Genomic DNA, 72,089 nt, shown 5'->3' on the forward strand with positions numbered 1-72,089 from the left:
AGGAACCCACCATGAGAGGAATGGCTGGGCCTCTCATGGAAATAGTGGTGAACAACACCACTAAGAGCCCTAGTGGATAATGGGCCTAAATAGTCCACCGTAACCAAAAAAAAAAAAAAAAAAAAAGAAAACATTTTAACAACGGTGGGGATAATGGGTTTCTGGTAAAATTGAAAAGTGACTATTAACAAATCAACTACCCAAGAAGGTAGCAAACCAGTCTAGTTCGCACGCATTTCTGTATTCCTCCAACGCACCAGTTAATATTGGATAGGGACCTAGAAATTATAATGGCCTGTCAATGTTGTCATGTGCTCCCAGACGGACGGGGCACAAATGAATGGCTAATTAAACTATGGAGAGATAGAGCCTTATGTCTGACCCAGGACCAGAGACTGGGAGCCACAAGTTATCATTTTTGGGCCTTATAGACTTCAGCAAACAATAGATAACAAGGTATGTACCAATATATATACAACGGTGTCGTAAAGAAAGTCTACCAAAATCCTGGCCAGCCAAACCTAAAATTGTGTTCATGAGGGTGTAGACATGACTGACCTGATCACTGAGGGGATGCCACGTGATTGTATAAAAAAAAAGGGCTAACAAAATCAGACATAATTTGTTTACAGCGCCGCTGCCAACTGCCCCACCAGCCATTACGCTATTCAAAGATGGTTGTTGTTTTAGGGCATCAGATGGTACAGTGAAGGCAGGCTTTGATGTGGTTGAGCAGGTTGAGGGTGATTTTGTAACAAGAGTGAGTGGCAAGTTGGAGGGTAAGCAGTCAGCGCAAAGGGCAGAAATGGTAGCTGTAATCAAAGCCTTGCACTATGCTGGTGAACAGAGGGTGACCATTTATAGTGATTCTGCATATGTCATTGGGGCAGTGCATGTGGAGCTGCCAGTGTGGCAGAGATGTGGATTTGTAACAACAACAGGCCGGCCTATAACACATGCTAGCGAAGCCTGACACATATTACAGGCTATGAAGGTACCTAATGAAGTGGCTGTTGTCAACTGCCTAATACACCACTTATATCCCCAACCATGGTTTCCCAAGACAGAGTTAGATCTGACGAAATTGACAAACACGCACTAGAATTGACATATAGTTTCGGGGCTGCTTGTCACCCCAATGCCAGAGTAAAGCTGAAATACTGAAACTGACTTTGACATTAAAACTTGACTTGCCAAAATCTGTGCACAGACAAAAATAACATGGCTTGACGCATTACCAATTGAATTGATGTCTATTCGCTCTTCTGTTAACAGGGTTTCTGGTTTTACAACCTTTGAATTGCTTACAGGTCGACAGTTTCCAGGCCTACGGAACGCCTTGGTGTAGGATCCAATCCCGCCACTAACTCATGCTGTCTATTTTGACAAACTAACTGCTATGATCAAACATTTTTCCTGACAGGCTACCACACAACGACATCGTAACAATGACCCAGCGGTTAAAAATGTTGATTGGGTGTCTAACAGACACAGGTGTGGACCTGAGGACTCAGGTCCAAGAGAGGGAGGGTGGTGAACAGACAGAACCAGATACACCAACACTGCAACACCAACAGAACCAACAACCAGGTTGTAAGATTGTACATAAAAAAGGTGACATTTTTTTCCCAGCCCAGCAACAGAACCTTTAGCACACTGCATAAGTGCAGACTGTGCCTACGGAGCAGGTATAGCTGTACAATTCAAGGCCAAGTACGGAATACAAAAGGTTGTAAGTCAAAACGAACACACAGGTGAATGTGCAGTTACGACGGCAGACTGATTTTTCATTTAATAAAAAAAAACTGTACTGATTTACCAACATATGGGAATTTTACCAACAGCCTCAGATGCATGAAAGATTGGTGTGAGAAAAAAGGAATAACAGGTGTATCCACTCCCCGGCTAGGGTGTGGTTTAGATAAATTGGATTTCCATAGGGTGGTGGAAATCCTGACAGAAGTGTTCAGGGACCTGAACATCACAATTACTGTTTATTAAATATAACTTGGGGAGTCACATACTATAGGGACTCCTTTAGCTTTTACCTTTAATATCTTCTCTTCATTTTATATAACCTTTAGAACTGGTGTTGAATTTTTGAAGGCTGAATTTTCAACTGTATAACGATTGTTTAACTGTTGGTTTAATATTTTTCGAATTTAAGACTGTTTTTGAATATAGCCAATAGGCATAAGTGTGCTTTTCCACAGAAATGAATTTGTATGGGAATTGGAAGGTTCTGTGGGCCCTAGGGGTTGCAACAGTGATCATAGTCACACTGATACTCAATTTAAATGTCTGCCATTGAGAAGAAAGAGAATAGTCCACCCCCATATAGTATGCCCCTATTAGGCCTACAGAACCTGTGTGAGGAGGAAGAAGAAAATGTGTGACCTCTTTCAGAGGTCAAGAGAGGGAATTGTGGGATTTTGATGTTCTTTTGGTAATCATTATATTATGTTATGGTTCATGAGTGCCATTATGTTCTTTCTGATAAAATGTATGAGAAAATGTCTGTGTGCAAGTGGAAAATAGCAAAGAGGAAGTTACTAGGCTGTGAGAGCAAAGCAACAAGCTTTGTGGTTTCCTATTGAATGTTGAGATCTACAGAATGTGCAAACAGTATTGAAAACAGGCCCTGGCAGAGAGAAAACACACAGACAAATCATGCTGTTATTAATTGAAGTTTGAATCTTGCTTAAAAATATAACATTGCCTATATTAACCATTTTAATGGCATTTATCATTTACAGGCTTTAATCACCCCTATACAATAACATGATTTTAGAAAGTACGTTTTAAGTGTAATATGTTTTATGTTGACCCCAGTGAAATCGGCCTAGCAACAAGATGATGTGACTTACAGGGGACAGAATGTTCTAGAACCGAACATTCTGTACGTATATATGTGTATGTGTCATTTCCTCACAGGCTGTAGCAGTGATATGGTAATGGAGTCAGATGAACGAGGATAGCCAATGGGGAAAGTGAAATCTGAAGAGAGTTCGACGTCACATATCATATAAATACTCATGTTATTTCCTGGATCTGGGAGTCTGTTGTTGGCCTACTGTGAGGCTTTAAGACTGCCCAGCATGCTGTAACTTTTTCATATCTGATCAATAAATATTCAATTTAGATATTTGGGTCTTTCCTCTAATTGTGAACATGCTATGGACGCCTTAAAGTCCAACATTACTCTATCATTATACTAAAATAAGTAGGGCCTACATGCACTGCTATCAAACGTGATGTGTTTGGTGTTTGTTGTAATCTGGAACTTGGTGTATATCAAATGTGTTTGTTAAATGTCTCCACATGGAAACGGAATGCCCTCCCCCCGCACAGTCCTGCAATGAGAACCAGAAAAACCGGTTTCTAACCATTTTATTTACATGTGAATAGTGAGAGCACCCCCTCAGGAGCTGTAGCATGGTTTTTGCGGGGTCTTTATAAGCTTAAGCCAGGACTAAGCCTTAGTTTAAATAGGAAATATAACTAGTTTTAACAAACATGCCTTACTAAAAACATTATTTGTCTGCATTTGAGGCTAAACAAAGGGCATGGCCGTCCGGACCTCGGTAATTTTCTGACGCATGTCTTATTTGACTCAATGCTCAGCGCTCGTTTGACGACTTGCGGCGCCACGCAGCCCGATCGGACGGCATGTGACGTCTGAGCACCGCGAGACAGTAGGCCTACAGTGCTTTTGAATAGATCTCGCGGTAGTGTGATGTCACAGGCCAACGGGTTTGCGCTGCGCCCCATTAAGTAAGATAAAGTGAAAATTATTCCTAGATGACCAATAAAATCATACCAGGCAGACAGCAAAGGAGGAAGGATACCTCAGTGGAAGTAATAGGTTAAATTGGGCCGGAGCGCACCTCCTCGGGTCCACAACACAACTTGCCGGAGCTCCGGTCCGTCTCCTTCAGCAACAGGGTTTGACGCAAAGCGAATAATAACGTTTTCATTCATAGGCTTCAAACTCGTGCTTGCGAGGCACCCTCGACAAAAATCATTTTGAGAAAATCATGCTTCTCAGAGGTCCACTGTGTTTTTAATCCCGTCTGAATCGGCCATGTCTGTGTTTTTCTCTGACGACCTCTGTAATCTGTAAATTTCAGAGCATTTTACCTACTGTTTTTCGCCGAACTCAGAGGTCATCTGAGAAATGTTTTCCCGTCCGGATGAAGACGTCTGTGTTTGCTCGCAATATGTTTTGAAAACGCGTCTCTTTTCATGTTTTGGCAAACGTGATCTGCCGACAGGTCTCACTAACGCACGTATAGACTATTGTACTTAATTCCTGAATCCCATTCATTCAGATAGCCTATGGATTTTTTTCCATTCAGCGGAATAAAATAATTAAATCAAGACGAGCTGAATATCATACACTGTTAAGACTGGCCAAAACGGTTAGTTTTGTAGGTGTTCAGCTTGGGAGTTATACTCGGTTTAACAAAAAATGGGAATAAATAATACAACAGAATATTTGGAATTGGGGCAAGCAGAACATGAATTCACAAATCACAAAAAATGTCAAATTAGATAAATTAGTTAATGATATTGCGCAAATGCTCTCGGTCTCTTCGAGGTCTACGCGAATTAGAGGTTTGTTATAAGACTCCGTTATACATCACGTCTCTTCTAATTGCACAGAAAAAATGAATCAAATGATGCGCATTTAAGTCGGATTTTTATGGAGAATAGGCTTTGTGACCGTTTAACCCCATGTGGACCGAACAAGAAACGTATGCTTTCATGGAGTCCGTGTATGACATCTCCTTTATTTAGTTTTACATATTTTTATTTATATGCATTTAATAATACCGTAAGATCATAATGTATACACTGTAAAAATGATTCAGTGGCTTTGTAAATGTAGGCTATCTAAAATAAATGATTAAATTAACTTAATAAATTTGTTTAATGTCAGTTATGTGTTTTTTTTTAGTCAGACAAACCCAAATAAATGACTAGAAATAGATATTTTGTTTAAAATGTACATATTTTATTTGATGTATACGCCTTAATAATATAAGTATTTAATTTACAGATTATTTTAATCAATATATTTGATAAGGTCAGAATTATATATTTAAGTTTTTGAAACTGTAATTATTGCTTTCTTCAAATTAATATTATTTGCATTTAACATCAACTTTAAAAAATCTACGTTTTACGCCTAACTTGAACTATGATGTACTTACTATTTTTACATTGATATTATTTGAGTAAATGTAGGCAAAAAAATAAATTAATACTAAGTAGAACAAATGTTAATTTAAAAAAATCCCATATAGCCAACAGGTTTTAATCAGCAACAGAGAAACTGCGCCTTTTGCCGATGACAAACACCTCAGAAACTCCTCGAATTTATGAATATTTACACTCACAATATGATTTTATTTACTTACTACAAAAATATAACACATTATACAAATTTATTCAACACCATTGCACACTTTATATCGAGTTTCATACTATGTAAAGGAAAACATGATAATATAAATAGTACAGTAATGCAGAACAGCGCATTACAACCATGTTCAAGCTATTAAAAACGTTCAGATGCAAAAATGAACTAAATGTACAATTAGATAAACTAGTTAATGATATTGCGCAAATGCTCTCGGTCTCTTCAAGGTCTACGCGAATTAGAGGTTTGTTATAAGACTCAGTTATACATCACGTCTCTTCTAATTGCACAGAAAAAATGAATCAAATGATGCGCATTTAAGTCAGATTTTTATGGAGAATAGGCTATGTGACCGTTTAACCCACGTGGACAGAACAAGAAAGCGTATGCTTTCATGGAGTCCGTGTATGACATCTCTTTTATTTAGTTTTACATATTTTTATTTATATGCATTTAATAATACCGTAAGATCACAATGTATACACTGTAAAAAATGATTCAGTGGCTTTGTAAATGTAGGCTATCTAAAATAAATGATTAAATTAACTTAACCCTTAAACAGGCAAGAGTGGAAAACGTTGAGCAAAAAATCATTTCATGACATTTTTTGTATCATCTGGACTTATGTAAAAGATATTCATTGGAATTTTTTAAATATTTGATATATTCAGGATTTTATGAGTTGTATCTCCCAGGATACATTGCCCTATTAAGGTATAAAAAAAGGATTAAGTCATCAAAATTTATTTTTTATTTGCAGCAAAAATTATGTGATTCTGACTTCCTCTCTTGCTCTAAAACATGCCATACATATTTTTTCATCAATTTTAAAAAGTGTAAACAACAGGTTTACTAGCAACAATGCATGTAAATAACACAACTAAATGTAAGTAGGCCTAACTAAGAATGAGCAGTTTTTGAATGTCTTCATTGGCTTCGTTGGTGCTTTTTCTGCTCCATCTGCAAAAAATATATTTTTTTTAGATTATAATAGTTTGGTAAATTATTTAAGAATTGATGAATTTTGCATACTACCTGACCTACCCCTCAATGTAAACTATATGTGTCTATATGTGTTTCAATCAGAGGCCTCTTATTGGCTGCAATTTAGAGGAATGCATGCCTGGTATGAGGAAAATTACAAAAATTTCTTGGTTCTAATACACCACTGCACTGTCACAAAAAAATTCATCTTCATCACTTTTCTCAAAATCTGAAGAATTCATTGGTATCAGCTCTATAACTCATATTCCCTATTATTCCTTATACCATAAAATTAGCTGTTGTGAAGCCGTGAAAGAAAATTTCCAGTTAAAATGCTAAGATGCAGTCACCTAAATATATGAATATCAGTTTAACCTGCAAATTTGATCATTTATTACATTTTTCAACTCAAAATACAAAGATAGGCAATATTGTGGTTAATCCCTTTTTTATACCCTAATCAGGCAATGTATCTCAGGGGATACGTATATTTCAAAATGCGCTAAATAACAAAATAAACAACATATAACCAAATTTTCTTCTTTAGCACCTCAAGACAATGTTCACAGTTAATATTAGCAGTATTAATATTTTTTTTAAAGACGAAAAGTAAGATTAATATTCATTTACTTACCACAAAATCTGACTGTCCTGCAAAACCGGTGGCCATGTTGGATTTAGGTCAGGCTGACCAATTGATTAAAAAAAACTTGAAGCAAATAATGTTACCCACATATTCAAGACAGACCAAGGTTTGATAAGTGATATAAGGATTTGATTGAAAAATCTTTTTTATGCCCCAAACAAGACACTGAAGAGAGCGTATCCCGTGGTGCACATTGCCTGTTTAAGGGTTAAAGCAACACTATGTAGTTTTTTTACCTTTAAATAATGTCTCTAAAATTATTTCAGTGATAGAACAACTTTTAACTGGACAAATTGTACTGTTGCTGCAACCTGAGCAGTCTCCTAGCTGCTACAAGCACACTCTGAAAGTGGCGGTGGAGGGTAGGAAACACAGCCCCGCCCCTCCCCCTGCCTGCAGAAGAGTGTCTGATACCAGGCACTGTTGCGCTTTTCAACCACATGGGGGAGCTGTAAGTCATTTTTACATGGAAACTACATAGTGTTGCTTTAATAAATTTTTTTAATGTCAGTTATGTGTTTTTTTTTTAGTCAGACAAACCCAAATAAATGACTAGAAATAGATATTTTGTTTAAAATGTACATATTTTATTTGATGTATACGCCTTAATAATATAAGTATTTAATTTACAGATTATTTTAATCAATATATTTGATAATGTCAGAATTATATATTTAAGTTTTTGAAACTGTAATTATTGCTTTCTTCAAATTAATATTATTTGCATTTAACATCAACTTTAAAAAATCTACGTTTTACGCCTAACTTGAACTATGATGTACTTACTATTTTTTACATTGATATTATTTGAGTAAATGTAGGCAAAAAAATAAAATAATAAGTAGAACAAATGTTAATTTTAAAAAATCCCATATAGCCAACGGGTTTTAATCAGCAACAGAGAAACTGCGCCTTTTGCCGATGACAAACACCTCAGAAACTCCTCGAATTGAATATTTACACTCACAATATGATTTTATTTACTTACTACAAAAATATAACACATTATACATATTTATTCAACACCATTGCACACTTTATATCGAGTTTAATGTCATGTAAAGGAAAACATGATAATATAAAAAGTACAGTAATGCAGAAAAGCGCATTACAACCATGTTCAACCTATTAAAAACGTTCAGATGCAAAAATGAACTAAATGTACAATTAGATAAACTAGTTAATGATATTGCGCAAACGCTCTCGGTTTCTTCAAAGGTCTTCCCGAATTATTTTGTTATAAAGACTCCGTTATCACATCACGTATCTTCTACTGTAAGTACACAAAAAAATAAGACGAATGATCCGCGTTTAAGTCAGATTTTTATGAAGAATATTTGACTGTTTATGTAACTGGCAAAAGAAAACTTCGCCAACCAAATGTTTGTCAAAAAGCTTGCATGTGACATCAAAGTATTGCCAAAGCACGGAGAATCCCTGTCATGTTACTTCGATATCAAATAGTATGCTTAAAGCATAAAGTCGAGCACACATTGTCGTCAGTATGCCCTACTTGAAACACGACTGAGATTTTTATGAAGAATATTTGACTGTTTATGTAACTGGCAAAAGAAAACTTCGCCAACCAAATGTTTGTCAAAAAGCTTGCATGTGACATCAAAGTACTGCCAAAGCACGGAGAATCCCTGTCATGTTACTTCGATATCAAATAGTATGCTTAAAGCATAAAGTCGAGCACACATTATGCCCTACTTGAAACACAACTGCCCTCTACAGGTTTTTTATTTCCTGCGTCCCCCAGCGAATCCCCCTTCTGCGGGATCTCGCAGAATTTCGGAAGTGCTCGCGGCATTCTGTTCTCAGAGACGCGCATTTTTAAAGGCCACATCTGTATCAAACTTTTAGATGCAGAATTCTTTGCTCCTGTAAAAAAGCTCTTTGTTTTGAGGATGTAGCTTTATTAAAGTGTATTATTTATTCAGTAGTCCCTAAATAAACGACACAATGTTGCAGATGTTTCACAAAATGCATAACAATAATGCAGTGAACACCATAGAAATGTTAACATACAATTAAAAGTCTCATGCTTTACATCCAGAACATGATGCACGATAGGATGTACAAAGTGATATTTGGACGCAGCCTCAGTCTGTCAGATCAAAAAGACATACAGAATGCACAGAGCAGTAGGACTCCATGAACAGAGTTGAGAACCACTGCTGTAACTCATTATGCTTACCTGACTCATGCAGAATTCTGGCCTGGTGTTTGGTCCCCCCTTTCTCTGGCTTGTGTCTTCATCATCATTACACTCTTGTCAGTGTAATAGTATCGTCGTCTGCGTACCAGGACTTTGTAACTCAGCTGTCCCTTCTCCTTCAAGGCACATTTTTGTCAAGCTGCAACAAGTTGGAATACATAATTATTAACGTTTAATGATTTTGATGTATGAAATATGTAACAAAAGCAAAAAATGTATAGACATTCTATTAAGAAATTACCTTTTTGTTGTTTGTTTACTGACCTTTCAACCATATTGCATTTATAATTGATCATCATACCTTTGGTCTACTGTTAACAGGCTACTGTAGAAAACTTTTAACAAAAATTATAAATGCTGAATGTGTCTCATCTTAAATACATTTGTTTCATTGAATTTGGATGTTTTAATGATTTAAGGAAAATTTATGTAGCATATATATTGATGTTTTAAATCAGAGTTTGTTAATGACACTTAATCATTAACAAACATTTAAAAAGGTTTATTACAATACTAATTGATAATATTAATGTAATAATCTTGTTTTGTAACACCCTAAATTACTGAGCGCACAAACGCTACCCCTGTTACAAGCATGAGTGGTTGACTTCATGCAGACATGCGCAGACATTGAAGTACCGCGAGTGATTCAAAAGACCACGAAACAATGAAATCACGCGGTACTGTGATGTCATACTGGTTAACGCTAAGCCACGTGAAGCCGGACACAAGGGCTACACTAATCTTTGGGCTGGAGTTTTTTTTTGTTTTTTTTTACAAGTTTTTTTTTATTATTGAATCAGTCTGAATAACAAAAAGGCATTAACATATCCTCGATGATAGACCTTAACAAAAAACCAAGCAGCATATTGTAAATAATATAAAATAAAGAAAAAAAAAAAATATATATATATATATATATATATATATATAAATAATAAAATAAATTTAACAAGTAAACTTTAACAAATCTACATTTGTGTAGATAAAATTTGGCTACAATCAACACATTATTACACAAAAATTCAATGTCTTTGTTGTCCAAAAAGACCCCAAATTTAACATTATGATAGTCAAAAGCAGGTATTACATTTTTTGTCTCCAACCACTCATACAATCTGTCCCAAAAGGACTTAACAACTGTACAGTTATAAAATAAATGTTCCTGAGACTCAATATCTTTTTGACAAAATGTACACACATTGCTTTCCAAATTAAACCTTATTCTTAAAAAATCGTTACATGGATAAATATCATTAATTGTCTTGAAATGTACTTCTTTCATTTTAGGTAACAAAGGAAATGATAAGTATCTGGTTCTAACTTTAATAGTGTCAGCTATGGAAAACCTTGAAGATAGATTCTTTCTTTTAACAGGAAGAGGAAAATATTCTTTTGTAATAAGTGATCTCAATACCTTGTTATTACAGTTTTCATCTAAAAAATTATATTTTTCAACAAACAATTCCAGAGGTGTGGGTATTACAGAAGAAAATTGTAATATACCTTTGATTAGATTTCTCAAAGCTACAGGAATAGCTTTGATAACTACAGAATATTGTCTATATGAACATTCAAAATTAAACTTGGTCTTAAAATTATCATAACTCAACATATTACCATCTTCATCCATTAAATGTATAACAGCCCAAACTCCTTTTTCCATCCAGTCTTTATAAAATAAAGATTTCCTTTTATGTAAAATACATCTGTTATTCCAAATTATAGCCTTGTGTGGAGAGAAATTATGTTTGTACAGCATTTTCCAGTATAGTAACACCTGCATATGAAAATCAGATAACTTCAAAGGCAGTTTTAATGGTTCAAAATCACATCTTAATAGAAAATAAATTCCCCCTACCCTTTGGAAAAGATGAAAAGGAAGACTAAACCATAAAGACTTTTCATCTTTTACAAATGATTGTAACCATCTTAATTTAATAACTCCATTCATTGCCCCAAAATCAATTACATTTATCCCTCCTTCTTCTGTCAATTTTACCATATCACTCTTTCGAATCATATGTTGTTTATTGTTCCAAATAAAGTTATAATGAATTCGATTAATTTCCTTAATGCACCTTTCGGGAATTGCCAATGAATATGCTGGGTAAATTAGTCTTGATATCCCTTCCATTTTTGTTAATAAAATTCTTCCAAATATGGAAATATTTCGTTGTAACCAGCTATTCAATATGTTTTTATTTTTTTGTACAATAACTTAGTCAGGAGGCCAAAACTGATATTAAAACTTTGTTGGACACTTTTTGGTACAAGCATACAACTTATCAAATATTAATATTTAACCCCTCAACATGTGTTCTAGCCAGGTTATCAGCTTAGTAAATGTTTTTTTGTCCATTTTAACATTATATTCTTAAAAGTGGTAAAAGCGGATTTTCCCCCCAAAGTGCTTCCATATGTTACCTACTGTAATTTTGGGCAAATGTGCAATATAATCCAATTTATGTGCAAGCATGATCATTAAAAAATAATAATCAATAAATACCACAAGAGTACCACACCACAAGGGGCACTGTAGGGTCAGCATAGCTGTGATTTGGCATTAGCAGCAGATCCAGAGAAGATGATCACAGCAGAGTCAACAGTCTGAACCAAACTTTCTAATCACACAATCACACAACAGTTTAACTAGGTCTATTTGTCTACACACACATTTACCTCAATATTCTATTATTATACCATCAAATGTTACCAGAAACAGGTAAGCTAAACTGTTTTCCAATTAGCTATACTTCCCAGACAGATAGCTAGACTAATTTACATTCATAATTACTAGCTTATTACTAATAGGTAAATTAAGTTTTGTGCAGATGTATAATGGAAATTTTATGTTTATAATTTTGCTGCACAAAAGCCTATTTTACAATCTGCTACACTGCAAAAAATGATGTGTTAATTTTTTACACATTGTGTGTGTCATGCCATTTAAGGCGTTATTTCATGTTAAAATAAATGAAAGGGACAACACAAGTTGTGTTAAAAACAGTGATGGTAGTAATGGTTACAAAGTAATTCCGTTACTGTAATTCCACTACTTTTAGCGGTAATGAGCATGTAACTAAGTATTTGTTTTTAAATCAAGTAACGCAGTTACAATTACTGAAATTTAAATGAGTTGGTTACTCGTGTTACTCTATTTTGTGATAAATGAACACTTGCAGACAAGACATTTCTGATCTAACATCGCAGGACCTTGGTGAGCGGCACAATGAATAATAACACAGAAGGTGTGTTAGTATAGGGACAACACATTTAATGCTCATTATCGCTAAAAGTAGTGGAATTACAGTAATGGAATTACTTTGTAACCATTACTCCCGTCACTGTTTTTAACACAACTTGTGTTGTCTCTTTCATTTATTTTAACATGAAATAACGCCTTAAATGGCATGACACACACAATGTGTAAAAAAATTAACACATAATTTTTTGCAGTATAGCTAAAAGTGTTAACGAGTTTGTTAGATAGCCAAGCCCTCATCTTAAGTCAGAGGACATTGTAGTGATTCACTCAGAAGCCAATTAGACTAGTGTAGTGAACAATTTCTTTCCCTTTAGATACGATAACATGGATCCAGAGGGAGCTGTAAGCCTAGTGTCCAAAGAAAAACAAATAGGAAAAGATATTGATTGGGAAAAATGTTTCATTTGTCAAGACAAATATGGAAAATACAGCCAAGATAAAGCCCTAAGAAATCCTTCTGAGAATGGGCTAAAGTGTATTAGATTAAGAGCAAATGAACGGGCGAAATACCAAGACGTGGCACTGCATGAAAAGAGGTGTATCCGTACTAGGAAACTCCTGTAAACACCACTGATTTTCGGAAGTATCTACTAGTTCCACTGAGGGTAAACTTCTAATTCCACCAAGTTAGGAAACTCCCGTAATGATACCAATTCGGATGTATCTTGCTGAGGGGATATTCCTGTGGTATATGCAGCCATTTGTTGCCATGGCAAATAATCCCATTGAAGATTTTGTCAGGGGACATTTTCACACCTTTGCACAATTCTAGTGTGTTTAATCCCAACACTGATTGGTTGCTTTTAAAACCCCCTCCCAAAACTCTGACAACTATTGGGACACAACTTTGAAACTTTCCAGTTGAGATGATTTGATTGGTTACACTTTGTATTTAGCCCAACCCAAGCCCTCATAGTTTAGTGACTTGATTGGTTATTTGGCTGCTATGCAGATAGACTACAATCCCCCCCCCCACTATATCCTACTATACATGCCCAAAACCCTTAAAAAAAAAAACTTTGAATCGAGTTTGAAATGTTTATTTAATAAAAAACTGAACAATCCACAATTGTCACAATCACAAAATAATATTACACATAAATATTAGAAGTTGCATACATAAACAATACTATTTAAACTTATAAATATACAGACAGAGAAAGCAATATTAGAGTAAAATAAAACAAAATAAAAGCAACAATGAAAACTACATTCAAAGCAGTACAATGTAATGTAGCAGTGGCGGTTGCAAATTCAAAATAAGTGTTCGGAGTGTCATGTGTGTTGCTTGTGTTTTTAAAATGTTTTTGTTGCTTCATGTAAACCATGTGCATCACGTGTTTAGTCAAAACTCGACACGCAGAACACATATTTTGAAATTGGGAACCACACAAATGACGGGCTGTATACATGTTGTGACAAACTTCGCATCAAGTGCTCACAAAAAACAAGTCACCAGCTGCCACTGTAATGTAGTAAATATCTAAATAAAATGAACAACAACTATATTGATCTTGCTTTAAGAAATCAGTCCTACACTGCAAAAAATGACTCTTACATAGTATTATTGTCTTGTTTTTAGTAGAAATATTATTTAAATTAAAATGCTTTTTCTTGATGAACAAAATGACCTAAGAAAATAAGTCTAGTTTTAGACAAAATAAATAAACACACACACACACTTTAAGTGAATTTGTGCTTAAAACAAGCAAAAATATCTGCCAATGGTGTGAGAAAAAAAATCTTACATTTTCTTTTTTCATAAAAACTTAATTTAAGCACAATTTTCTCACTCCACTGTTAAGATATTTTTGCTTGTTTAGGCACAAATTTACTTAAATTGTATATTTTTGTCTAAAAACTACACATATTTTCTAAGGTAATTTTGCTCATCAAGAAAATACATCTTGATTTAAGAATTTTTAGTTTTTCTACTGAAAACAAGATAAAAACCCTAAGTTAGAAAGTGATTTTTTGCAGTGTAGATTCAATAGCAGAGCTCTGTCTTGGAATTAATCAAACATTTCTCACTGTAACACTGTCATTTCTCACATTTAAGAAAACCGGTTGCATTAAACCATTCAAGTTTTAAAACACATAGATTTGAGTACTGTGAACTTAAAAAAATTGAGTCACATGCAGTTATGCACTTATATTTAAGTTCACACTACCTAAATATAAGTGCATAATTGCACAAGACTTAAGTTCACAGTACTCAAATGTATGTTTTTTAAAACTTAATGGTTTAAGGCAACCGATTTCCTTAAATGGTTTGAGTTAAGTTAACTGTTGTCAGCAAAGGTAAAGTTGATGCACCCTCATCTGGACAGACATCTCTTTGGAGCCCTTTGGAAATATAAAAGTACATATAAGTATTTGGCATAATACTAGTACACATATACAGATACACACGACAAATCAAATGACATATAATTAAAGTTGTACATTTTAGAAAGTTTACATTAAACTGTACAAAGATACAACAACATATGATCAAAGAACTTCATAATATACATCTTCTTACTTCATTTTCTGTGTTGATTTCCTCAGAGTCTCTGTGTTGTTCTGCAGCTTCATTACAGTAGGCTACTTCAATATAGTTGTCTATCAAACACAGAATAAAAAAATAGAATCACATACATCATAACACATCTATTAACTATTTAACCTCTTTAATTTAATAATTTCATTATTAAACTTACATCATTTTGGCCAGATTGCAGTGACATCAATTTCTTCAGTGTCTAGATCAGTCTGATGTTTTAGCTTCCACTGTTACTTCGTTATATTTCTCTGGCAAGCACAGAATTAAAAATCAAAATCACATACATCTGTTTACTATCTAACATGTTTGATTTTAAAAATTGAATGAATAAACATACATCATCTTTACCCAGAAACCTCTTCATCGTCCACAAAGTTGACCACAGTGTACATGACCTCTGTAAACACAAACATGAATAGACTTCATATTTAAAAAGATGAAGAACAGCAAACATATAACGTTTAAATATATTATGACTCCAAGCTTCTTTACAATAAGCATCTAGGTTCTCTCAAAGTGAAGCTGGCTTTGTTCTAAATCAATATAAAGCTATTAAAAATAAGCAGCATCTACCAGAACTAAAGCAATGAGCTTTTAACAACAAAAGATCGTCTGTATAATTTAAAATAGCAGAGAGACACTTGCTAGCTGCTAACATTTCAAACACACGAGTTACTGTTGTTTTGTTTGTTTTAATCAAATAACGTCTCATCTTGGCTTCTTTAAAGTTTTGTTTTTAAAAATTTAAACATCGAATTGATTCTTCTAACAGCCCGGTTTGAATGTTACTTCGCGTATTTTTAACCTCATGTTTACCGCTGTGTACCATGTATACCCTTAAAGTTTTACTGTTTGTGCTTTAAATTCAAACAGTTCTAGTATAAAGACAAAAACGAATCATAGTAAATAACATAATATGAACAAATAGGCAACCGATCAGCGTGATGCAGGCAAATGAATTAAATCAAACTTACCATAATGTCGATGAGCAAACAAAGAGACCGAGAGTAATCCATGCAGTAACGGTTCGCGATTTTGAATCTTCTTCTTCTTCTTCTTCTTCCGTTTTAATGGCGGTTGGCAACTAACTTTAATAGTGCATTACCGCCACCATCTGGACTGGAGTGTGGTACTAGAGTCTAATCCTTTCAAAATATGAGATAAACAAAAAAAAAAAAAAAAAAAAAAAAAAAAAAATTAAATCTAAATTCTTTTAATTAATCCTGTATTCCTCAAAAAGTCAATTACATACTTAAAACAAATTCCACCTGTACTTATTTGTAAAATGTCCTGTAAATTTAACCTCATATGTTCTACTTGCAATTGTGCTATTAATCTTTGTCTTTCTTCCTGATATTTAGTACAGTGTAGAATAACATGCTCTATTGTTTCTGAATTACCGCAAAATTGACAGTTGCCATCAGCATGCTTCTTCATTATTACCAGTGTATTGTTTAATCGTGTATGACCATATCGTTCATCTCATTCTTGAAAATACATCCTCCTCCTCCTTACTTCTGTTCGTATTTCTGCCCTTTCCCACTTTGTTCTGTATACTATAGTACTGTCTTCCAGTCTGCCCACTGTCCCATAATGTTTGCCATTTTCCCTTCATTTTGTTTTTAACCATACTTTTAATTTCTGATTTACTGTAATTTACCTCAATATCTATGTTAGGCTTTCCAGCTGCTTGCTTAGCGTATTTATCTGCTGACTCATTTCCTACAACTCCTATATGAGCTGGTACCCATACAAGAGTTACATCAATTCCTGACCTTACCAGATTGTTTGCCACTTTAATAATATCATATACAATATCCTGCCTTGAGTTTGACTGAAACGTTTTGACACTGATTAAGGCTGAACTGGAATCTGAAGCAATTATTGCCTTCCTAGGCCTATTGACATCCACCCAAATCAAAGCTAGCCACACAGCAATCAACTCTGCTGTGTAAACGGCTAAATCATCACTGATTCTTTTACCCACTTCAATTTTTAATTTAGGGATAACATAAGCAACCCCCATTCTTGTATCCGTCCGTTTAGATGCATCTGTATATATAATTAAATCCTCCCTATACCTCTCCATTAAATAGTTCTGCACCCTGTATTTGTCTATGTCATTTTCTTGCTTTTCTTCTAATAGTCCCAAATCAATGGACATCTCTTTAAAAATCCATGGTGGATTAACTGGTAACGCTACAGTAGGACTTATTTTTAACTCATTAATCCTCATTTCATTTACTTTATCATTGATGACCCAACCAAAACTTCTGACTTGAGCGTTTCCACGCTCTTGACATTGCTTCAGCACTGATTGACTCATATGATTTCCATTATGACCTCTCAAGTTTGCCCAATACACAAGGGCTAGCTGATCTCTTCTAAGGTGAAGAGGCATTTCTCCCATCTCCACCTGGACAGCTGTCACTGGCGTTGTTTTGACAGCACCACAGCATAATCTCAATGCCTGATTTTGGATCACATCCAACTTGTTCAGCCATGTTTTGGCTGCAGATCCATATATTAAGCAACCATAGTCAAATATAGACCTGATCAAACCTGTATAAATTGTTCTTAAAGCATGTCTACTTGCTCCCCACTCCACTCCGCACAAACACCTCATTACATTTATTACTTTTTTGCACTTATCAATTATTTTTTGAATATGCACTGCCCATGTCAATCTTTGATCAAACCATATGCCCAAGTATTTAAAGGAATCAACCCTTTCTAACTCATTAGCAGAAAGTTTCACTTTTATTTCCTTGGCCAGTTTCTTTCTTGAAAAAAACATTATTTTGGTTTTATCAATTGAGATCCTAAAACCCCATCTAATAGCCCATTTATCCACTACATCAACTGCTTGCTGAATCTTATTCTTCACAAATTCCACATTCCTCCCTCTTTTCCATAATGTACCATCATCTGCAAACAATGCTACATCTACAAAATTCTCTACTTCCTTAAAAATGTCATTAATCATGATGGAGAACAATAGAGGACTGATAATACTCCCTTGTGGAATACCATTTTCTACCTGATACCGCTCACTTGTCACCCCATTTATCCTTACCATTATTGTTCTCCCTGACAGAAATTCCTTAATCCATGTAAACACTCTTCCCTTGATTCCCATATGATTTAACTTAATCAAAAGGCCTTCCTTCCACATCATGTCGTACGCTTTCTCAATATCACAAAAGACAGCCACCACTGACTCCTTGTTCACTTGAGCTTTTCTTATGGCATCCTCCAAACACACTAAAGGATCCATAGTACCTCTACCTCTTCTAAAACCACTCTGATAATTTTGTATCAATCCTTTAGTCTCAACTATATATATAAGTCTGTCATTTATTATTCTTTCCATTGTTTTCCCCAATTGAGACGTAAGTGCTATTGGCCTGTAATTGTTAGGAATCTTAGGGTCTTTTCCAGGCTTTTTAATAGGGATAATTATAGATTCTTTCCATGCTCTTGGAATATTTCCCTCTGTCCATACCTTATTGTAAAGACATAACAATATTTCCTTTCCTTTATCAGTTAGGTTCTCCAACATAGCATAACAAATCCCATCCCCCCTGGTGAAGATTTACCTAACTTTCTTAGTGCAATATTTAGTTCAGTTAATGTGAATAATTCATTCAACACCCCTCCTGTCACATCTTCATTCTCAGAATCATGTTCATATTTTTCCATTGTTTCTGCTCTTGCTCTTTTTTCCTGTTGACTCAGATTTTCATTACTATGTACCTTACTTAATACCTTTGCCATTATCTCTGCTTTGCCAATGTTACTAATGATTACATTCTGACCATCATTCATCACAGGATATCCATACTCTTTTCCACTCCCTTTCATTTTCTTTATCATTCCCCAAACTCTCTCTACTGGAGTAGTCCTTCCTATAGAGTCACAGAACCTTCTCCAGCAACTATTCTTAGCCTCCCTTATAGTTTTCCTTACAGCTGCTTGAGATTTCTTAAACTTGATTAAATTCTGGAAATTATGTGTTCTTTTCAAAATTCTAAAAGCTTTGTTCCTCTCTTTAATTGCTGTTTTACATTCATTAGACCACCATGGTACTATTTTATTTAAATTCTTGGATTTGGATTTAGGAATGGCCAAACTTGCAGCACTGATTATGCCAGCACTAATATCCATGCACAAATTTTCAATATCTCTGTACACATCTATTGCTGACAGCATCTCATCACTAATCTCTCTAAATTTTCCCAATCTGCTTTCTCTAATATCCATCTCTCATTTTTGACTTCATGTTCAACTGCAGCCTCCATTCCTACTTGAATTATAATAGGGAAATGGTCACTACCTACAGCATTGTCCTTTAATACCTCCCATTCACACTTATCTGCTAATGACATAGTAGCTAATGAGAGATCTATTGCTGATTCTGTTCCCCTAACAACATCAATTCTAGTTCCTGATCCATCATTCAGACAAACTAACTCTTCCTCATCCATAAATTCTAACATTACATCCCCATTGACATCATTCCTTCCCCCCCACAATGTACTATGTGCATTAAAATCACCACACCATATCACTCTCCCCTTTGTATCCTTCCCAATATCTGCCAATTGGTTTAATTCTAATTGCCTACATGGATTATAGAAATTAATTATCTCTATACTACCTTCATTTGAACAAACTTCTATTATAATGTACTCTAGATCAGTCCCTCTTTTAATTTCTCTATATTGAATGCCTTTTTGTATGAAGGTTATGACTCCCCCACCTTTACCAGCTTCTCTATCTCTCCTTATTGAGGTATATCCTTTAATAACAAAATCCAATTTAGGAATCAACCAACTTTCCTGTATACAAATAACATTAGGTTTTATACACATCTCATCAACATATTTTTTAAATTCCTGCCCATTCGCTATTAAGCTCCTCGCATTCCATTGCAATATAATCAAAACCATTATGCATTCCCACCCCATGTCTGAGATTGTTGTGTTTCCTCATTAAGAATGTCTCTCACTCTTTCCCAAGGCATTCCCTTTGCATCCAGGAATTTCTCGGCTGACTTGACAATTATTTTAATTCTTTCTGTTCTACTACTGGTCTGTGCTGAACAATTTATTATTTCAGCCATGAAGAGCACAAAATCACCTTTACTCACAATTAATGTATCTTCTTGTAATTTTTTACATTTTACACAGTCCCTTACATCTTTAGTCCCATCCTTTATTGTTTCTCTCATCACACCTCTTGGGACTTTCTTAGTTGCCTCTGCATATGAAACACCTTGGACTGCTTTAATTCGCTGTACCTCTTGCATTCTTTTGTTAGCCTCACAACCCCCATATGCTGCGCTATGTTCTCCTCCACAATTACAGCATTCTAGTTTTGCCCCCTCTTCACACTTTCCATATTCATGTTCACCACTACATTTACTGCACCTTTGTTTGCCCTTACATATCGCCGCTACATGCCCATACCGTTGGCATTTAAAACACCGCAGTGGAGGCGGAACATAGACCTTGACATCATAGCTCATATAACCAATAAAAACTTTCCCTGGGAGTTTGTCTTCCTCAAAAGTTAACATTATTGATAAACTGTCACAAATATTTCCATTTCTTCTTGTTTTAAGTCGTTTTGCTTCCCTTACTTTAACATTGCTAATTCCTTCTTTCACTGAATCCACTGACTCACTTAGAGGAATCCCTGATATTACACCCCTAACAATGTTTTTATCATATGCCATTGAACACTTCACTCGCTGTCCATTCAGTTTATTCATCTTTATTGCTTTCTGTTGTTGTTTCTCATTTTTACATATTACCAGTAAAGAACCATTCCTCAACTTTTTAGCGCTCCTTACCTCCCCAATTTCTTTATGCAGAGATTTAGTTAGTTGGATTGGACTCCAGTCGTCAAAAGTAGTCCCCTCCTGCAGTAGTTTGATAAATACCTTGATCTCAACTTCACTCCTTTTCACCGTTTTTATTCCTTTTCCAATGTCACTATTATCTGATTCGTCTCTATCTTTATTTTTCCGTTTTCTCTGTACTACTTTCCATTCTTCCAAACTCCCGCGTCCAACATCCATCTCCCCATCCTCACTTCCTGATCTGTCACTTCCTAACTCCTGACCATTCACAGTCCAGTTGTTGCCAACCGCCTTTAGCGCCTGAAGTTCCCGATCCACCATGCGATCCACAGACAAACGTCCTCCCGCGTTCCGATTTTGAATCTTCCCGTCAAGCCCATAGGTAAAGCGGTCGCACCTGAAGGGTGGAGGTGCATCCTGGGAAATGTAGTCCTTTGGCGTTGTTTCTGCTTGATCCTCTGCTCGCACTTAATATACTTTTTTTTATAATCCGCGTTTTCACACTATGCATTGTTCTTTATACTTGATAATTAATAAAAAAATAAAAATAAATGTTTTTATAAAGTTTATTACGTTGACAAAGCATGTTTAGTTGAAAAACATGTTAACAGTTATTTTGAATGATGCTCAGATTTTCTTAAATATAAAATCTTTGTGAATCAGCACTTTCTTGATGAAATACAAAACTCTGTATAAACATGCCTCAGGAATTATGTCTGGGTTTAGTGGATTAACTGCCATACTAATCATTGGAAACATTTAACGTATACCTAAATGATTTTTTACTTAAATATAAGTAAATATAAACTAATACTGAGTTAAGACATGTAGCCTAATTAATTTATTGTAAATGAATGCATTAACTAACAATGAAAAACACGTCATGTTGTAGTTAATGATGACTATTCAATAGTTTATGATTAGTATATGCCTTAACCCAGCATTAGTTCATGTTAAAGTAAAAATGCATGTATGTCTTTTTTCACTGTGATATATTGACCCTTATTATATTATAAAGTCCCCATCTCTTTTATTTAAATTGATTGATTGAAGACAAACATTATAATATGTGGACTAACTTTGTACAAGCATGCATTATCATATGCTAAAAGTTACCTCCTCAGATAGACTAGAACTAGCCTGGTAGAACCATCCTCTGCTATTTTGCTTCGCTTCATAGACAGAGTCTGGCTGGGCATAATTGACAATCGTTTTCCTTCTCATGGGAGGGGCTTGTCTGAAGTTTAAAATCATTGGTCTAAACGTAAGCCAATCACATAACGTTTGGATATGATGTGCGTTATGCGCCAGCTCAGCCGCATCAAATTTCTGCTGTAAAACACACGCATGATGTGAAAACAAACCCATCGAGCGAAATACCGAAGTTAACATGGCTATGAACGACTTCTGCAGATTATGTAAAGTAAATCGGGCCAGAGCTAGTTGAACACTATCCTTACGGTGTCTTTCCACTCACGTCTAAGTGGAGGAACGCCCCTCTCTCCTCTCAAACTCTTCCACCAGACGGCCATAACCATATGTAAATTAAATCTTCCTACCTTTTTTTCTGGTTAATCAGGAACGTCACCAAAGAATGTTTGCCCACGCGTCCTCCACCATTAACTGTGAACAATGAAATTTCCTTCCATGATATCTCGATTGTTGTGCACGTCAAGCTGTGCTGCACACAGTTTCTCGCTGACGATCGATAATAGTTGATAAATTAAACCTTTCCCAAAACCTGTCAGGAGTAGGGCAACAACATAATCTCCATTCAAAATTTTTAACAAACACTTTTCTTGTTCAGGATTAAGTTGGCAAGTGCCGGTTCTCCACAACAGAGCAAATAGCTTTCTGTGCCTCCATGTCCACTACAAACTACAACCGTACATTCGGCGCTTAGCGTCTACGTCACGGCTCTCAGCCCGCCCTCTGTTCATTGATTCGCCGGTTGTTTTGAGACCTGAGGAAAACGGTTTGAATGGGAGGTATCTCAGACTGAGTACAGAAGCGTAATGAAATTTAGCGGAAGTACAAAGTCTGACGTAGTCAGGCTAGACTAGAACATTGATTGGTGCCCAAACATTTTCCTTACAAGGGCCAAACCTGACTGAGGGCCGTGGGCCAAAAGTAAATGTTGTTGTGTTATATTAAAATTAAAGTTGCCCTGATAACCCCTAATTTATCATTTTAAAAATAAATAAGCAAACATTACTCTGTTTATGCATAACTTATGCAGTTTTATTTTCCAAGGCTTTTTGTAGAAAAAAGAAATCGTTTTGCCAATCATTTTAAATATCCTTTTCTCTGTGTGCCACTGCCCAAACCTCTTCATTTTTAGTCTATAGTACCAGAGTCCATTAATTTCCGTGATGCATTTTATACACTTTCAAGAATCCATGAAACATAAAAAAATTCACTTTAATCCCTTGCATTTAATTTTAATTTACATTTTGTAATGTAAAAATACAACAAAAAATGATACATTTTAGAAAATGTTTAATAAAAAATACGAACATCTGCGTCAATGACTTTTGTTTTCTTTTTCCTTATCTCACGTGGCATGATAGGCCAAATTAAAGGTCTATTGTGGGCCAACTTTGGGCACCTCTGGATTAGAAGTACAGTAGCTGACAGGTATCTGCAGATATGTTTACCCAAGTTTGTCAGTCTGTATTACCCAACATGTTTTGCATTCATATGTGAAAGACTGTCTTTTAGATTATGGACCTGTCTATTGATATTTTTGTTTCCAATTTATCAACATCCTAGCTAGCAAAATTTGTTACATGATGTCATTTGAACGGCTTCTTTTAAACGATGTATGCAGCATTGAGAGATACATGCACAATATTCTGACCTAGGGCAGTTGGAGACATGTTTTCAAAGTGTTGTAAATATATATTCTGAAATAACATTTGTTGCATTTCTCTTGAGTCAGAGACATAATTTTCACACATGAAAATGGTAATTGTGTTCATTGAATTTTAGTTATTTTGAATTATTCTAAGTTTCTTAAATAGACGAATTAAATTATATTAACAATAAACGTATTTAGAAAACACAGTTTTTATATACCACAATACTGTATGTGCTGTCTTAAGGAGACATGATTAACCCCCCACCCCACTCAGCTCTGAAAACAAAGAAGACACCTCTACCTGTGGGTCATTAACATATAAAAAGCCCTTCACACCTCACACCCACCCCTCCTCACAACCAGCTGTAAGGATTCCTGAAAACTTCCACCAGTTCCTACATACATCCACAAACGTAAGGTTTCTGGATGTTTACCAAGTTTACTTTGGTGTATTACCTTTCCAAGCACTCTGCCTCAAAAATCTGGCAAACCTAAAGTTTAGCAGAGATTTCCCATCCCGTATTTGTCCGTATACAGCTCTTTTCATGCAGTGTGGAGTATGCTGATACCCTGGAGAGAATTGATGAGTTTCTGGACACGGAAACTGAAAAGATTAAATGGCACAAAACATGCTATGCAGCTTTTACAAACGTTTATTTTTGTAAGTTTATTTCTTACCATTTTCGCGTCGGTTTAGGGTTAGATTTACATAATGACATCCCTACCCAAACCTAACTCTAACCCCAACGCCAGGTGACAACTGTTTAATTTCGCGTACCTAACTCTAACCCCAACGCCAGGTGACAACTGTTTAATTTCGCGTACACTGTTTAATTTTGCGTAATCTAACCCTAAACCGACGCGAAAATGGTAAGAAAATAGGAAAGAGAATGCAACGGACGTAATAGTATTGAAGTCCCCAGTTCGTCAAAAAATGACGCGAAAGGTATACCCTCCGCGTCAACATATTGACGCATGGTCAAGTGTCGTCAAATATTGACGCCATGGGGTGAGACTGTGTTAGCTGCTTTCAGACGAAGTAATCCTGAAGAAGAAATCCCAAAAATAATGCTGAAATCTGGGAGATCAAAGTCAGTGTCAGTTCCACCAGGGATGTTTGAACTCAAGGATGCTAACATGGAATCGCAGAAGCCCCCTCCAAAATATTATGGATCAGTTACACCCGAGATGTATTATTCAGACACACAACTAACTAAACAATCAAAGAACCACGATCTTGCATGGATTATATGCAAACTACAGAACACAGGTGATCTGGTTGTTCCATCTTGGAGTGGCTTTAACCACCTTGTGTCAAAATCAGATCACCAAAAAACAGTCATTGGAATGATGCCTATCATAAATTCTCCAGCTCATGACTATGACACAATCTGGACAGTGTTACAGAACTGCCACAAAATGACTACAAAACTGGGCCAAAGGTACACAATCATAACCTTTGATGAGCAGCTCTACTGCAAAGCAAAGATGCTTCAATGGCACCACCACAAAGAGTGTGAGGATATTATTATTCTCTTGGGTGGCTTTCATGTGCAGATGAACTTTTCAAAGGTCATTGGACAGCATCTTGCTGATTCTGGACTCAGGGACATTCTTGAGGAAAGTGGTGTGTTCGGAAAGAACACAGCTGAAAACATCATGAAGGGAAAGGGATGGAACCGTGTAGCCCGTGCACACAAACTTGCCTTTGAAGCACTTTGGAGAATACTGTGGCCAACCTTTCTGCAATGGGTGGATGACAATAATAACACAATAGACTACAGTTGCTTTGAGTTGGCAGACGCACTCTCCGAACACATACGATGTGGACATATTGAGGCAGCTGCCGCATGCTAAGAAGATCTCGTTCTGAAAGTTGGAGAGGTTCAAAATCTCCTTGCTGAGTTTGACAAGGCTAATGAAGACAAACCATCATTTACAATGTCACTAGTGACCCATCCACAGTTGCCCTCCCCAACCAGTTGTGGCTGGCACATGAAAGATGGAATGCTTGTCCCCCAGCTTTTAACCAAAGAACCTTTACAGGCCAGGTGCCTGGAGCTGACGATATGTGGATGCAAGGAAAGTGGAAGTCAGTGCAGTACCAGGCAGTGTAGATGTCGAAAAAGTGGAATATTTTGCAGTGGGGCATGTGGGTGTGCCTGTGCAGCTTGGTGCAAAAAATACTCAGGTACTCACATCATTATCATTGAGTTTTGCCACACTATATGCAACTATATTGTTTTAGATTATTTGGCATGATATTGTTTTTCCTGTTTTGTAGATTAGATTTATATTATTCCCTTGAATGCATGCATGTTTTGTATTTAGAAGGTATTCATTATCAAAACAGCAAATTCTTCTTTTGTGTCCCTGACCAGGACTCAGACTGAGCACATGGGCATGGTCTCTGGGTGCCTTCTGTTGGCTGCCTACCTGAGTGCCACTGCTTTGATGGAGAAAAACATACATTTGCCATACGACTATTACATAGTTATAACTACTAACTAGTTACTAACCCCTAACCCCAAAGAAGTGAGAGAGCAGTTATGTTAGGAGGGAATTAATAACTATAGTGATATGTTAATTAAATATAATTTGTGTTACAACCTGGTACATTAATGAAGTCAAACAGCACCATAGACCACCATCTACAGTTCTACATTTCCGCTTTGATATTAAAGTATTATAACTTGTGCAGCATTGCACTGTCTCTCCCTAAAAGCTTTAAACTTGGCTTGACTCATTCCCATAGATAGGGGTACTGATAGATAGAGGTTTTGGGATACTATGTTATGTTTCCAAGCTGATATTCACTTTGAAAACTGGTTCTCTTTAGGCGGAGATAGTTTTTTTCATGTTCTAGTTCTGTTGTCTCTTACATTGTACAATAAATGTTCATTCTGCACTACAGCAGACATCCCATGAGTGTTGGCTTTCATTTGATACCATTTTTGTGTATATGGTCCTTGTGGTTGTGGAGATACAGTATTCAACATTTATTGTTTGCATGTCGAGTTGAGCAGGAAACTAAAAAATTGGCCTGAAATTGCTTGTACAAGAATTCAGCTTGACAACCACCCTAATATCTTACCTATGGGTGTCTTCTAAATAAAAAAATAGGGTGACAGCTTGTACCAAAACATGTCCGCAAAAGTCTTAATGGAAGCCCTTTTTAGAATTGGCCCCCTGACTAACTTGAATATTATTTACTTCCCTGTCCCTTAAAACTTTTGTAAAACTTATTCCCAAGTATGTGATTTCATTTTTGACTGGGATGTTATAAATTAAATCTTGTGTATTGTCACGAATAGTTAATATCTCACATTTTTTCAAGTTTAAATATAACCCTGAAGCATCAGAAAAAAAAGATACAGCGTTTAAGGCATTAGGTATTTGATCATAGTCCTTTAAAAATAAGGTTGTATCATCTGCTAGTTGTGTAATTACCAAAGATCTACCCAAAACATTTAAAGGTTTTATATCTTTATTATTTTTAATATACAATGCTAGAAACTCAACAGAAAGTAAGAAAAGAAGTGGGCTAACTGGGTCACCCTGACGAATTCCCCTATTAATATCAAATCTCTTTGTAGTGCCTGATTGAAGTAAGACAGCACTTGTAATTTGTTTGTATAACATTGAAATGATATTAATAAATTTTCTCCCAAAGCCAAAATGTTGCAGGGAATGTAAAATAAAACGATGTTCAAGTTTGTCAAAAGCTTTAAAGAAGTCTAGAAATAATATTATTCCATCATCCTCTAGCAGATGTGAATAATCTAATAAATCTAGGACCAGCCGAATGTTATTGTGTATTAATCGATTTGGAAGAAAACTAGATTGTGTTTCACTAATAATTGTACCTATACCACTTTTAAGTCTACTAGCTAAAGCAGTAGTGAATGTTTTGAAGTCCACATTAAGTAGCGTAATTGGCCTTAGATTATCCATAAAAGTTTTATCTTTTTTGGTTTTGGTAATAACACAATTATAGCTTGTTTCATTGTTGTTAGTAATGTATTTCTTTCTAAGCACTCCGTCAGTGCTCCAAAGAGCAATTCTCTTATATCAGACCAGAAATACCGATAAAAGTTAGTTGTAAGTCCATCTTGACCTGGTGACTTCCCTAGAGCCATTTTCTTTATAGCTGTATCATTTCTTCAATTTTTAAATCAGAATCACAAGTCGTTTTAAAATCTGGGTCAAGTTTAGGAATAAAAGGATCTACTTTTTTGAAGAAGTTTTCAGAGTTTGCTTCAGAAAAGGATGAAGAATATAAGTTTTGATAAAATTTATATACTTCATTATCTATTTCTTTTGGATCAGTTACTATTTTATTATTTATATTTAAAGAAATAATTGCATTTCTTTCTTGTCTTGTTTTTTCTAATCTACTAAAGTAAGAGCTGTTTTTCTCGCCATCTTCAATCCATTTTGCTCTGGATCGTATATATGCCCCTCGTGCCTTTTTCAGGTACAAATCATCTGAAACTCACCGAGTGGTCAGGGGTGTTCACTGATATGCTCACACAAAAATCGCTGCAAAAGATGCTTTCCAACAGCTGTTTTAGCATTCGTTATTAACTTGTGGACCTATTTTTCCAAACGCCTCACACCCGTACATTCTTCCGCTTAGAGCTTGAATAATAGACACTCCAGCCCAGGTGGTGGCGCTAATCCGCCTTTGCCAATTGCAAGAATAGAAACAAAGTTCCCGGCGCGGAGTAATACCCTACCTCACAGGACATCTAATACAAGTCCATGGAGCTGGTAAAAACTACGATAAAACCTGTTGGAATGCGTCTTTTGGAGCGATTTTTGTGTGAGCATATCAGTGAACACCCCTGACCACTCGGTGAGTTTCACGTCTTTGTAAACAAAAGTTTAATGCATTTTAGGAAGGATTGTTCCAGTGCACCATTAAACCCATTGTAGAGGTCTGAGCTGAAACACAAACACGCGAAAATTCTCAGGGCACCCGCAAATGTCGAAATTTCAGTTAAAACCATTCTATTTCACCATAAACAATCTGAAAACAGGGCTTTAAGTCTAAAATACCGAACTTGTCCTTTAAAGTCTCCACCAACTAAAATATTATCAGTTGGGAAAAGTGCTTTCAACTCACTTATAGGTTCTGAAATTTGTTCAAGCAATATTTTGTTCCTCGATTATGCATTATAACCATAAATATTCAGCAAAATCATTGGAGTTCCTTCAGCAATCAAAACTGCAGCAATCCAGTGTCCATCTTTATCTCTTTTTACTTCAACAACTTTTCCGGGGCAATTGTTCAAACATATGGCTACGCCAGCAGATCTATTAGTTCCATGGCAAAACAAAATGGTATCCCCCCATTGGTTTCTCCAAAAAACTGAATCTTCTGTGTGCGAATGAGTCTCTTGCAAAAAAATACATTGTGCCTGTTGCCTTTTTCAAAATAAAAAGATAGCCTTTCTCTTAATACTGTCTTTAAGCCCCCTGGTATTTAACGAAATAAAAGAAAACTTAGAACAAAACGTAAACATGGAAATAAGTAGTATTACAATTAGCTAGAACAAGCTAACACACCACAACAAATATGTGAACAAAGTAACGTCACATTAGTCCCTCTGAACATAACTTCAAGTGTATCGTTTGTTCACAATAATAAATTCCTTAGAATATTTCCAACACACTTTGTATTGTTATGGGAAAATCTGTATATTTTCTATGAACCCAAAAGGCCCTCGAAAATATGCCCTTTTCTTCTGATCTCTTGCCTCTTTGATCTTTGGCCACAATATCTCCCGAGCCATCTTGTCTTCCTTGGTTAAATCTTCTGCAAATCGAACACCAGCCTGTTTGCATATATCACACTCTTTGGAAAGCCTCCAGATCTCATTTCTGCACTCCCGTTTAACAAACTGGACGATGACTTGCCTCGTACGATTCTGCTCCTTCCTACCAATACGATGAACAGTGTCCACCATGTCATCTACGTTCCACGGTACTCCCGGCGCGATTCTTTTGAGAAGAGAAATCACCGTTGCCCTGACATCCTCTCGATCCTTTTCTTTTAGGCCTTTGATACGTAAGTTCCATCTCCTTTTGTATCTTTCCTGCTCATTACACTTTTCTGTCAAGGCTTTCACTTCGTCATACAGTTTGCCGACTTGCCGTTCTAAGTCCACTGTTTTGTTTTTGTAGTCTGTTACCTCTTCTCTCATCATGGCAATCAAGATGGAATTCTCCTCCATTTTACGGGTGAGATCTTCCATCCTTTTCTCTTGGATGTCAAATCTGTCTGCCAACTTGTTAACAACTTCCAGTATTTTTGTATTAGTAGCGATATCCTCCGGAGACTGTTTCTCCTCTCTGTTTTTTTTTCATATTTTGTAGTTTGTCCGGCGTAGCTGGTGGGGCACAGCGTTTATTCATGTTGATCGTTTTGTCGCTTGTATAACTATGCTCCAAGTTGTTCATCGAGACAGAAGCAATTGTATGTATTTATTCTAAAACACCTATATTTATTTTGAAGTAAACAAACGAGACTTCTAGCTTTTTAAATTATTTTTGAGGGATCGATTGAAGAGCTCCGAAAAGTTTTGCTGCTCAGAGCGCCATCTTGCCGGAAGTCCCTTTGGGCTGGACTAGCCTGTGGTTTTTAAGGCTTCGTGTCTCGTTGCGTTAAACAATCGCAGAACGATTTATTTCTCTTTTTCACCTCGATCTTTGGCCTCTTGTGATTTACCAAAACCAACATGTGAAGTTACAACGCTGACGAAGGAGTTTCATCAGTAGAGGTAAGTAACCAACATTATGTTATGCATGTAGTGGATCTACAGATTGATTGTCGTATATGATCATTATTTTTTGGTTTGTTTGTTTGTAACGTTTATCAATGCAAGCCAAAATCGAGCTGCAAATAATGTAACCGTTTTCTCAGCGGTGGTGGGGTAAACATTTGCTAAGTTAGCCTAGACCAGCCCCTGTTTAACTTAAAGTTACTTGAGTTATAAAATGTATCAATCTTCCCGCCCGACTTGCTTGGAGTAAGTTAACGTTATGTTATTAACGTTAATAACGTACGTTAAGTTACTTACCAACACGAACAAACTGACAGACAAACTTAAAGCCAACAATAAAAAAACATATTATAAATTAACATAAATGCTATGTTTACGAATTATATTATTTACATGTTAATAATGATGTTAAATGCGAAGAAAATGTTGAAGTGTGCCTGAGGAAAAACGGTCATATGATGAAAATGGCGATCACGTGACGTACGAATGGCCTCGCGACCACTGTCTATGCTCGCGACCAGCTCGCGCTTGCGCGACAGAAGGGTTAACTTCCTGCTCCAACGTGCAATTTGAATGCAGGGATAATAACAAATAACCAAAGTTTAATAATATTGCTGGATTTTTTATAATGCTTAATAAATGATGCGTGTAAATTTACACATATTTATTACGTCACTGACATTGTTTTTTATTGCGTTTATTTCTTTTATATTGATTGAAAATGAAAACCTTATTTAATTTACCTAAAATTTGTTTGTATTTAACACTGATTTATGTTGTTTTTCTGTTTAATATTAGTGTGTCCTGGTAAATGTGTGCTCGGAAACATGCAGATTACAGTATTTACAGAGCCGACCTTGAGGCACCCACTGATGGATAATCTGTTTACCTAAAAACAGGTAATGTATAAACATTGAAATATAATGAATTCACAAGAAAATAATATTTAATATTTGTGAAATTATAAACAATTATTATTAATAATGTACATATTAAATTACATATTATACATGTTCAGTTGTTCTGTTAAGTTATTTGAAGGATATGCATGGTAGATCAATTAGATTATCTTTCTCACTAGCTATAAGCAGCATGCTATATAAATGTTCCACTTAAAGGACAAGTTCGGTATTTTACACTTAAAGCCCTGTTTTAAGATTGTTTTTGGTGAAATAGAACGGTTTTGACTGAAATTTCGACACATGCGGCTGCCCTGAGAATTTTCGGATGTTTGTGTTCATCTCACACCTCTACAATGTGTTTAATGGTGCACTGGAACAATCCTTTCTAAAATGCATTAAACTTTTGTTTACAAAGACATGAAACTCACAGAGTGGTCAGGGGTGTTCACTGATATGCTCACACAAAAATCGCTGCAAAAGATGCTTTCCAACAGCTGTTTTAGGATTCGTTGTTAACTTGTTGACCTATTTTTCCAAACGCCTCACACCCGTACATTCTTCCGCTTAGAGCTGGAATAATAGACACTCCAGCCCAGGTGGTGGCGCTAATCCGCCATTGCCAATTGCAAGAATAGAAACAAAGTTCCCGGCGCGGAGTAATACCGTACCTCACAGCACAACTAATACAAGTCAATAGAGTTGGCAAAAACTACGATAAAACCTGTTGGAATGCGTATTTTGCAGCGATTTTTGTGTGAGCATACCAGTGAACACCCCTGACCACTCGGTGAGTTTCACGTCTTTGTAAATGAAAGTTTAATGCATTTTAGGAAGGATTGTTCCAGTGCACCATTAAACCCATTGTAAAGGTAGGAGCTGAAACACAAACACCCAAAAATTCTCGGGGCAGCCGCATATGTCGAAATTTCAGTCAAAACCGTTCTATTTCATCATAAACAATCTGAACAGTTTTCTTTTATAGGGTAAAGCCCATAAATGGCAAAAACTGATTGGCACAGGTAGTTTTTTGCTCTTAAACCAGATTTTAATGTCTTTTTTGCCGTTTCGTATGTGCGTATGTCTCCACCTGTGATAGATAAACTTCACAAATAAAAGTAAATTAAAACGCTTGAAACATGTTAGTGTAATAAGCTGATTTTTATAATATCATAATAAGATAATTGTCCTCTTATTATGTGCATGTAAACATACTCAATGTCTTTGTTTATCCTTTGTCTCAAGTCACACTGAGTGTGAAAAGTAATTTGTCCAGTGCTGTCGTGAAATCTAATGATAACTGCAATTCCTTCCCAACAAACATTTGGTGTTGAAAAGACGTCCGTTCGACACGTCCCGTCCGCGTTGAAAAATATATCCAAAATGAAAGTTGAGCCGACGTCTTTGACGTCATCTGGCCGTGAATTACACGTCTTTTCTGCACGTCCCTGGACGTATAAATGCGCCGTCTTCTGGATGTTTAAATGCGTTCCTGCATAGTTTAAATATATGTTTTATGCCCCCATATAGCAAACATTTGGACGTTTTATGACCATTGAAAAGACGTCCCTTCGTTACGTCCCACCACGGTTGAAAAATATCCTAAATTAAAGTTGAGCGGACGTCTTTGACGTCATCTGGCCGTGAATTACACGTCTTTTCTGCCCGTCCCTGGACGTCTAAATGTGCCGTCTTCTGGATGTTTAAATGTGTTGCTGCATAGTTTAAATGTATGTTTAAACATGCATATAAAATGAATATACACCCATTTGTAACATGGTGAAAGGCAATCAATTGTATTGAGGTTTAACACATATTAACAAACATATTTACAAAGGTTCAAAATCGGTTCAAAATTGGTACAGTCAGACCTGAACGCCATAAAACGTTTTAATCACGTGTACTTCACAAACACATTAAACAATACATTATTTGTGGACATAAGCAAAAAAGAAGCATGTTCTGATTTAGCCCTTTATATTTTTTTAACCATTTAACTATAATAACAATTTCAAAACACTTTCTATAAAGGGATAGTTCACACAAAAATTAATATTTAGTAATTTATTCCCTCTCATGTTTCAAACCTGTATACCTTTCTTAGTTCTGCTGAACACAAAGATATTTGAAATAATGTTTTTAACAAAGCAGATCTCACAACCCATTACTACAATTGTAAAAAAAAAATTATTGACAGTTAAAGGGTTGTGAAGTTACAAATATTCTTCAATCTTTGTGTTCAGCAGAAAATATAAAGGTATACAGGTTTGAAACATGTGGATAAGAAAATTATAACAATTTTCATTTTTTGGTGAACTCTCTCTTTAACACATTACAGCTGTTTGGCTTTTGTATCCACCACCCCCAGCTCTTCCTGGACCGTTCTTGAGGTGGATCTGCCATAGCTGCATCTATTTACGAGTCTGTGGCTTTTGGGCTCCACCTCTTCACAGCATCTGAAGGAAGAGAAGAATGTTTCTATCTAAATAAATACAATTAAAAATTTTGAGGTAAATGACATGCACTTACTTTCAAAATCTTTATGGTCTACAGCTAAAATTATAATATATATATATATATATATACATATATATATATATATATATATATATATATATATATATATATATAAATTGTATAAAATATGTTCTGCTTTAAATAAGTGTTAGATCAGTTTTGGGGGAAACAGCATTTGTCCCCTCCCTCTTCAATACCACTGTAATGCCCTTGAGAAAACCCTTAACTAGGTGTGTAACTGTCAAAAAATGAACAGGATATTTCTGCTAAAGACAGGTGAGCTGTGATGTCCCCTGAATAGATAAAGCACAGCAATAAAAAATACATCAATATACAAGAACAGGTTTTGTTTAGATGAACATTTCCCCAAATTACCTTGAATAACATAATACAAAGGTGTGCTTTTAAAAGACTTCTTTTCCAGATGTCCACCACCCCTCATATTGAACTTTGCCATAAGACAATTAGACATCATTCTGTGAAAATAATGTAAGATTATTTCACCTTACAAATAACCTAAAAGGTCAATAAATCACAATTAACAGTAATGAGCAATTGTATACAATGTTCAAACATACACTATGTGTTAACACTTCACAACTTCACTTGTTTCATCTACCATGCAACAAGTGCTATGAACTATATCCTCATCCATAAGTTTTGGTGACAAGTAATGGCTTACACTGAAATTATGTTTTGATTTCTTGTTTTCAGTATGGCTGTTTAAGTCACTACGAACATTAAAACTTCTGACAAGTGATGTGTGACAGATTAAATCCTGAATTGAAGTAATATAAATAGCTGGGTTTATTATGGTGGTAATCAATATATATACCTGTTCATAACGTTGTTCACGCAGTCTCTGACAGATTATCCACCAGCTCAGACAGTTGCTGGACCTAAATGTGAAAACAATGGAAATAATGTTATAGAAAGATAGGTGGAAATATATAAGTTCTCACTTTCAGTGGGATGCTCTCTGGGATTGGGGTCCCCTCTGGTACTGGGGCATCTTTTGGTACTGGGGCGTCATCCAGAATTTGGGATTGTAGACAATACTATATAGCAGTGGCGGTTTTAGACAAATTTCACTAGGGGGGCCAAGGAGGGGCCAGTGTTTTACCAGAAGGGCACATAAAAAATGGCAAGAAATTATATTTAAAGATTATAGGGGTGGTTACAGGAATTAGTTTAAGATAGGACTAGGCCTTAGTTTAATTAGGAAATATAACTAGTTTTAACATACATTATACATTACTTGTGTGCATTTTGAAGCAAAACAAAGCTGTATTTTAAGATATGGCATTGCCAGTTGTTTTCAGTTTGGACAGCTCTTACATTTATTTTAGTCTAGGACTAGTCCCTTTCCGGGAAACTACCCCGTAAACTTTATTTTACTTTACAATCATATACTTTTTTATTTAATACAAGAGTGATTGCAGGTGCAAAAGGGGAGCTGGGCTCTTTTATAAAGCCCCCCAACCGAAAAGCATGCAAGCCTACTCAATAAACTTTATGAAATGCAAACTTTTATAAAGACAAACGTTTGTTTTAGTTTACATATAAACACACATTGCTAGACAGTTAGGGACCACAATCTAATCAACATTTAAACCAATTTTATCCAATTTTATGCACGTATATGTAAGAGCATAATTACAGCGCTTTTTACAATGTGTAAACTTTAAAAAGTTAGCGATGTTGGTTTTGCCGGTTGTTGATGAGTAACAGCTGTAAATGATCACAACACGCAGCCACGTCACAGGAGAACAATTGAACAGTGTGTCCCAATGTGAAGTGAGCTAGAGTCCTTACCAGTGCCCAAACCTGCATACACATTCTCAACATCGGGAGGTTGGGAACGAATTGAGACACTGGTCGAGCAGCACCCACAGGCGGCTACAGTGGTTGGGTGAGCCGCTCTAATTTGCCCGTATAGAACGTTGCGTCGCATTAGTTCTGCTTTTGGCGCTCGAGTTTAAAATCAAACTAAATTCATACTTTTTTATTTGGTCAGCACGGGGTGGCCACAGGGGTGGCCAGGGACATGTCTACAGAGGCACGGGCCACCCTTGGCCTCCGTGTAGAACCGCCACTGCTATATAGACATTAAAAACAAAAGATGTGAAAAATGATAAGTTATTTAAGGTAAGAAAGGACACATTTATGAATGAATAACACCATAACTGTACGATTACAAAAATCCTCTTTAGGTGTATGACAATACACAAGAAAACAATACTATGCCTCTTTCAGTTGTCTGTAAGATGGCTGTTCATTATGTGACCCTACGAAACAAATGACACCTTGCATGTAATTTCATCAAGTACAATAAACATACACATGCACAATGTATTTTAAAAAATACATAGTAGTGTAAAATATTAAAATAAATCACTTTTTATATCAAAGTTTTTGGATATTATGTTGACATTCAGGCAAAACCCTGACTCATGGAATACATTTTTACCTAAAAATGAGAATGACATTATAAAGGCAAAAGTGTATGCACTTAGGAGGCAAGCAATGTGTTTGTATAGTGTGGGAATGCACCAAAAAAAATAAAAAAAATAAATAAAAAAGCATCAGTAGCACGTACGTCTCATAGTGTCACAGCTTATTCTAGGCCTAGGGTATAGATCAATCACACCATTGTGATACCGATGTTTACTGTCATGAAGTGTGCCTGTGTAAACAAAATACACCAAAAGAATTTATATACATTTTTGAGTTTCATATCAAAATATATAAGTCATTTTTGAAAGAATCATGCTTTTTCATAGTATTAAGCAAAGAAGTTAAAAACTTACAACTTAATGTAGGGTAGACAAAGTCAGGCACGCCTCATCTAAGTGTGGTGGACACAAAACTTGATCTTTAGCACAAACAAGGACATATGACATATTAGAACATTAACAAATGTGTCATATGTTTAAGCCATATCTACAAAAATTCATATCTACAGTTTTCCATACCTTTTTTTATTGTTTGTAAAATGCACATCTTTATTTGGTTTGTGTTGATCTTCAACTGTAAATAAAACGAAATTGTAATTTATTATATTAACTCCACAAAAACAACTCCAATTTGTTAATGTATTTTCAAACTGAGGCATTTACCTGACTTGGGTTTTGGGTGGTTATATTTTGGACGGTCTGTGTAGGACACAGTGCCTTTCACAGCTTGTTTATTTTTATTTGGATGAGGTTCTGCTTTTCCTTTGTACAAAACAAAAGCAAAGGAAGTTAATCAAACAAAAACTTCTGCTAAACTTTTAATGCAAAACAGTATTTAATATTTTGCATGTGCAATGTTTAGGCAATCAAATCATTGTAATTCCATTAATGCCAAATAACTTTTATTTTTCAGATAATTTACTTTCTGAAAGAGACTTTCAAGAGGCTACATTAATACGTTACAGTAATAACTTTGACTGTATCCCTAAGTTCAAAGTACGTTAGCTTTTAGCCTTCTAGCTAATTTTTGCCATACTCAGTGTGGACAATTCTGGCAACGTTTATTTCGGAGCCTTCGTGTCAAAGAAGTAAAACTTAAGCACGTTAATCAAATAATACACAATGTACTTACCCCACAGTAGATTTTGAATGATATATAGACAAAACTCCCTCGTAATCGCTCCTCGTGTTTGAATGAACTTCCGGAAGAACGCGTGACGTGACCACTATCTCGCGAGATAATCTGTCCTATCACGGGATTTTGTAATATCCCCAGATTTATCACTATATTTCTTAATATAATAAGAATATACATATATATATAATAAATACATCCAACTCAGACCTAAATGGTGACCGGATATGTATCTGTTTTAAATTTATATGCATAATAAAACAGGTTGAAATAATGACTAAAATGCAGTGTGGGTTTGCAATCACACTGGGCACTTTGTGATTATAATTTATTTAAACAAGATAAAGTTAATATATTTACTTTGTATACAAATTGTGTATTTCATAAAGATTATTATGTTTTTTTTCCTAGTCTAGGCGTGTAAAAGACGTCAGTGGACGTCTATTCACAACCTCTTAAAACCAACTTTTTGCACTTAAATTATTGCAGTATTAACCAAGGTGTAAGCACAGCATTTGCATTTCACAATGACTTTATAGAAGGTTTATGATTTTTTATAGAGGGTCATGGTGGACTACAAATGCACGTGTACGTCACCTAGTGACGTCCTCTTACAACCGATTCACAACAGGGTATAAATATTGAAGCACGCGTAGTAAAAGTCAAAGTAACAACATGCAACCCCATAGAACTATAGACATGTACAAATGTATCTGAATGCATTTTTATGAAATGTTCTGTGTTAGATATTTTCACCGATTTATGCCGTCATACCGCGACTATTTTTGGCCAGGGACACGACGTTGCGGTCGGACCAATGTTTGCTGGGTTCAGTCTAACATGATGGTTGAATTACACACAGATAAACTCCCACTTTATAGACCACAAGATTTGAGTTCAGGCAGATTAAGATAGTTGATTGAGTTTAGTTGTAATTGTTTGGCTGTTGGCTCATATTATTATTGATTTTGACAATTTCCTTACAGCCCTTGTCTGTCAAAATAATGCAACCTCTGGTTGTAAAGCAAGTTTTAAACTGATCTTCTTCATTCTGTCACTAGCCCACCACAATCCATGTTTACCAGCTGTGAAAGTGCAGGCCAAAAATCTTCCTTCACCTGTGGGCCTCTTCCCACATGTAGATAAGGTAATGAATTATTTGATTACGAACACTGTTTCTGTCACTGGGGCAAAATAACTGCCCTAGAGAACATGAAGAATAGCCAAAACTGTGGTATTGCGCTAGCCCTAAAAATTTGAGAATCTTGATGTTTCTAACACATGGTACAACCGCTTAGTAGGCATGGGCCAGTATAAGATTCTGGCGGTATGATTACCTTTAGCAAAAATACCATGGTTTTACAGTGTTGCGGTATTCCCATTGCTACACTATTTTTTTTATTTTTAAATGACAGGTAAAAATAAAGCCTTTAAATTATATTATATATAATATTTTCGAAATGTATATTACATGTAAACATCAAATCAATCACATGACTTAATGATTTAATGAATTTTGTATAAATACAGTTCATACCTTGGAGGCGGTTTCACAGACCATTTTTGTGGTTTTGTAACCTTGACTGTTTAAAACCTCGGTGTAGCTTAAAACTGGTAACCAGCCCATGCCTACTGCGTAGTATCTATTATTAAGGTGGTTGACAGGTCTGTTTGCATGTTACTCCATTGGTAATAATTTATTGTTTATAGTCCAATATTGATTGTGAGAATTATTTAAATTTCCTTAAAAATGTTCTAACATCTTTTCCTTTCTTTTCTTAATGCAGCACTTCAGGAGAAACCTGCCTGTGATCTGCTAAGATGCACAGATTCAACTCTGGCCCATTGTCATCCCAACACCTCATCTGTCATCAGTTTCATTTAGTGTCGGTCTATTGCAAAGGTTCTTATAAACTTTAAATGAGACTTTGTGTTAAGCAGGGGTTTCCAAACTTTTCATTCCACAACATATTAAGCCCAGGATACACAGCAGGATTTTTGCAATCCAATAAGACCTTATCACACTGTGTGACAAGGATTGTTTAAACTTCAGCAGTAGACTGTCGATGAAGACACCTATTGCATCTGAGGCTGCGACATCCGTCATCAGCATGCGCTAGTGGTAAACAAATACAGGTATGCAGGTCGTAGAAGCAAACACGTTGTTGATGTGAGTTGATCATGCTGAACTACTTACACTGTCATAAAACTATCGTATGTGTCTTTGGTCCCAGGACTGGGAAAACAGACGTCTTTAAACCTCTCACAATGTATGAGATAGGACCACCAATTAAGAACCACGATCACAGAAATCTTCACGATTGTTTCACGATTGGTAATCTTTCATCTGGGACAGCCAAAAATCGTGCCATGTATTATGGGCTTTAGACAGGTGTAATCATCCACAGTTTAAAAACCCTGAGTATGAGAAAGAGTATGTTGTATTGTAATTAAAGTCACATCTAAGTGTTATGGAACAGTTTGTCATTATATTCACAGTATTACATGGTTCTTTCAGCAGTTACTACGTTACAGTGCTCTTAAATTGTCCTGATCAGCTTTGGGTCTTGTGAAGTAATGTAATGAGAATGTGATCAGTAGCTTTGCAGTATTTTTGTTACACTGTGGCTGTAATCATATTAACACATAGGTTAAACATTTTATTCAAATTTGGTAAACAGACTAGTCAATATAATTCATGCTGTGATGCTGGATTAAACCTGGTCAAATGATTGTGCATTGTGTTTTCAATTTTTTTATGAGGTTTCTTAATCTATATAAACATTCTCAATATCACCTTTGGTTTGCTCAGAGTTTGTTCAGATGATTTTTAAAACTAAATGTTGTGAAAATGCAAGGTGTGTTACACAATTTCAATGGATGGCGTGGGGTCAAAAACTATCAAAAGTTTCAACCTTAGATATATAACTGTTGACAAACACACTTAATGTGAGTCACACCCAGTAATTATAATATCCAGGAATTGCAGTAAGCAGGGTCACCTAAAGACAATCAGCTTGTTGGCAATTGTTTTATTTAATTAAATGTATAACTTTTTTCATTTCAGACTGATAAAACAGTCAGAGGGGCAGTGGCTGTTGGCAATGATGTTCCTGTGTGTTTTGTATTTGTTAATATTTTGTAGTCAGAAAGAGTATGAGATCACCTTTTCTTGTACATGGTGCTTTATCTACGGTAAGTGCCTTTTTAACGTTTTGGACTAAACGCAAAATGTCTATATTGTTTTTTTATTATACGTGATATGGGCTTTTATTAATTATATTTAATTATATTTTTGCTTCAAAATTAATGTCAACACTTAAAAACCTGTTGACTATATTTTTAAAACAATTAAACAAGACATTTATTTAAAAAATGAAATGAGTTGGAGGTCTTTGCTGATTCGTCTGCGTTTGATTGGATTCAAGACCAAACAGAGATGCATTGCAGGCAGGTAGGATTTAGAATTTTTTAAGATCTTAAATGCGTCTTGTAGAGATATGGAAGACGTATTATTCAAAGACGATCGTCAGCAGATGTAAAGATCTTTACAAGACGTATCTGAGACGTACGTGTGCTATCTGGGTCAGCCTGGATTCATGAAGATTTTAACAGAGGTGGAAAGATTATTCAAAAACTAGTAAAAGTACAGGTAACTAAATAAATAATTACTAGTAAAAGATTTACTTGCGTGAAAGTAAAAAGTATGCAACGAAAAAATACTCAAGTAGCCAGTTACTTGTTACTCTTGGAAAAACAACACACACACACACACACACACACACACACACACACACACACACACACACACACACACACACACACACACACACACACACACACACAGTATATACAGTGACCTCCATAAGTATCAGAACAGTAAAGACAAGATTTTTCTGTTTGCTGTAGAGCCCAGAAATTGATAGGATGAATATCAGTATGTCAGAAGTACAGAATGTCACATTTTATTAACATTTGTTTATGTTTCAACACATACATGCTTATGAAGGTATATTTGGTGCAAAACAACGGCACACCTGTGACAGTAAAATTTGTATTTGTAGAGATTATCCACAAATGTGTATCAGTAAATTTGAAGTCACAGATGAAGAGTTGCAAACTTGTAGATTTTTTTCTTTCCCTCAAATACAACACAACAGTTACACATTCACAAATCCTTCAGTGCAGCTGCACAAATCCCATTTTACAAATCACAGATTAAGAAACTCACAAGCTCACGTTTTTTGCTACAATTGCTGCAGTAAATATGGTGCATAACCTACTTGAACACCTGCATCAAAATATGTGAAGTCACACACAAATTTTGTACATTCGCAAATCAGTTTGTGAATCTGTGCGATGAGAGTTGCATGTGTGTACAATTGTTTTTTTCACAAATATTTTTAAATTTTTTAAATATTTTCTAGCACAAACACAAGTACATAAATACAACTGCTTGAATCTGCTGCTACGAGTTTCAAACACTCTTTTTCGTGTGCTCTCTGTTTTGCACCAAATATCTCGAGATAAATGGTGCGAAAGTGATTTGTATACCTGTAGGCTATGGCGAGCACTGTTCAGCACTGCCCACCAGGTGGCGCCCGACACTCACTGAAGCAGAGTTTATTAATTACCACCAATCTTTCAGCAAGGTAAATCAAGGTATTATTTTCACCAAGTGGAGAAAAATACAAATGGGAGTGCTAATTATACACAGATGAAGGTAATTACATACAATATTCCAATGATTCATTAGTAAACAAAATATAAGTTCCTTAAATCTCAAACCATCAATATAAGTAGATTAAAAAATACAAGCAGCAAATACACACATAGGCCTACATATAAATAAGATACCAAATGATGTAAGTCCCATTCATTTTTAATATCATAATACCTATAAAAACAACCCAAATCAAAATCTTCTTTTAAACCATGTGTGCCCAATGTTCACATTTACTATACCTAAAAGGCCTCCTGTCTAAGTAAAAATTGGTCCAACTCACCTCACCTTCTAGATGAAAATACAGTGTCAATTCCTATCTGGACACCCATCTGGCTCAGCTGCAGTAATGTTTCTTGTCCTATCACCGTGACAGTCACTGCGGTTTCATATTTCTCATCATTAAACTGCTGTATGATAGCCAGCTTTTGACTAACCCTAAACCGAAGTGACAATGGTAAGAAAATAGGACAAAACAGTTGAGTAACCAATCTGTGAGAATGCCACAGAAAAGAAAGTCTGTAGGCCACGGAAATATGCGGGGATCAGTGAGAATGCCACGGAAAAATTAGCAAAAAATTCTGTGACTATGCCACAGAAATTCGTGAGATCAGGTTAAACAAAATTGAATGCCCCCCTTAATTCTTGAAGAGATCTTTTACTGTATATTGATTAGATTCACTGTATTGTACTTGTCTGCTGCCTTGAACTTGAAAACGCGACACATCATGTGTGCGGCACAACGCTTCATCCACAGGTAGAGTCTAAATGAGCCCATGTTCGGCTTGGCTTAAACTGACAAATTCACATTATTTGTGAATTTAGCTGTTTTAGTGAGTATCATAGTAAACTACTGATTATGTCTTAATATGTCTTCCGAATGTAAACATTTTATTACATTCTGTCTTAAAGCCTAATAAACATTACCTGTTGAAGTCATTAAAGTTACTTAACACTAGCACTACCGGAATTCTATAACTACTAGAACTGCCAATAGCCAGTGTTCGAATTATGTCAAAGCTTATGGGGGGTCCCCTAGCTAAGCCCCACCCCCGGCTAAGCTCCACCCCCCTCATTATAGGGTCGCTGTGATTTCACAACGTAAGATGTTATCGTCCTTGTCAACAATCATCTGATCCTGGTTTTAATCAAAGAAACCCCAAATTACCCTTAACTCAAACTCTAAAAAAATGTTTACCCCTCAAATTAGTGTGAAACACTGGCAAGGGCAGAACTTTTAAACAGAATAGGGGTGAAATAGGGTGGACTCATTCTTAAATTACATAATTTCACTATATAGTAGTGGTTAAATTGATGATTACATTGCGTTTTTTGAGTCATAGATCGAATAATTTTCGGAAATTATGAGCATATAAAAATAGAAAAGAACAAAGTTACAAATAAAGCAAGATCTTATAGTATTTAGGTACATAAATAGAATCAAATGAATAATAACACTGTTTTCTTCACTGTATAAATTAAATATAATTAATCTTTTTAAAGATACATAATTTTAAAGATAGTTATCATGCCACCAGGTTCAAGGTTGCTGTCCCCAGCACTCACAGCAGCCCCACTCGCGTAATTTGCGGGTGGTATACGTCCCCACCGCTTTATGACCAAGTTGATTGTGCCCCAACTTCCGATCACGAAGTAATTCTTGCGTTCATAATCATAATTAGGGTCCATATTCATTTAAAACGCATGGACAACGCATGACGCGCCGCCGCCTTCTGCTTTTCAAAGCGGTCGCCTGTGAACACGAGTTTTGTTTTAGACGCGTCTATATTTGAGTGCACTTGCCGCACGTTTAGATTTAAAATAAACTTGAGCGCAACTTGATTCGAACGGCCTCTAAAAGGTAAACGTCGTATTTTTATATCTACCGGTAAGTTATATATGTAACAATGATTAATCTATTAATAGTTATTCTTCATCTATTTCATGCAAAACTCTAGGGGAAAAAATATAGGGGAAAACATTTGTTCCCTTTCAGCAGTTTTTGAATAAGATTAATTGAATAATATTAAAATACCTTATGGTAGGGCTGCACGATTATGGCAAAATCATAACTGTTTTAGACTATTTGCATTGAATTGGAAATTATATTTTTGGAAAATATATTAATTGCAAGGCTGCAAAGAATAGTGCACTGAGGATTTAATTATATTATTTTAATATAGTCAGTGGTGAACTAAAGTGGGCCGGTCTAAGATATGAAACTCCAGGGCTGAAAATGAGTCCCACTTCGGCCATGCAACATTTTTCAAAGGTTTAAAAAAACACATGCAAAAGATACTTTCTACAAATTATTTATTTCTGAAAGATGCGTAGTTGAGCGATAGGCTAAGTATTAAAGAGACTATCATTTATTATCATTTAAGCGTGATTTCTTCTGCTTTCCCAATAAAATATTTTGTGTGACTGGGTTGACCAGCCGTCAGTCTGAGTGAATAGCTTTGCCACTGTTATGAAATAATTGTTTGAGAAGATTTTTTAAAAAACCCTTAAACCTAAAGATTACTAAAGATTCTTACCGCAACTGAGATAAAAAATACTCCACACGCAGATAGAGACATTAACTCGTCTGTCAATTCCTCCAGAAAACAGCATGAGGCGCACTTGCGAGTTTCTATATTTCAGACAGAAGTCATTTGAATTATTTTATTGCGAAATTGGGACAAATAACGGACAGTATCGCTTTGTGACACGCAAAATGAGGATTTTAAATTTATGTAGTATTTTAATTTTAATAAAAACCAGGGGACCCCCCTAATTTATATTTTTGTGCTTTATGGGGGGTCCCTTAAGGCTTATAGGAGGTCCGGGACCCCCCCAGACCCCCTTCAATTCGAACACTGCCAATAGCGGTCATTTTGACTGTTCATACCAGACAGCAGTGCATGTCATTTTTGTCATGTTATATTTACTTCAAAGCTTCTATGGTCATGTTTTATGAAAAATGTGGGGTAATTTAAGCATACATAATATAATATTTTCGTGATATTATTGTGTAAGAGCGACTAGACCTCCCACAAAAGTGCATGCCGCAATTTGCTTTCCGCAATTTGCATCCGGCAAGCTGGAAATCAAAGTTTTTCATCGCAGTTAAAATGTTGTTTTTGAAAGTCTAAATGTCAACAAATATAAAATAAAGCAGAATATTTCGTTAGATAAAAACATATTGTGAGTTTTGGAAATGATTACATCTGTCTTTATTCAATACATTTTGACTTTTGGAGTTTACAATGCTTTAGCATTATCGGAAATAATTGACGACACATGAATCGGAAACAATTTTATGCAGCCTCTAATGAAATCTAGAATGAATAAATAGTTCTGTTATATTAGGACAGATAATAAACATTTTGACCGAACTGTCAAGAGACCAAGAGACATCGCTCTCTGCTCCTCCATCAGACTCTGCATCATCAATGTTCTCAAGCAAGGATAAAACCTCAGTGACAGTCATTTTCTTTCTTGTTGCCATTTTGACGGTAAAACTAAGTTTTAGCTTAGCAAAAGCATACAAAACTGCCAGAGAAAGGTTGCTAGGCAACAGCTACGCACATCTTTAACGATGGGAAATAGCGCTGAGGAGATAAAACGCCTGTAATATGTGCGGTCAAATTGACCGCTATGGCCATTAGAGGTAGAAATACTCAGAACTCGTTTGTGTTTTGTAATTTTAATAAAATAACAATGTTAAAATAAAATTTACATTAATTTAAGAAAAGTCATGGAACTGTAGTTATATGGGTTTTATTTCAACAAAGTTATTACATTGCAAATCTTTAAAACGGTCAAAATGACTGCCTTGGTAGTTCTAGTGTTAAATAACAAAAGAAGAGAAAATCACTCACTGGTCCTGACTGTAACTTTGTAAAAAAATAATAATAATCCATATTTACTTTAAAATAAATACCTTTTTTTGCCAACAATCCTTAATGTTGAGCCCTGCTCTTTGAAGTAAGTTGGTTTATTATTGGTTTATTATGCAAGTTCAGCCTTGCATTATGTTTGTATCTTACAGTTAGTATAATGCATGTAATGAATTCAGGGCAAGAAGAATATTTATCTAATATGGGGTAATGTGAAGTATTATAATAATTACATATCGTTTTCTTTCATGGGATATGGACCCCTTAAAAAAGCCTTGGACACCCCATTTATAAAATTCTAGTTCTGCCACTGGATTATTGATGTTGTATTTCAGCATATTAATAAGTGTGTGCATATTGTGAATGAATTTAATAAACCAATTATTGATAGCCTTTAGTTAATTCACTAAAATTATCCTATATTCAGTTAGCCTATGTTTACTTTACTGATACAGCAGTGTGCCCAGGATGGTAACATAATTATTTCAATGTATTACTAATAAACAACACAAGTCTTGTGCATACTGAGATCTATATTTATTTGATTGTTTTTTTCTGATGTGTTAGGAGTCATATATGTAGAGCAGAGAAATAAAAAATTTTTTCCTGGGGTGCATGCCCTAGAAAAATACATATGGACCTTGGTATTTATAAAATCCTGCGTACGACCCTGCCCATGACAATAAGAATCCACTCTCAATAGTGTATTACGAGCTGAAGGTTTTTTAATTGGATCCCTATATAAACAATTACGAGCTACCCACAAGTCTAAAAAGCTGATTTGATTTGGGTAAGCATCCAAAGTAAATGTTAAGAAATCAGAACAACTGTTTAGATAATAATAAAAAGAATTTAGTTGTTCAGTAACCCGATTCAAAATGACAGAAATAATCATCCAAATTAGTATATTAGAAAAAAAGCATGTATCTTATTTAAATATAGGCCTATGTGTGTATTTGCTGCTTGTATTTTTTAATCTACTTATATTGATGGTTTGAAATTTATGAAACTTATATTTTCATAAGTATTGTATGTAATTACCTTCATCTGTGTATAATTAGCACTCCCATTTGTATTGTTCTCCACTTGGTGAAAATAATACCTTGATTTACCTTGCTGAAACATTGCTGGTAATTAATAAACTCTGCTTCAGTGAGTGTCGGGCGCCACCTGGTGGGCAGTGCTGAACAGTGCTCGCCATAGCCTACAGGTATACAAATCACTTTCGCACCATTTATCTCGAGATATTTGGTGCAAAACAGAGAGCACACAAAAAAGAGTGTTTGAAACTCGTAGCAGCAGATTCAAGCAGTTGTATTTATGTACTTGTGTTTGTGCTAGAAAATATTTAAAAAATTTAAAAATATTTGTGAAAAAAACAATTGTACACACATGCAACTCTCATCGCACAGATGCACAAACTGATTTGCGAATGTACAAAATTTGTGTGTGACTTCACATAGTTTGGTGTTCAAGTAGGTTATGCACCAAATTTACTGATGCAATTGTAGCAAAAAACGTGAGCTTGTGAGTTTCTTAATCTGTGATTTGTAAAATGGGATTTGTGCAGCTGCACTGAAGGATTTGTGAATGTGTAACTGTTGTGTTGTAATTGAGGGAAAGAAAAAAAATCTACAAGTTTGCAACTCTTCATCTGTGACTTCAAATTTACTGATACACATGTGTGGATGATCTCTACAAATACAAATTTTACTGTCACAGGTGTGCAGTTGTTTTGCACCAAATATACCTTCATACATGCTTTACCAACAAAGAACAACAGCATTTAATGCTGATTTATGTGTGTTGTACCCAAATGCACATAAGTGAATCAAACTGATCCTACACATTTAATGCTTTTCATGTGTAAACAATTAATGCATCAGGACACAGCTCATCACTTCAACACCATTTTGAAAATTAACCATGGTTTTACTACAGTTATGACCAAAAAACCATGGTTACTGTAGTAAAACCATGGTTACCACAAAATAACTATGTTTTGAAAACCATGGTTTTCAAAAACCATAGTTAAACCATGGTTAGTGTAGTAAAACTATGGTTTTGCTCATAGTAATCAATTGACCAAAAAACCATGGTTACTACACTTTTACCACAATAAAACCATGGTTAATTTTCGTAAGGGCACTTCTTAGTCAATGGTCTCAAAATGCCCACATTAGATGGGAGTATTAAAATTGAGTTGGAATATTGTCTATGTTAAAACAGGTAAAAAGTTTATGTGACAGATCTTAATGTTTAGACATTTCTTAACTCCACAGCAAACAGAGAAATTTTGCCTGTATTTTCCCAATACTTATGAAGGGGAACATAAACAGTACAGAAAAAAGAATAAAAATACAGAATAGACAAGCATTTCAAATCAACAAATTAACTCTAGTCTCAATGTTGATGTAGCTTATAGCTGAAATATCAGACATGACTGACAAGAGTTTTGCATTCACTATGTATAAAGTTAGATGGTCTGAGGACATCGACAGTTTACACTTACATGATACAAACAGATTTTAGACAAAACTTATATTTTCTTATGTTGTGAATATCATGTCACGTGTGTGTTGTGAGAAGCACTTACATACAGTACAGTATACAGCGAATCAGATGTCAATCATCGATGATTTTCAATCTGTGCTTCTGGAGGCTGCCCGCGTTTAACTGTGTTTGACGACGAACAGGTCACGCGTATATAATGGTGGGTACATGTGTGAAGTTTTGCTTTTAGTTAAAAGATTGGTAAATTTATATCCACATCATCCAACACTGTTTACGTTCTGCGTGTTTCTAACATTACATAGGCTAGTAAAACAGCATGAGACGATCTAGTTTTTTCAGCGATCTGAACAATTCATTCAAACTGATTCGCGAACCAATTCAAAACGTTTGGCCCATTTGCTTTGTAAAGAATCGACTCAAAAGACTTATTTATTTGCAATACTTTGTAAGGAATCGACTCAAACGAGTCATTAACACTCAAATGATCCAGAAACACAAGACGGCACTTTAAAAATAAAATACACATTTAGTAATTAATTAAAACACAGTAACGAAGGAACGCCGCACAGTGTAACGAAGTAAAAGTACTATTTATTTGTTTCCAACTCGGAAGGGCAACTTGAGTTGGGAAGCATGGGCAGTTGCCTGGGCAACCTGAGCAATCCCCCATCCACGTCCCGGATCACATGCATGGTTTTTTGGTAATGCTGACTTTTTCGCATCAATCCACAATCATTTAAACCATAAACAAGCTGTCATAGAGCCGACGGCGAACCAATCGCGGCATTTCAGCACTGCCCCTGTTGGGCGAGGACGCGCCGCTCACGCGTCTTTACAAACTAATATGTTTACAGTATTACATTGATGAAAAAGGTAATTAAACTTGTCATGACATATATCATAAAAAAAATAAAGGGTGAAAGGGTTTAACGTTAGATCTCTTAATCATTCCTACCTGAAACTGCTCATCCTCCAGACGAGGTTGTTGCTCCAAACGTTTAGAATATAACTTAACATCCATTTGCAGTTTTGTGCACAAACGTATATGAGAAATATTAATATTCCATCGGATTTAGTATCAAATAATACTCAGTATATATAGTTTTTCAATGCCGTATTCAAGCAGTCAGGTTTCTGTCTGTTAGTTACGTGTGAAGGCAATTAAACACGCTTGGGCTGCCCTCTAATGGTAAAGTCACATTGAATTTTTTATTTTTTCCATAGGATTCAATTGGACATTTTAAAGTGAAAATAACATAATATAGACATGTTACTGCAATGTTTTTTTATCTTGGGCATCTTCACATTGGAGTCCCGAGTTCATATAAAAAATTTGGTTAAGATATGTAACAGAGATCCTGAGATATGAACTACTTCCTGTTTGGCAACTACACCACATGTATATTTTGGGCTGTGATGGGAAAATGCTTCTGAAAATCAAAAATCCTTCTAGTTACTTTTGTGAGGCTGGGTCCAAGGATCGTGTACGTCGAGTTTCGTGAAGTTTGGACAAAATTTGTGACATGTAAATCTTTTTTAAGGTTTTCTGTTCAATCCAATATGGCGGAAGAACGACATGGATCTGTGACTTCATCTTCTCAAGCAACTTAGACCGGCACTGCCCGAACATTTTAAAGTTTGAACGGTGTCTCTGTGTCAAACGGTCTAGTCACTTTTGCAAGCACACTTAATAATAGCCATTGTAGAGTCCATGGTCTCTTTTAACTCACCACTTAATTTTGCACACAAGAGGCTTTGGTGAATAAGGCAATGTAGCGATCTCAGCTGTGGAGCCACAGCCGCCAAACGGGCAGCCAGGCCCTGGATCCTGCCTGCCATTGCCGGCGCACCATCAGTTACTAGCATGTTAATGCGTCCCAAATCCAGCTGGTTCTCCTCGAAGAATGAAACAATCACATTAAAAATTACCTCACCAGTCGTGTGTGCCTCCAAAGGAAGTAGTCCAAGTAGATCCTCCCGAAAGCAGTCACCGTCAAAAAATCTGACATAAAGGCATAACTGTGCCACATCGCTGTTGTCAGTCAATTCATCCACTGCAAGAGACATTACCACTGCCTTCCTCAGTGCGTCCAAGAGCGTCTCAAAAACGCCCGATGCAAGGGCCTCCACTCTTCTTATAGTTGAAGTGTCTGATAATGGAATATTCTTGATTGAATCAAGCAAACTTTTTCGGGTTTTATCGTCTGTAACCACCTCTTCAATTGACGCGAGCATACACTCCTTGACAGTCTCTGCATCGGTAAATGGCCTTTTCTTTTTTCCTAAAATCCACGCAACTCGTAAGGATGCTGCTGTAGCTCTCTCTTGTTCCGTACAGGCTCCATACAGGGTAAGACGTCTTTTTTCATAACATGCAGATAGCCCCACAATTTTTTGCCACCGAGCATTTGAGCCCAGTGGAAAAGTAGTGTCAAAGTTTGCATGGCTAGTCTTAAAATGTCTTTTTCAGTTATATTCTTTACTTACAGACATGCACTCGGTGCAGAGTAAGCATACGGGCTTACCGCCGACAGATGTAAACAAATACTTATCCGTCCATTTGCTGTTAAATTGCCTGTTTTCCACATCAACTTTTCTTTTCTTTTATTTAATAAAAGTAATTGTTTCATTCTGGAGACTAAAACTTGTTTAATAACAGTTTGATATGTGGTTCTATACTATATGTTATGCTATTTCAAAGCGTAATTTCTCAGCAAACAAACTATAAAATAACTACTAAATGAAAATGTGCATGTTTCGTTTTCTTTATCAGCTAATTTTCAGAGACAAGACTTTACACACTATTGATCATTTGGCATTTAACATTTTATCTAATTTAAAACAGTTCAAAGCATAAACCTTTTCAGTGAGGTACATCACCTTCTCTGCTCCAGTTTGTTATTACTGTGTAACAAATTAATTTACCCAACTGCAACTTACCAACATGCAGATACTTTGTATTGAACAAGAACCTCATAAATTGATTTGCACTAACACTTTAAGAGATTATTAACAATCCTGTATTAACATGATACATACACCTGCACAGAGATGTATAGTAACGAAGTAGAACTACTTCACTACTGTACTTAAGTACTAAAAGACATTGGGCCCTATTTTAACGATCTAAGCGCATTGTCTAAAGCGCACAGCGCAACGTCTAAATGGGCGTGTCCGAATCCACTTTTGCTAATTTAACTCATTCACCGCCAGCCTTTTTGAGAAAAGATTTTTTGTGATTTTAACAAAAGTTTCACAAAATTCCTTGCAGGAAAAATTATCTTCTATAAATATATAAACATACAAAACATATCAAATTAAAGAACACACCCTTTGCTTTCAAACAAACAATAAACAAACAAACAAACAAACAAAATGGGGAAAAAACGTTTCATTATATATTTACTTTTTCCACTTAATTTAACCACTGAAATATGGATATTTCTCTTCAAAAATACAACATTTTGAGCAAAAAGCTTAAAAAATTGCGTTTTTGTAAACAAATTTATGTTAGATGTCAGACTCAGAATGACTATCAAACATAAAGGCAGTTAAAATAAATCTTGAAATCTTTTTAACTTCCGTTTTTGATAAATTCGGTTTTGGCGCCATCCAGTGGATAAAAGCGGTATTACACTTTCACTTTGAAATTCGTCCAGAAAGGCATATTATTAGCTAAATATTAACTCATAATTGACGAGATAACTCGTCAATGGCGGGGAATGAGTTAACGACGGGAAAAATGGTTTGTGCGCCGAGCGCATGGTCGAAAAGGGTTGGTCCTATTGTAATGGGAGTATTTTGGGCGTAACGTGCAGTAAACCAATGAGAGTCACAGCTCTCATCCCCTTTAAAAGCAAGTTGCGCTGGCGCTATGTCTAATCCCTATTTAGATGACGAACTTTGTAAACTGAAAAACTAAGCAGAGGAAGAAGATCCTCAGTTTAAGATTAATGTTAAATAATTGTGTTGTTTTTCACTTGTATTGAAATTGTTATTTTTTTATTAAAACCTTTAAAACCCGTTTTCTTTTAGTCCTGGAAGTAAAAAAGCAGGCTTGTAATTGCTTTAAATGTATGGCTATGTAAGTATGTAAGAAAAGGTTTGTACTCTAAAAATACTTTATTTGTAGCAAACAGGAGATAAAGAATTTACAAACGGCTCTCCTCACGTTTCAGCACTTTGGACAGCGTTTTTTTTTAGCAAAGAGGTTTTTTAAAGCATTACTTAAAAATGTTTCTCATCTCACCATATCCGCAGGTACAGAGTCATCATATACAATAAATCAGTGAGGTAGCATTAAAAAAAACATTTAAAAACAGATGCATTTGTTTAAAGCAAAGTATTTATTTACTTTCCAGGCTGCAGGTGAAGCAGCTCTTTGTGCCTTCTAACGTCTCATAATTAGTCCTCATTTATGTCCAAGAGACTCAATAATAATCTTTTACATTCAATCCTTTAATCTTTCATATTTAAAAGCATTTTTGTGCTGCTGCTGCTGCGCATTCATGTACTTTGTGATAAGCAAACCCGCGTTGTCCTCCCGTTTATAGGCGCATAATGCGCTCTTTAAATAACATAAAAACACATTGCACCATTGACTTTAGACCAGGTTTTTGTTGGTCAATGGCGTAGTCTATTTTAGTTGCCTCAAAATAGCAACGCGCCAACAATGCGCCTGAACACACCTCGTTTTCAGACCAGAACGCCCATGTAACGGTATAAACAGGCTGGAAACAGATGCAGGAAAAATAACACAGGTTTATTTTTAGAGGCAGATAAACACAGCAACATGGAACAACACAATGTCCAGATGATGGTAATGGTGCTCGAAGGACTACGGTGGTAAGCGGGTGACGGTGGTTGTAGATGGGTCTGTAGTGAAATATAATCCAGGAAACAGAGACCGGAACATCCAACACGAAGACGACACGAATACAATCCACACACGCTGTACAAACAATCCAGAGGAACACAGATGCCAAACAAAGAGTGAGGATCTGACGGGGAACAGAGAGCAGAGTGAGTTTATATGGAGAGTCTGTAATGATGAGCAGCTGGAGTGAGACAATCAACACAGGTGAAGGGAATCGGGATAACGAGCACATGACATCACAGGTGAGTAAACACCATACACGAGACACAGAGAGAGCAGTGTATTTACCCACCGTGACAGTACCCCCTCCCCTAGGACGTCACCTGACGTTCCTAGCCTGCTGTACCTGTTGATGGTAATCATCAATAAGGGAGTGATCCAGTATGTCCCGAGCAGGTACCCAACTTCTCTCCTCCGGACCATAACCTTCCCAGTCCACCAAGTACTGAAATCCGCGTCCCCTCCGCCTAGAGTCCAGAATACGATTCACCGAATAGGTGGGTTCCCCTGCTACGAGGCGGGGGGGGGGACCGGGACTGGCGGGTTAAGTCGTGAACGAAAAACTGGTTTAATTTTAGAAATGTGAAACGCAGGATGAATTCTCCTGTACGCAGGAGGGAGGTTAAGGCGAACTGTCACCGGGTTAATAATCTTGGCAACAGCAAACGGGCCAATAAATTTGGGAGCAAGCTTGTTCGAGACGGAACGCATCGGAATGTTCTGAGTAGAAAGCCACACTTTTTGACCGACGACGTATACGGGAGGCTTAGACCGGTGGCGATCGGCTTTAGCCTTGGTGCGCGCCCCCACCCGGAGTAGAGCTTCACGAGCTCTAGTCCAGGTGCGGTGACACCTCTGGACATAGGCGTGAGCAGAGGGAACCGCAATCTCGGATTCCAGACTGGGAAAATTAGGTGGCTGGTAACCTAGACTACATTCAAACGGAGATAGGCCCGTAGATGACACTGGCAACGAATTGTGTGCGTACTCCACCATAGAGAGATGTTGGCTCCAGGACGAAGGATTCTTGGAGGCCAAACATCGTAACACTCTTTCCACATCTTGGTTGGCTCGCTCGGTCTGACCATTGCTCTGGGGATGAAACCCGGAGGACAGACTAACAGTCGCTCCTAACAACTTACACAATTCTCTCCAAAATTTGGACACAAACTGGGGACCCCTGTCGGAGACCACGTCTGTCGGAAGGCCATGTAACCGGAAGACGTGGTCTACGACAGTGACCGCTGTCTCCTTGGCTGACGGTAATTTGGGCAAGGGGATGAAATGAGTCGCCTTCGAGAATCGGTCCACTACGGTTAAAATCACCGTATTACCCTGGGAGGGTGGGAGGGCGGTAATAAAATCTAGCGCAATGTGGGACCAGGGTCTCGAAGGGACTGGCAGCGGTAAAAGTAACCCATCAGGGGGGGCGATTAGAAGTCTTACCAGTGGCACAAACCGAGCAAGCCAAAACAAAATCGTGAATGTCACGAGCCATACCCGGCCACCAGAATCGTTGTTTGACTAAAAACTTAGTGCGACTCACCCCTGGATGACAAGCTACCTTGGAACAATGACCCCACTGGATTACGTTGGACCGTAACTTCTCCGGCACAAATAAGCGGTTCGGTGGGCAACGAGACGGGGGCGTTACCCCTTCTAAGGCTGTCAAAACCTTCGATTCGACCTCCCATCTGAGCGCAGAGATGAATAGAGTCTCCGGTAAAATACGCTCGGGAGTAGAAGTGCGACCGGAACGCTCAAAAAGTCGAGACAAAGCATCGGGTTTGATGTTTTTGGAACCCGGACGGTATGAAAGAGTAAAATCGAAACGTCCGAAAAATAAAGCCCACCGAGCCTGCCTGGAGTTAAGTCTTTTGGCAGTTTTAATGTATTCGAGGTTCTTGTGGTCGGTCCAAACGATAAAAGGTACACCCGAACCTTCTAACCAGTGACGCCATTCCTCCAAAGCCAGTTTGACTGCCAATAACTCTCTGTTACCAATGTCATAATTATTTTCCGCCGGGGATAACCGATGAGACAAAAACGCGCAAGGGTGAACCTTTCCGTCTGAAGGTGTGCGCTGGGAAAGAACTGCTCCTACCCCCACCTCTGATGCATCGACCTCCACTATGAACTGGCGTGTGCGATCAGGGGACACGAGAATGGGAGCTGAAACGAAGCAGCTCTTGATTTTGGCACCTGAATGCAGTACTAGGGGAGGTCAAGGCAGTCAGAGGAGCGGCTAGTTGGCTGAAATTGCGAATGAAACGCCTATAAAAATTGGCGAACCCCAGAAATCTCTGCAGGGCCTTGCGAGAATCTGGGGATGGCCAATTCACCACAGCCTTAACCTTATCAGGATCCATGCGGACACCCTCAGTCGAAATGATGTGCCCTAAAAAAGAAACAGACTGTGCATGAAAAACGCATTTTTCCGCCTTGACAAAAAAAGCCCATTCACTAGCAACCGCAGAAGCACTCGTCGTACGTGTTGCACATGTTCCTGGAGAGACGACGAAAAAATCAATATGTCATCCAGGTAGACATATATGAACTGATCTATCATGTCTCGCAACACGTCATTAACGAGTGCTTGGAAGACCGCTGGCGAGTTCGTCAATCCAAAAGGCATGACGCAGTACTCAAAATGGCCACGAGGGGTGTTAAAAGCAGTCTCCATTCATCCCCCTCCCTGATGCGGACCAAATGATAAGCATTACGTAAGTCCAATTTAGTGAAGACGGACGCTCCTTGCAACCTCTCGAAAGCTGAAGACATTAACGGCAAAGGATACGTATTCTTTACCGTTATGTTGTTCAACCCTCGGTAATCAATACAAGGTCGCAAGGATCCATCCTTCTTCCCCACAAAAAAGAACCCCGCCCCCGCTGGAGAAGAGGAAGGACGAATGATCCCCGTTGCTAGAGAATCAGAAATGTATTTCTCCATGGCCTTCATCTCAGGAACAGATAAAGAGTATAACTTGCCTTTAGGCGGAAAAGTACCGGGAAGTAACTCTATAGCACAGTCATAGGGACGGTGAGGAGGTAGAGAATCAGCCCGCGACTTACTGAACACCTCCTTCAGGTCATGGTACTCTGCGGGCACGTTAGATAAATCCACTGCTTCCCCCTGAAACACAGACTCAGAAACAGTAAGACACGCAGACAAAAGACAAGACTTGTGACACCCCTCACTCCAGCTGATAACAGTCCCAAGACGCCAGTCGATCTTCGGGTTATGTTGGTGCAGCCAGGTGTGTCCAAGAACGATGGGTGAGAGAGGGGAGTCCGTGACGTAAAAAGAAATGTTCTCGTGATGATTGCCCGATGTGATGAGGGAGACAGGTTCCGTGATGTGGGTGATGGTAGGAAGCTTGTGTCCATTAAGTGCGAACGGGGCAATCTGGTGAGTAAGCTGTGTGAGTGGTATCTGAAGCTTACGTGCAGTGGTGTGATCGATGAAACTCCCCTCAGCTCCCGAATCCAACAGTGCGTGACAGTCGTGAGAATGAGTGGACCACCGTAGTTTCACCGGGAGGAGCGTAGATGTCGATGAGGTCTTCATGGAGGAGATCCCGCCCGATAGTAGCCTCAGATTTACTATCGGGCTTGGTCTTTTACCGGGCACTGATGGATCTGGTGCCCGGCTTTACCGCAGTATAAACACAATCCAAGGGACCTCCGCTGGAGCTTCTCCTCCCGGGAAAGCCGAGCTCGACCCACCTGCATGGACTCGAGATCGTTGGAGGGGCTGACCGCACCGCTGTGGCTGGTCTGGAGAGGATCCAGTCTTACGGGTAACGGTGTGGTAGCTCTCCGGCGTGCTGCTTGGCTGAGTCGGGCGTCGACCCTTATGGCCAGGTCGATGAGAGCATTCAGGGACGTGGGTAGATCCACCACATGGATTTCCTGTTGGATGCGGTCAGCCAGCCCATGCAGGAAATGATCCCACTGCGCTTCTTCGTTCCACCTACACTCCGCCGCCAGGGTGCGAAACTCGATCGCGTAGTCAGAGATGGTCTTGTCCTCCTGACGGAGCTCTGAGAGGCGTCTCGCGGCTTCCTTCCCGGCGACGGAGCGATCAAAAACCCTCTTCATTTCATCGGATAGGGCGGAGAACGAAGAACAGCAGTCGACACGGTTCTCCCACACCGCCGTCCCCCAGAGGGCAGCCTTCCCAGTCAGGAGAGAGAGCACGAACGCCACCTTGGTTTGCTCGTTGGAAAAAGTTCTGGGTTGTAAAGCAAAATGGAGAGAACAGTGAGACAAAAATGTGCGGCAAAAACTCGGCTCACCCGCGTATTTGTCCGGGATGGGAAGTCTGGGCTCCGACTGAGAGGCGCCCTCTGGTGAAGAAGATGTAGCTGTGGGTGTGGGAGGCGCAGTGGGTGGTAGTTGTTGTTGTTGTTGTTGTTGTTGTAGGGTCAGCTCGGACACCTTCGTCACCATTACTTGGACTGCTCGACCCATCTCCTCTATAACTTTGTCCTGACGGTCCATCCTCTGAACCGCCCGCTGGAGAAATTCCTCGAGAGGAGATGGGGAGTGATTTCCCGCTGCTTCCATTTCTGGTCAGATCCTTCTGTAACGGTATAAACAGGCTGGAAACAGATGCAGGAAAAATAACACAGGTTTATTTTTAGAGGCAGATAAACACAGCAACATGGAACAACACAATGTCCAGATGATGGTAATGGTGCTCGAAGGACTACGGTGGTAAGCGGGTGACGGTGGTTGTAGTGATCGTTGGTGGATGGGTCTGTAGTGAAATATAATCCAGGAAACAGAGACCGGAACATCCAACACGAAGACGACACGAATACAATCCACACACGCTGTACAAACAATCCAGAGGAACACAGAGGCCAAACAAAGAGTGAGGATCTGACGGGGAACAGAGAGCAGAGTGAGTTTATATGGAGAGTCTGTAATGATGAGCAGCTGGAGTGAGACAATCAACACAGGTGAAGGGAATCGGGATAACGAGCACATGACATCACAGGTGAGTAAACACCATACACGAGACACAGAGAGAGCAGTGTATTTACCCACCGTGACAGCCCATGGGTGCAAAAGGGGGCGCAAATGCATTTGCTATTTAAACAATGCGGCGCTAAACGTGAAAATTAGGGTGGAAACTAGCGGAAGACACTTGCGTCGCGCATTGCACTGCATTGCGCCAGGTGTAAGATAGAGCCCAGTATCTGTACTCTACTGAAGTATTATTTTTTTCTCCTACTTCCACTTTTACTTCAGTACATATTTTCAATGAGTTTAATACTTCTACTCCGATACATTTTTTATGTGCTGCATAGTTACTCGTTACACTCAAATGTTAGGAATCATTCCAAACCCACATTATCACTGCCGGAGCAGTGATACACATTAGAAACACACACAGATCGTGGTCTAAACCAATTGGAGAAAGTGAAGGGCGGACCCCTCCCTCCCTCTCACTCACAAATATGAGCCGTGGTTGTGGACAAATGTGAAGCGAAGAGAGAACCAAAGTGCGCGAGAGGGAGAATGCGCGAAAAAGGGCGAGTGTGCGCGAAAGAAGGAAACCTAAATAAATTGAAACACCTTTACCTATTACCATTATATTGACTAATATTTCATTAATTTTGAATTCTATATCTCCATATCAGTTAAATTAATCTGAATTATCTGAACATTCATGGCCTTGTACTCCTGCTACAGCCAAAGGAATTGTGAGTGTCCTTTAGCTTAAACATTTGAAATAATATAAACAATATTATATTCAAACTTTTGACTGTTTTCTTTAATAACTACATTACAATACTTGTAATTTTACTTTCAGTACTTGAGTAGTATATTTTTAAAAAAACTACTTGCAATACTTACAGAGGTGTAAAGAGTAGCTGAAAGCCATACTTGAGTAAAAGTACAAATTCATTACTGTAAAAATTACTCCACTACAACTTACAAGTCACCAATTTAAATACGACTTGAGTAAAAGTATTAAGTAACCTACAAGTACAAAGTAGCCCAAAAAATACTTAAGTACAGTAACAAAGTACATTTACTCAAGTACTTTACACATCTGAATACTTAAGTACAAAACATGTTTAATACTTTAGTACTTCCACTCAAGTGCTGTGCTTAAAGAGCCCTTCAACTTCTACTCAAGTCACTTTTTTGATAGAGCACTTGTACTTTTACTCAAGTCTGGGTCCCTAGTACTTTATACATCTCTGCACCTGCACTAAAACTTTATTTGCAAAATATTGCGAAATGCATAATTTCAAAGTCTGTAGTAAATCTGAGCTGTATTTTCATAATTTTTTGAGGTAGTGGCTGTCCCAAGGGTCCTTGCAGCATGCAGAATCTATTTACACCCCATCAATAACAAACAGAAAGGGGACAAATTCACTGTCTCATCCTTATTCTTCTTGTGGCGCCAAGAAGCTGTATACAGGACACTGCAGATCAAAGCCTTAATTGAAAAAAAATTATAGGCACTTAATCATAGGAGGCGGTGGGCTAATTGAAGCAAAAACAAGGAAGAGAGTGGAGGCACTCTGAATCATAACAGAAAAAGGATATTGTGTAAGCTTCTGTCTTCAATAAAGCATTGTCTTCAATCTCCCATTGTTTCCCAGATTAAATTGGATAGGGCTATTAGCAGAGCTAATTGGCTCTCTAATTTAGATCTGGCTAGTTTCAATGCATAACGGATGTGAGTCGCAACAGCCCGTGATGGGCTCACTCTGTCACACCATATTGCCAGACCTGATTGGTTAATTGCTCTGGAATGTGCAAAGTTAGTGGCCATCCTTCAATGCAGGGGGTCTTAGCTTTCCTAAAAAGATCTCAACCCACAGCTCCGTATTGGCAGGTGTTTTTTCCTGTGTGTGTTGGTATATGTGGTTAATTGCTTAAAAAATAAAATTCATAAATTAAAGACTGGCAACAGATTTTTGTGATGGTTGGGGTTAGGGACTGGGGTAGGGTAAGGAAATAGAATATGCAGTTTGTATAGTATAAAAACATTGCATCTATGGAGTTGATCCCTACAAACAACATATGCCTGACAATGTGTGCCTGTGATTGAAAGCCCAAAACATTGTGATCGAGCCCAGGAAACACACATGCTGATTAAAAGTGTATCCCTTGTAATGGACTGTGTTAGTCGCTTTGGATAAAAGTGTATGCTAAATGCATAAATGTAAATGTAGAATAGTTTAAGAACATTTGTTTCCTGGCAGATATGAATAGCCACACAGTTTATATAAATTCAATCTGTGACCTTGTTATACACAAGGCTCTGACCTGCAGGCTCAGCTGTCAGTAATAGCGAAAAAAGCCTTCATTATCTACCTGCATCTTAAAGCCTTTTCTGAGAACTTAAGCCAGTTCCACATGATACACTGGTGGGACATTTGTCAGTTTATTGCATCTGTGTTAGAACAAAAACTGTATTTCAATGTAATTTAAATTGACTGTTTCCTATTCTTTCCACGAGAACTGCATTGAATGCTCTTTCATCTGCTCTGTTGTGCATTAGTGGATACCATGTATTGAAACCAGGCCCAAAATAATTTATCTTAGAGGATTTCAAATCCTCCATCTGTCAGCTGAAAGCAGCTGCACTGGCATTATGGAGCATCAGGATGGATGAAAGATAAAGAACAAGGCCACAGAAGAATGAAAGAAATTAAGAATAACTATGGATTGAGGGTTTCAACAGTTATTTCTAGTGTAAAATGGGGGGGATCCTAATTATTCTCTTCTTTACTGAATTTCCCACATTCAGTAAGAAATCCTTAAGGCCTGTTGAGAAGTACAAACAAATTCTTTCCACTTGGGGCATCAGAGAATGAAAAGAAACACTCTTCAAGCTCTGCAAATTTGTTTCCTGCTTTGATAGAAGCTGCTTACTCTGTTCACACTACGCCCTCCAGTGGCAACTGAATTGTAATACCTGCGTGTCATCAATCTATTGGTTGGTGATGAAAAGTTACTGAGGAAGTAAGCCGTGTAACCATAGGTAAAAGGCTGTAAATGGCACCCTTTTTGTCATCATTTTCCTTGAAAGGTCTTTCATCTTGGCCAACAGTGCACATCTTGGCTTCTTTTCTCTGAGACTTCACTAATGGAGGGCACACAATAATTGCAGCTGTTCAGGCTATCAGAGCTCACAGGCACAGACAGAATTTAAAGGGCAAAAACCTTTATGTCTCTTTGTAAGGATGCAAGCCATTTTAGGTCATGACACAAAATAGGACAAACAATTGCTGGGCACCTGCTAGTGGTAGGAAGGCAGGTTGTGCATTGCCATCGAGAAAATGGAGAAAGGTATAATTCAACATTTAATCTCATTTTGAGATTAATGTGTACTGATACAAATAGCAAGAAACCCAACTCTGTTGAGAGGGATAAGAACAGACAGCCTGAATATTGTGAGATTGCATCCTTTCTGTTTTTAGTCAGAATTTTCAGCCAACCTCAACATGAATTTGTAATATAATTATTAGTTTTTTTAGGTCCCTTAGTTTTTGCATCATGCTATCACCAGCGACTGTGTTTAACATTCTTCACCAAGGGCGGACTTAGTGATTTGGGGGCCCTAAGCATTTCCACATATGGGGCCCCAACAGTCAAACTTTGAACTTAAAACACTTTTTCTATATATGCATAGTTCAGATGCAAAAGCTGCTAAACACCACATTTGTTAAAAATGAGATAATGATTGTAATCAAATGCTCTTGACATGTACTATACTGTACATTTATGAAATACATTCACGTCAAATCCACTAAATCCCACCGTCAGGCAATTCAAAAATACTGGTTTGATGGCAGAATCCATTAAGTCTAATAAAAAATGCTAATTAACTAAAATTAATGCCACACACACTTAGCAGGTTTTGCATCTGAGGTTTTGCATTTGTAAACTAGAAAATGCATTTCAGGACGAACTGCAAAAGTGTGCTTGCTCTGGTGCCGCCGATTTAGTTTGTGCATCCTCACATTGGAGTCCCAAGTTCATGTACAAAGTTTGGTTTCAATACGTAAAAGCGCTCCTGAGATATAAACTACTTCCTGTTTGGCGACGTAAAATTTTAGGAAAAAAAATGTTCTTTTGATGTTGTGCATCCTCACATTGGAGACCCAAGTTCATGTACAAAGTTTGGTTTCAATACGTTAAAGCGTTCCTGAGATATAAACTACTTCCTGTTTGGCGGCGTAAAATTTTAGGAAAAAAATTGTTCTTTTGATGTTGTGTATCCTCACATTGGAGACCCAAATTCATGTACAAAGTTTGGTTTCAATACGTTAAAGCGTTCCTGAGATATAAACTACTTCCTGTTTTGGCGGCGTCGACGCACATTTAGTTTGGGCTGTGACGGGCAAACGCTTCCGAAAATCAAAAATCCTTCTAGTAACTTTTGTGAGCCTTGGTCCAAGGATCATGTACGTGGAATTTCGTGAAGTTTGGACAAAATTTGTGACCTGTGAAACTTTTTTAAGGTTTTCTGTTCTATCCAATATGGCGGACGAACGACATGGATCTGTGACTTCATCTTCTCAAGCAACTTACACCGGTACTGCCCGAACATTTTAAAGTTTGAACGGTGTCTCTGTGTCAAACGGTCTAGTCACTAGAGCTGACACAAAATCTACCCGGGAATAATAATAACTAGAAAATGCATTTCGGGACGAACTGCAAAAGTGTGCTTGCTCTGGTGCGGTCACTAACGTGATTTGTGAAATGTAAAATTTTAGAATATTTTTTATCTTGTGCATCCTTGTATTGGAAATCAAATCCTCGCATTGTGAAAGCATTGCTGAGACACACACACACACACACACACACACACACACACACACACACACACACACACACACACACACACACACACACACACACACACACACACACACACACACACAAATGTACACAGGCTTGTAACCAGGGGTGTTTCCAGCATTGAAGGACATCCGGGGGTTAGCCCAGACCATTTTATGTAAATACAGGGATCACTAGCCTACATCACCTGCTCTAGCTAGCCTAGAACCAATTATAATGGCTGTGCTGCACATGTTCAGTGTTTTCTTATAAAAATAAATTAGAATTGTAATTTAAATAATTTTAATTTTGGGTGAACAATCCCTTTAAAGTGCCCGATTTTCACACACTAGTTTTGTACATAATATACCAAAAATTCTTCTTTAGTACTTAAGATAATCTTAAAAACATGAGACTTAATGTAGAGTTCACATCACCAAAAGCAGCAGATATAAGCTGCATTTTATTGATCATAAGCTCAGAGAGCGACAGCAGCACTGATAGCCTAATATAATTTCATTCATTCAGTTTTTTGTCAAAGCTAATTATTTCACTACCTCTATTTAAACTACAACTGCCATCTTAATAACTGGCAAACATTAGGCTAGCTTCTAATAAGATAAATTATACTTTTAGATTTCGTCAGGGCAGTAAAATCAGGTGTATGTTTGTCAGCGCGATACACATACAGTGGTGCAGGTGCTGGGCTGTGAGCGATGGGCGATTAACTGTTACTCGTTTAAATTGCATTCTTGTGTGAGAACGATGACTCGCATAATATTTGAGCCTTTGCTGTATGAGCAAGCACAAAGAAAACATTAGTGTCTGGAGATAATTTTTATTTACAGGCGAGAGTAGACAAGTATGTGATGTTTGCAATCGCATCTTTTATAATGATACCACAAAGCGCGTCAAATATGAGGCATTGTGTGTTTGTGTGTGCGTTTGGACGTTGATCGTGTCACACTGTTTGATGAAGCACACACACTCGCGTCTGGAGATAACTTTAGTTACAGTCCCGAGTAAACAAGTAGATGTGATGTTTTCAGCACTCGGATTAAAACTCAACACTGATTGCCTGCAGAGACGGACTCTTCATAGACCTTTTGCGAGTCGACCTCACAGTTACGTCACACGCGCATGTGGTGGCAGAAAAACAGTGGAAATGAATGAGACAAGAGTGAAACGAACAATATAACTCACTAGAAAATGTTTTGTTGTTCTGTTGAGTGTCAGAATAGGAATGCCAAAATAGATGACCTTCATTTTTATAATATACCGTCGTCGAAGACACCATTTGAAGATAAACTTAGGTGTTTATGGTTGCAATAAAAGCCCTCAACCGGACAGACTGGAGTGATGAAATCATCTGAAAATCTTTTCATAATTTGAATAGAAAATAATTAGAGAAGATATCCGGTGTTCTTTTGAAGTCTGATCCCTCTATGTGTTTCTTATAGCGTTTTCATCACGTTACGTTTATAATTTATTAAGAAAGATTAAAGATTTGAATTAGTTCATAATACAGGGCTCTAGACTAACTTTTTGCACTGGTTGCACTTGTGCACATAACATTTTTTCATAGGTGCACCAGCACAAAAGTTAGGTGCACCCAAATTTTTGACTGCATCAGATTTATAGTTCACCCAAAAAAGAAAATTCTGTCATAATTTACTCACTCTCATGTTCTTACAAACCTGTATAAATGCCTTTGTTCTGGTGAACATGAATGAAAATATTTTGAGGAATGTTTGTAACCAAACCATTCATGAGCCCCATTCACTTCCATAGAATTATTTTTCCTACTATAGAAGTGAATGGGGCTCATGCTTGGTTTGGTTATTAACATTCCTCAAAATATCTTGCTTTGTGTTTATCAGAACAAAGAAATTTATACAGGTTTGTAACAAAATGAGGGAGAGTTAATGATGACAAAATTTTCATTTTTGGGTGAACTGTCCCTTTAACACCGCTAGTTTAGTGCCCATAGTGGTTTAAAACAGAATATAAACATGTAGGCTATTTTATAATTTTAATGTTGTCATTCCATTTTCCTTATACAAGTCATAAACAGTCCTGTTTGATAACCCGCATCCGCGCGATTAAAATAACACTTGACCCCGTTATCCGACATCAGCATCGATTTATTTCATACCCGCTCGCTTGACATAAAGACTGCGACCGGCCGCACCGCAAATCGTGAAGTAAGTAGAAACCTTTAAAGATCTTCATGCAGAACATTGACATAAATAAGCACAGGACATGACTGGACAAATATATTAACATTTAATGTGAAACTTTGTGAGGGCCGGCAGATTGACAGCTAAGCGGTCAGCAGTGTTTGAACACTTGCGCATAAACTAAAGCCTTGGGGGGAATTATGTATAAATGAATCAACAACGCAAATCAAGGAATTAACTTAATAATTTCTCTATTTAAGACAGTCTGGCAGGGCGGTGATAGCGATACAGCAAACACCGAAAAGTTTATTAGATTTGGAAGTAAGATTATGAAGAAAACAGCGGTCCTGACTCCTGGCTTTTTTCTATAAATTAGGAGCACGCGACAATGCTGTTCGGGGTGACGTTCAAATAATTTTTTTCAAAAGAATTATGCGCTGGCTCTGACTCGATTGTAATTCCGTTATCAGGTTCGGACCAGGGCTGATTTGACGGGAGGTTGATTTCAGAGAGCATTGGTTATGATATTCGGACGGATGAGGCATTAACTTAACATTCTTAACGAAGAAGTTGTCAATCGTTCTTTTCCTCTTCTCTTATCATCCGCGGCTACATCCACTCTGTTTATCTGACGGACCAAGGCTACTCACCTCTCTCTCTCTCTCTCTCTCTCTCTCTCTCGCTGGGAGTGTGTGAATGAGAGTGTGTTTGTTGAGAGCGAGTGCGTCTTAACTGCGCTTTTTTCTATTTTTTCTAAATATCTTTTTTTCCCCTCGTTAGTGTTTCTTTTACACTGAGAAAAGGATATTTTTACGAAAAGTCGCGGTTTATTAACCGCGTGATTTTCTCGGGTAGCAGACGCCGGTATGGAGTCTGTTCCTGGGTCAGTTTTGTCACCCCGGTACGGGTGCAGGTGTGTGCCTGAGCCGGGAGTGACTGTGGAGGATCTGCTCTTAGTGGTCGGAGAGCAGGTCGGTTTTGACAACATTGTTTCCGCATCGCGTATGAATAAGGCGATTGTTGTGTTTTTAAAATCTGAGTTGCTGATAAATCAGTTAACTGTGAGTGGTATATGGGTTAAAGAGACTTTCGTTCCTGTTACACCTTTATCTGCTCCAGCTACAAAAATCACAATCTCTAATGTTCCACCGTTCGTCTCTAATGACGCGATTACTAAAGAGTTGCAGAGATGGGGCAAGTTTGCTAGTCCTATGAAGATAATCCCACTTGGATGCAAACATGCGTCTCTTAAACATGTGTTGTCTTTTAGAAGACAGATTTATATGTTCCTAACTTCACCCACGCGGACTCTGGAAGTTTCGTTTCGCGTTAATCACGGTGAAAGCTCGTATATGATTTACGCGAGCACTGAAAGTCTGAAATGTTTTGAGTGTGGAAGTGTAGGCCATAAACGCTACGCGTGTCCACATAGAGATGATCAGCAACCATCTACATCTCGCGGTGAAGGAGTTACTGTAGAGCTACACAGAAATGTTGGAGTTGAACAGAAAAGTCAGGAACAGGATGGAGTTACAGAAGAGGTGAATGAACAGGAAGAGGTGAGTGATAATGATGATGATAATGCTGGAAATGTTTCTAATAATGAACCTGTAAATGCTACTGACAATGAGCTTGGAATTGCTACTGATGTTAATGAAAATTTGGCTGAGGATATGAGTGAGGTGGTTGATGGAGCTCAGGCAGAGGGTTTAGAGGAGAACCTCACTGATGAATCAGAAGTGTTGTCACAGTTTACTGATGATGGTATGGGAGACGGTGAGCAATGGTCAGATGAGCACAGAGATATTGAAAATGATTTGTACACTGTAGAAGAGATTAACTCTTTTCTTGACACGACTAAAGGAAAAACAGGGGTGGAGATAAGTGATTATTTCCCTGATATTGAAAAGTTTGTTCTTTCTGTGATGCGTGCAAGAAAAAGGAGTAGCTATGATGAGTTGTCACAACAAAAGAGGTTTCGTCTAAAAAAGCATTTAACTACTATTAGACAGAATAAGAAAATAGGAAGGGAAAGACTACCGAGGGGAAAAACTAAAGCTTTATAATGACTCTCACTTTCAATCTTACTTTCTTCTGTTTTTTCTTTCTCCCTCTCTACCTTATGGCTTTTTTACGGGTGGGCTCCCTTAATATTAATGGTATGAGGGATGGGAGGAAGAATGGGTTATTGTTAGAAATGATTCATTTGAAAGATCTAGGTGTTATTTTTTTGCAAGAGACCCATAGTACTGAAAGTAATGAAAGTGAATGGGGCTTATGGTGGAAAGGAGAACATGTATTGAGTCATGGGACAAATCTAAGTGCTGGTGTAGCCATTCTTTTTTCCCCTATTATTAAAGCTAAAGTTTTAACAGTTAATGAAGTTGTCGCAGGAAGACTTTTATTTGTGAAAGCTGAAATTAATAATTTCATTTTTTTGTTTGTGAATGTTTATGCACCTAATGTTGGAGCAGAAAGAGTTACTTTTTTTAAAAAGTTAGAAAATCTAATTCAAGAACAAAAGGATGATGTTTTTATTGTTGTGGGAGGAGATTTCAACTGTACTCTTGATTTTACTTTGGATAGAAATGGTGAGGAACCTCATGCTTTGTCTGCCACTTGTTTAGCAGGAGTTATTAAAAAAATTAATTTTATTGATGTGTGGAGAGAACATAATCCCTCTATAAAGCAACCTACATGGGTGAAAGTTTACAATGAAAGAATTTCTGCTGCACGTTTAGACCGTTTGTATATATCTAACAACCTAAGAAATAGGGTTGTTAATACAAGTATTATTCCTACTTCTTTTTCTGATCATAAGTTTGTTTTGTTTGGTATTACTTTGGCTAAAAGTACATATAAGAGTTGCTATTGGCATTTTAATACTAAACTTTTAGGAGATAAACATTTTTGTGATGCGTTTAAATTGTTCTGGGAGACTTGGAAAAAAGAAAAAAGTTTTTTTGAAAACATTGTACAGTGGTGGGAAGTTGGGAAAGTTCATATAAGAGGTTTTTGTCAAAAATATACGTCCCATTCTTCTTTATGTTTAAAAAAGACTGTGGAATGGCTAGAAAAAGAGATTGTTGATATTGAGAAGAATATGATATCCAGTGATGATGCCAATTTAAAGGAACTGTGGACTGAGAAAAAAAATAAATTAAGCTCAATTTTAAATGAAAGAGTTAAAGGGGCACTTATAAGAAGTCGTTTTTTAACTGTTCAGGACATGGATGCTCCAACTACTTACTTTTTAAACTTGGAGCGTAAAGCGGGTCAACAGAAACAGATGCATTCTCTGAAGGACATTAATGGACAAACTACTTCAGATCCAACAGAGATGCGCAGACTTGCTGTAGATTTTTATTCTGCTTTGTATGCCTCTGAAAACTCAGATGAAAATTGTAGAGACTTGCTGTTAAATGATCTCCCTGTTTTACCTGAAGAACATAAACAATTTTTAGAGTCTGAGATTACTTTTGCGGAAGTTACTTCAGCAGTAATGAGTCTCTCTGTAGGTCGTGCTCCAGGACTGGATGGACTACCCACTGAATTTTATAAGAGTTTTTGGTCTGTTATAGGAGATGATTATTTTAAAGTACTTCAAGAATGTTTTAGTGAAGAAACTCTCTCTACAAGTTGTCAGCGTGCAGTTTTATCTTTGCTCCCTAAGAAGGGTGATTTAACTTTATTAAAAAATTGGAGACCGGTTGCGGTTTTATGTACGGAATATAAAATCTTTTCGAAGTGTCTGTCCAATAGATTAAATAATGTATTAAAAGAAATTATACATGAAGACCAGTCATACTGTATAAAAAAATCGCTTAATTACAGATAATCTTCATTTAATGCGGGATGTTTTTGATTTTGCCTATTGTAATAATGTTAATATGGGTTTGTTATCCTTAGACTAGGAAAAGGCTTTTGATAGGGTTGATAATGCTTTTCTTTTTAACACGTTGAAAGCTTTTGGCTTTGGGGATAGTTTTATTTCCAAGGTTAAACTTCTGTATACTGAGCCAACTTGCATGATAAAAATGGCTGGTGGGTTAAGTTTACCCATAAAAATTAAAAGAGGCATTAGACAGGGTTGTCCCTTGTCAGGTCAACTATACAGTATAGTGATAGAGCCTTTGCTGTGTAGTTTAAGGAAGAAGCTAAGGGGTCTACAGATTAGCAATATAGATTCTCATATTAAACTTTCTGCCTATGCTGATGACATTACAGTAATAATAAGAGACCAAAATGATATTGATTCACTAAAGGAGGCTTTAGAATGTTACGGTAAAGCCTCCTCAGCCATTGTAAATTGGAGTAAAAGTGATGCACTGTGGTGTGGTAGAGTTTTTACAGATCTGACACTCCCAGGTGGCTTACAGTGGGGTAGAAGTGGGTTTAAATATTTAGGGGTGCATATAGGTACAGAAGAGTACAGAAAGAAAAACTGGGAGGGCCTTGTGGAAAAGGTGTGTGCTCGGTTGTCTTGCTGGCGTTGGTTGCTACCCCAACTATCCTACAGGGGGAGAGTTCTGATTTGTAATAATTTGATTGCATCTTCTTTGTGGCATAAGATGACCATACTTGAGCCTCCTGAAGATCTGGTAAAAACAATTCAACAACGACTAGTGGAGTTCTTTTGGTCAGGACAACACTGGTTGAAGGCGGCTGTACTGTATCTCCCTGTGCAGGAAGGAGGCCAGGGGCTGATTGATGTTAAATCAAGAATAAAAGCCTTTAGACTTCAGACTGTACAGAGACTGCTGTATGGAGAAGATGTGAGCTGGGCTGGAGTAGCCTGTGCTCTCCTGAGAAAAGCAGGAAATATGGAATTAGATCGTCACCTGTTCCTGATGGATATTAATAAACTGAACTTGTCTGGACTGAGCTCTTTTTACAGATCCATTTTTAGTTCATGGGCATCTTTTAAGTTTTCACGGAGCATAGACTGTTTACAGAAGTTATGGTTAAAAGAAGAACCTCTTTTTTTTAATTCTGCACTGGACTTGGACCTTTTAAAATCAGATGCTATCAGAAAGTCCATGTGGGCAGCAAAAATAACAAAAATTGGACATTTAATAGAAAACAGAAAATGGATTACTGCTGAGAATCTGGCTATGAAACTGGGTATGAAATCGGTCAGAGTGGCACAAAATTTGTTAAATCGAATAGTGGAACTTCTACCTCATGATCACGGAATGGTGCTGGAAACATCTGATGAACAAAACTGTGTTTTCCCAGAGCTGATTTTTTCAGCAGAGACTGTAACATGGCAAGAAAAAGAAGGTAGCCTTCTATCTTTTAAGACACCCCAGCTAGAACTTTTAAGTGATGCTGGAAAGAAAAATATCTATGTACTGTGTGTTAAAGTGGGGCATCTTAATGCATTGGAGACTGTTAAAGAGTCCAAATGGCAGGAGATGTTTGGGCCAGGTGCTTCCCCTAAAGGGAGTTGGAGGTCCCTGTACAAACCACCCATTGAAAAAAGGTCTGGAGACCTTCAGTGGAGAATTGTACATGGGATTATAGCTACAAACAGATACAGAGCACACATTGATCCACAGGTAGGGGTGGGTTGTCCTTTCTGTGGTGAAGATGAAACAGTTTTTCATCTGTTTTTAAAGTGTGCAAGGCTTCAACCAATGTTTGACGTTTTAGAAGAGTGGTGTCAGTCTCTTGGGGAAGTTTTTACTCCTGTGTTTTATATATATGGTCCAAAATACAGTAGAAGTAGGAGGGAAGCACATGTTTTGATAAATTTTATTCTTGGGCAAGCAAAAATGGCTGTATGGCTCTCACGGAAAAAACGAATGGTCTTGGGTCAACTGATGTTGTGTAAATTTTAAAGGGATTATTAAAATCTCGTATTAAAATTGAGTTTGTATATGACAAATTGGTCAATGATATTGAAATGTTTAATAATAATAATAATAATACATTTTATTTATAATGCACTTTACATCACAGATCTCAAAGTGCTACAGGATAAAAAACAATAAAAAATAAAGCTGCAAGCAGCGTTTACCGGGTTTCGAGCATTAAAGCACATACAACATGTCAGATGTCGTCGACCAGGCTGATACACCACATCGCATCCAGAAAAACGTAAGAGATGGTCAGAAACGGTTCAGACAGACTATGTAGCTTACACACAGGTGCACCTATAGGACAAACATGTCACATCCTTAATGTTAAGTCATTCTGATAATTTGTTAACGAGAATTAGTTTTTCAGATTTATACCGTAACATACAATTCAGAAATGGCCGTGTTTAGTTGAATTACAAGGCCATTGAGTCGGGTTCAAGCGATTTGGGACCTTAAGACCTTTAAGGGCATGCCTGTGTAGTTTTGCTGAATTGTACAAAATAAATTATAAAAAATAAGCTACCTCACACACCTGTTCAAAGTCATCAGCAAAAAAGGTGCTATCATTCAGTGAAATGTCTCCCTCTCTTCTCACGAAGCATTGACAAATAGAACACTGAAGG

The 72,089-nt window shown here is 37.2% G+C and overlaps 2 long non-coding RNA genes across 5 annotated transcripts; one reads left to right on the top strand and one right to left on the bottom strand.

Moving 5' to 3' along the window:
• Positions 1–10,252: 10,252 nt before the first annotated feature.
• Positions 10,253–37,694, bottom strand: LOC135751901 (uncharacterized). 4 transcript variants are annotated; one of them, XR_012337007.1, is made up of 7 exons: positions 37,608–37,694; positions 37,139–37,237; positions 36,995–37,049; positions 36,267–36,307; positions 34,855–35,077; positions 34,395–34,495; positions 10,253–11,900 (listed from the first exon to the last, which is right to left on the bottom strand). It is a non-coding gene; the product is annotated as an uncharacterized lncRNA (long non-coding RNA). The 4 variants fall into 4 exon arrangements; XR_012337006.1 differs by lacking the exon at positions 10,253–11,900 and adding an exon at positions 33,933–33,958; XR_012337008.1 differs by lacking the exon at positions 10,253–11,900 and adding an exon at positions 34,157–34,312.
• On the top strand, positions 30,463–40,406 carry LOC135751902 (uncharacterized). The gene is made up of 4 exons (XR_010533058.2): positions 30,463–30,600; positions 31,402–31,502; positions 38,672–38,757; positions 39,398–40,406. It is a non-coding gene; the product is annotated as an uncharacterized lncRNA (long non-coding RNA).
• Positions 40,407–72,089: the final 31,683 nt, after the last annotated feature.

Source organism: Paramisgurnus dabryanus, chromosome 7 (genome assembly GCF_030506205.2).
Source record: "Paramisgurnus dabryanus chromosome 7, PD_genome_1.1, whole genome shotgun sequence".
Classification (NCBI taxonomy): domain Eukaryota; kingdom Metazoa; phylum Chordata; class Actinopteri; order Cypriniformes; family Cobitidae; genus Paramisgurnus; species Paramisgurnus dabryanus.